Source organism: Dipodomys merriami, unplaced genomic scaffold (assembly GCF_024711535.1).
Source record: "Dipodomys merriami isolate MVZ:Mamm:240054 unplaced genomic scaffold, mDipMer1.0.p SCAF_94, whole genome shotgun sequence".
NCBI lineage: Eukaryota > Metazoa > Chordata > Mammalia > Rodentia > Heteromyidae > Dipodomys > Dipodomys merriami.
The window spans coordinates 427,229-499,317 of record NW_027206557.1 but is presented as its reverse complement, the minus strand read 5'-3'; the positions used below and the strand labels follow the sequence as shown (position 1 = coordinate 499,317).

General features: G+C 41.6%; 2 protein-coding genes across 3 annotated transcripts; one reads left to right on the top strand and one right to left on the bottom strand.

The window, feature by feature from the left end:
• Positions 1-17,115: 17,115 nt before the first annotated feature.
• Positions 17,116-29,856, bottom strand: Sfrp4 (secreted frizzled related protein 4). Its single transcript, XM_070014225.1, has 6 exons — positions 29,412-29,856; positions 27,428-27,508; positions 27,263-27,328; positions 24,982-25,180; positions 20,495-20,558; positions 17,116-17,493 (listed from the first exon to the last, which is right to left on the bottom strand). Exons 1-6 carry the CDS (start codon positions 29,854-29,856, stop codon positions 17,302-17,304), a joined length of 1,047 nt encoding a protein of 348 aa, XP_069870326.1. The 3' UTR covers positions 17,116-17,301.
• Positions 29,857-33,508: 3,652 nt separating this feature from the next.
• Positions 33,509-51,179, top strand: Epdr1 (ependymin related 1). Of its 2 annotated transcripts, none has more exons than XM_070014194.1 (3): positions 33,509-33,645; positions 47,247-47,455; positions 48,842-51,179. In XM_070014194.1, exons 1-3 carry the CDS (start codon positions 33,518-33,520, stop codon positions 49,036-49,038), a joined length of 534 nt encoding a protein of 177 aa, XP_069870295.1. In that variant the 5' UTR covers positions 33,509-33,517; the 3' UTR covers positions 49,039-51,179. The 2 variants fall into 2 exon arrangements, with proteins under 2 accessions (XP_069870295.1, XP_069870293.1); XM_070014192.1 differs by lacking the exon at positions 33,509-33,645 and adding an exon at positions 33,798-34,188.
• The last annotated feature ends 20,910 nt before the right edge of the window (positions 51,180-72,089 follow it).

The following is a 72,089-nucleotide window of genomic DNA, read 5'->3' as shown; positions in this document are numbered from 1 at the left end:
CCAGCCAGGGTTATAGTATCCATGAGACTCTCATTTCCAATTAACCACAAGAAAAATTGTGGTGGAGCTGTGGCTCCAAGTGGTTTAGAGCACTAACTTGAGTACAAATGCTAAGGGACAATGCCTAGGCTCTGAGTTCAAGCCCAGGACACCGCCCCCATCCCACGTGAGTAAATCTAAGCAATTTTTTTTGTTTATTTAACAAAGATACACTGAGTCTCTGGTTAGATTTCATTAGCCCGTACATACAGTGGTAGCCAAGACCAAAGGAAGGAGGGTGAGGGAGTCACAGAGATGAATTAAGATGACTTGTTCTCAAGGGACAAGAAGAAAAGGGAGAGAGATAAAGTCCTCTGGGGTGAGTCAGTTATTGTGCTAAGTACAGTTAGAACAGCTCCATCTCTGTGGGGAGGGCTGGAAGGATTGATCTGTCATGGGCAATATCTCACTGTTACAAGGGGGGCAGGAAGAAAGACAGGGACATTTCAACGGAGCAAAGGACATAAGTGTGGAGAAGGGACTTTTCCTTTTTTTTTCTTTTTCCTATGAGAAATATGTTTAACTTGTATAAAACGGGATTTCCTGAGACCAGATGATGGGAGGTTCTATATCTGAAACTTACTGATTTCAATGTTCTAATCATCATTGAGAATCCATGATGGATTTTACAACAGAGAGGCATGAGCAACATTGGGATAGGGCATAGTTGGTATGGTTATTGGAGAAAATGAGAGCAGTGAGTTGCAGGTTGTTTTCAGGGATCTGCTGTCTTCACCATCCATTTCTCATCTATAATTTGTTTTCTTGGTGGACTCAGTCCTCCCTGACTTGGAGACAGTGTCTGGTCACATCCCAAACAGAGTATGGGCATCTCTGAGCAAGGGATTGTTTCCTCCCCGCATTCCTCCACTCAGGGGGACAGGCCGAGCACAAGTGTGGCTGTGAGGACCGGAGCACAGCTGTGGTCAGCGCCAGTTGACACGGTGGCACATGGAGTCCTGCTCACATTACTCCAGTGTATGAGCCCAAACATGCTGTGAGATTGACGTTTAATGGGGCCACACTTGGGAGAAGAATCCTGTGTACTCTGCAGGAACAATTTTGCAACATCTCATGTCCCATTTGCCACATTCTTCAAAAAATCTCATGAATCCAGCCTTGTCTTTATAAAGCCAGTTGGCTGCTTGCTTTATTCCGGTTATTCCTTGAACTTGCAGATTTCTGCTTGCCTGGGAGATCTTTGAATAACGTGTATTTGTGTCTCAACTTTAACAAGGCAAAATTCAATACGTTATATACTTTGTAAAATTAATGCTAAGTATAGGGAAAAAAGGGCCATAAGGGAATAAGTCATTAATAGATTAGGTAGTGATTTGCTAGCAGGTTGTGAACCCTGAGAATGGAAGAGTTCACTTACAACTAAGGATAGTTGATGTAAATTGTCCTTGCCAAGAGTTTTTTTTAACTTTAGGTGACTTTATTTTTTTTAAATCTAAAATGATGAAATAAAACTTCACAGTATTTCCTTTGTTTTGCAGAAAAAAATTACTGTCTGCAATAATCAAGGAAGTGCATGATGGGTAAGTGTTGCAAAGATTCTTCTGAAACATTCAGTCCATACATTGGCAGGAACGTAGAGTATTTCCACTGTAAATGAATGATAACCATAAATCTTATTCATAACTCTTCATGTGACCTACCTAGTCACAAAGAATTACCTTGTGAGAGTTACCCTTCTTCTCCACCAAAATCTTTCCCCTATTCCTCAAAGAATAGAAAGCATGGAATGGCTGGGTCCATGTGTACAGTGGGTTGGTATTATTTCTTTTGAACAGTTGTGTTCCTTTCATCCTTCCAAGCAGGGAACAGTCTAAAGGTTCCTAAGTTTATATATAAACACTCCATCTGACATACACTGAAAGTATTCCACAGGCCCCTGTGAAAGATGGCAGAATTAACAGACAAGTCCATGGGTAATTCTGTGCTTTGTGGACTTTTCCCACTGACTGACATGTCTTTACCCCTTCTGGGTTGTTCTGACCATCCTGAGGAAGGGTACATTGGAAAGTTGCATGGTATTTCTTAACTTGTAAAGCAGAACTGTGAATAGAATATTAGGGGGAAGTTAGAGAAGACTTGCCATACTTAGTTGGTGTGTTCCAATCTGTGTGGAATGGACTGATTGTGAGTTAGAGAATTCAGTGAAATTGGCAATGTACTAATTATCACACGTTTAAATTGCTGCCATTTACCTTGCTATCATTTCTCTGCTTCAAGTCTTCAAAAGAAGAATGTTGCCATTTACAGTTTAAGTCCCCCACCCAAACCTTGAAGATGAAATGCTTAAAGGTGAGCAGTAGCCTTGGTCTAGGAACTTCAGAGAGGAAAGGACTGTTGGTCTCAGGGTAGCAGGTGAGTTAAAGCCATTTTGTTTAGAGACCCCCATTGTGCCTGTTTGAGACTGACTCCATTCTAATCATAGTGAATGTAATTTATTTCACCCCTGTAAAATGAATAAGAATGAAGACGAGCACTTTTGTTTCTCTGGTCACTTATGCTATATTTTGTAGGTGGTCTCTTGCCAACCATGACTGCACTGCAACATACTGACAGTTCAAACATCTATATCACAGAAAAGGTAGGCCAGCCACATTGTTTAATCTGGGATAGTTACACTGAAGGACTGTACACAGAGTCTGGGATTTCTTCTGTGTAGGGCCTAGCATGCTACATTAAGTTTTATGTCTTCACCATCCATAAAAATAGGGTCTATAAAAAAATAAAAAAAAATTCAAAACAAAAACAGCAAAAAAAAAAAACCCTACTACTTCCTTCAAGAAGACAGTTAATCTTTTCAAGAGTAAAGACTAAGTATGTTTCTGAATCCTTTTAGCAAATTACATTTACTTTTTATCAATTAAGTATTGCTGGGTTAGAGAATTTGCTTCATACTGAATGACTTAGTTCAGTTCTCTTGCCTCAGATTTTTAATTTCTCCTGTAATTTTCCCCCCCTGGTCCTGGCCTAGGTGCTATCTTTGAGTTTCTTTTGCTCAAGGCTAGTCCTCTATCACTTGAGCCGTAGCTCCCCTTCTGATTTTTTTTTTGTAGTTTATTGGAGGTAACACTCTCACTGACTTTACTGCCTAGGTTGTCTTTGAAACATGATGTAATTAGGATTACAGGCATGAGCTACCAGCACTCAGTTTCCCCTATTTTATTATTTTTTAAGTGCTTATAACAGTGGCATGAAATCTTGTCACATGTGGCACTGTGAAGTCACTTGCTTATGATTGTTGGAAACCAACTTTCTTCCTGGGTGATCTTCACTCTTTTTAGAAAGCTTGAATGAGGAGCGATATGCAAAGACTATAAATGGACCTAGAAGCAAGGAAATTTAGTACCCAAAATATCTCTGATGGGATTAGGGGAATCTAGCATTTGCAGCGCACCTACTGGGTACCAGGCACTGAACCAAGCAAATTACATTGGTTTATTGATTTTTTTCCTCATAAGTTAATATAATACATGAGAGCCTGGGTCATTGAGCCCATACAACTTCACCAGTGTCACTTACTTGACTCTGTAGTCAAGAAGTGAGATTTGAATTTGTGCTTGAAGGATTTTATGGAAATATCTAGAATGGATTAGCATTCAGCTCACATTTGGAGCAAACTCCCTAGTACTGTATTTGTGAGAGAAGAAGCCCACAAGGAATGGTTGTCTTTGCAGTGAGGTAGACTTCCTTGGGAAGGAAGGGATATGCGACTATCACCAATGTCATATTAATGACATATATGGAGGTGACATGTATATGGGATCTGCATAGGACATAGACATGACACATATGTGCCATCAACCACCTTCCACTCTATGTTTTGATATGTTCAGAGAGGTAGAGAATGAGGATAGAATGAAAACAGGATGCTCTATAAAAGACTAGGGTGTAAAAAAAAAATAGAAGACTCAAACATGGCTCTAGAAATGCAAACCTTAGGACGGTTGTCAAGGTAATATCAAGAAAGTAGAAATAAAGAATGTAGGAAAGAGAACTCACATGCTGGTGGCTCATGCCCATAAGCCTAGCTTCTCAGGATGCTGAGTTTGGAGGATTTTTCACCAGATCCAACCAGGGCAGAAATGAAATGTGCTTAAGAAATTGAGTAGCAAGCAGCTGGGCTGGAGGCATGAGTCAGAGTATCCACTGACAACCAAGAAGAGTGAAATCATGCACCCCCAGTGAGGGGAAGAGAACGACCCATACTTCAAATTTGGAGTTTGTAAACTGAATAGGTTCAATAAATGCTTGGTATGATGTGTATTCCCATATTTAGCCACTTGATTAGGAAATTTCAGGACAAAACGAGGACTCTGAAATAAACAACAAGGTCCCATATGAAGGATCAGGAATCAGCTTTGGATTACTCTTTAGCAATCTGAAAATGAGCAGAGCCAGCATGCCTTCAACATTGTTATGGAAAATAGATGTCAACTAAGAATTAATGTACATAGTCAAATTAAGGCCAGTTCTACTAAAGGTATTTTCAGACATGCAAGGAATCAAAACATTTACTTCATCTTGTGTATGTATTCAAAACTAAAAGGCACCATGTGTTGGGACTCAGGCCTATAATCCTAGCTACGCTGGAGGTTGAGATCTGGAAGACTGCAAGTTGGAGGCTGCTCCAAATAGAAAGTCCATGAGACTCCCATCTTCAAACTGAGCAGCAGAAAGTCAGCTAAAGGCATGGCTGAAATGGTACAGCAAGAGCCATGAAGAAAAAACTTAATTGAGCACAAGACCTTGAGTTCAAGTTCTGGTACCAGCAAGAAAAATAAATAAATGAATGAAAGCTAAAGGGCAAGTCACAAGATCCACTGGAGTAAAGACAGCCTCTTCAACAAATGGTGCTGGAAAAGTGACTAATAGAAGAAACAGAAACTAGAGCCTTAGGTCACCATGTACAAAAACAACTTCAAAAGGATCAAAGAACCAGATATAACATTAGAAATTCTGAAATGACTAGAAAAGATAGAGAAAAGTCTGGAAATTGCCTAGAAAGTAATAGCAAGAATGGACTAAGACTGAATCAAATTGAAGTTTCTAAACAGCCAAAGAAACTATGAGAAAATCCACTGAATGGGAGAAAAGCTTTTTCAGTGATGTCAACAGATAAAGGATTAATATTCAGAATATACCAAGAACTCAAATTGTTAAGCAGCAAGAAATCAGTTAGCAAATGGGCATATGAACTGAACCATTCTCAGAACAAATATGAATGGGTAATAGATACCTGAAGAAATATTTAGTATCTTTTGCCATAGAGGAAGTGCCAATCACAATTACAGTAAGATTCCATCATTTTGTGCAAAGGTGACTCATGCCTGTAATCCTATTGACTCAGGAGGCTCACATTTCAGGACAGATCTGAGGTTTGAAGTCAGCATGGGGAAGGAAAGTCCATGAGATTCTTATCTTCAGATAATCACCAAAAAGTGCAAAGTGGCTTGCTGGTAAAGCTACATCCTTGAGAGGAAAAATTATTCCATCTCACTCTAGTCAAATTAGCAGTCATTAGGAAATCAACATAAATAGTGGCAAGGAAGGGAAATGAGGGAGGAACCATCACGCTGTTGGTGGGAATATAAGCTAGTGTAACCACTATGGAGTCAATAGGAAGGTTCCTCCAAAAACTGAATGCATACTCACCTATAATCCTACCACACCACCACTGGGCATATACCAGAAGGCATGTAAATACACAAGAAAGACACCTGCATACCTAAGTGGATTGTAGTGCTGTACACAATAGCAAAATGGTAGAATCAGCTCAAGTGCCCAACAACTGATGAGTGGATAAAGAAAACAATACATACCAGGCAAGGACTATTAGTAATATGATACATATATACCATGGAATATTACCCACTCTGTTTCTATTTACCACCAAACATTAGCCATCAAAAGAGATAGTATGTCATTTGCAGCTAAGTGGATAGTGCTGATGATCATCCTTTTGACAAAGTTATAAGTGAGATCACTTAAAGCTGATGATGCCTAGAAACTCCCTCTTACTCTTTTCTGTTTAGGAGTTGGCTACTCACAGTAAAGTAGTTTTGTCTGGAGTAAAGTGTCTTCTGAAATGAGGTCTTGCTGTATATTTCTTTAAAAATATTTAATATTTAATGCCACCATATTGTAATACCAGCCTACCTTAATTTTTTTCCAGCAGGCTTTTAGTGGTGGGACCTTTGCAAGCACAACATCAAAACTCATTCCTTGCCTCTTAATTCCTTTCTCTTAACTGGTATGGTTTGCCAGGCTCCAGTTCACCCAACTCAGCAGCTCTGATGGAGATGCTGTGAGATCACACAGGTCTCTGAACCCTGCTTGCCATTGGCTCAGGCTGGACCAGACAGCACTACTCGGCTAGCTCCATAGTGATTAGTTCCACTTGTGTGTACACACATACTCAGCAAAGTATTGTAGTATTCCCTAAACCTGTACTGTGCACTTTATTTACTATGTGTTGAATATCACGTGTGCAGTGTTCCTGAATCATTTATCAAACAATAATGCATCCACAACCAACCTGTTCCCCTAAAACCTGAAGACCTCTAATACGAGCAACGGTAGTGATCCCTCTGCTGGATATTTATTTTTCTGCAGTTAGTGAAACAATTGGGGTCCTTTCTGAAAAGGAGATTCAAATACAAACCTGCACTATTGATTATCTCATAAAAGCCACCCTGAGTTGAAAATGATCATTATAAGTTTTTCTGCTATTCCCCATTTGGAAAGAATAGCATCAAACCATAGAGACAGCTTCAGTGGCTTCTTGCATTCCTGGGTGGATTGAAGGCTGAATTTCCTAGTGTAAAATGAGGTAAGGTTTGCAAGTAGCCTATGTGTGTGAATCATAGTAATGCCTAATAAAATGCTTTTTTTTTTTTTTGCCCGTTGTGGGGCCTGATCTCTGGGCCTGGGCGCTGTCCCTCTGCTCTTCAGCTCAAGGCTAGTGCTCCACTTCCGGCTTTTTCTGCTTATGTGGTGCTGAGGAATCGAAAACCGAGGGCCTCATGCATGCAAGGCAAGCACTCTACCACTGGGCCACCTTCCCAGCCCAAAATGGCATTTGATATCTACGTCATTCTTTTTTTTGGGGGGGGGGTTCGGTCATGGGGCCTGAACTCTGGGCCTGGGCTCTGTCCCTCAGCTCTTCAGCTCAAGGCTAGCACTCTACCACTTGAGCCACAGTGCCAGTTCCGGCTTTTTTCTTTTTGCTTATGTGGTGCTGAAGAATCGAACCCAGGGCCTCAGGCATGCAAGGCAAGTGCTCTACCACTGAGCCACCTTCCCATTTTTAAGAGAAGAATGTCAAAGAAAAACTGTACACATTCAGAATAGGAGGAAACCTTTCTCTAGTATTTTCTATTCCTCATTGAGCTGAACCTGTGGATCCGGACAACGGGAATGAAGGCTCCCTCTGTATGTGATCTGTATATGTGAACATAAATATATAAATAAATTAACTGGCTATATATATATATATATATATATATATATATATATGGCATAGCATGAAGGATGCAAAAAATTGATATAGAATCCTTATCACACTATTATTCAACCCCTAATGGTACACTTGTTGTAATACAGACATTGTAATGATGAAGCACAGACCACTTGTCAATACAATGTCTACCTCTTATACTTTGGTATTGTAGACTAGTTCCTCACAGTCTCCTTCTTTATTCTTTTTAAAGCATGAGAAATTCTAGTTTCCAAGAAAATTTTTCCAGAGCAAAGCTTAGAAAGGAGTTCACACACACCACTGTTGCTGACCAGGGTATGAGGGAACCTTGTGTGGATTTTCTTCACCAGCCTGGGCTGCAGAAACCCTGCTTGGATAGTGGTGAGCTTAGGTGACAAAACCAGACTCTATTTTTCACAGCTCAAAACCCTGACCCCACTGAATTGGTGTCTGGAGTCTCTGGAAGGCAATCAGCAAAGAGCCAAAGCCCTTCTCCCAAGGGAAGCTTAGCCAAGCACCAGTGCTCAAGTCTGTAATCCTAGCCATTTAGGAGGCTGAGATCTGAGAATGGAGGTTCAGAGCCAACTTTGGTAGCAAGGTCCCGGAGGCCTTTATCTCCAATTAACCACCCAGAAGCCAGAATTAGAGCTGTGACTCAAGTGGTAGAGCACTAACCTTAAGCAATCAAGCTCTGAGGTAAAGCCCCAGGACTGGCACCAAAATATTAAAGACCAAAAAGAAAAAAAATAGAGGAGGAAGTTTGGGTTTTGTATGTCTGGGGAAAGAAGTGTAATTATTTTTCTTCTTTCCACTTTTCTGTATTTTCTCCCATATTCGATGCTTCAAATGCAACTTGAAATATTTAGAGCAATGTCATAAGGACTATTATGTTTCTTCTTTAACATCTTTAGGTAGTTTTATAATGTCAGTTTATGGGTGTAATATGTCTTGATCCGTGTCACCCCTTTCATCATCTGCGCATCTCTCTCAAACCTACCTGTGCCCTACAGTTACCTGCTTCCATTTTCACCTATGTGCCTTGAGTATTATGACTGTGTTTTCACATCCTTCCTCTCTCCATTCACTTGGACCTTCCCCTTGACCTGTCTCCCCCTATAGCACCGGTGCTATTTTCCTGGTGTTTGGCCACTTTATTGTTTATTTCAGTGCTCCACAATGGCTCCTTGTTATTGGTCATGGTTCTTAGAAGACAACATTTTTTTCTAGCAAGTTTCAGCAGGAAGACTTTTTTTCTTTAAGTCTCAAAAAACCCTCTTCAAATTATAGCAAAACGTATCTGCCTTATGATATATTTAAAGGAAGACACTTATAATCCTGATTATAAAGCTCTTATATATAATTACTTTTAAAAGTTCTTGTGAGATAACAAGGACATTTCTCTTTCAAACACAGTTCAGCACCAGTTGCAATAAATCCCTGAAACCCTTTGTTGGGCATCTCAGTCCCAGAGGCCTGCTGGCTCCTTGAGTTGGAGGCATTTCCCTCAGCATGGCCTTCCTCTCCCTCTTCAGTCTCTCCACGTGTCCATGAAAGAGCCATGCGTCAATCCTCTCCTCTTTCTCAGCTCCTTCCAATTATCTCTCTTTTTAAATTATGCAAAATCTAGATTATTTCTCAATTTTTCTCCAAAATGCCTTTTAAAAAAACTAAATCACTCATGTCTTCTTTTGCATTGTGCACAGAAATAAGTACACTATAAATCTTCCTCACTTTCTGCAATTTTCCTGCTTCTTCATATTGGGCATTGTTATCCACAGTTTTGCATTGCCTGGATGTGTTTGTGTGTTCATCCAAGATTTGTGCCTTTGAAATGACAGCAAACTATAAAAGCATTGCAACTCCCTTTATTATCACACACACCAGCAGATGGCAGGCTGCTCTCTATGATGTGTGAGTCTAGACCTAAGTGTACAAGGATATTTGATACAGCAGACTAAGGGTCTTTCTTTTGGATTAAATCAAATAGAAATCAAAATACAAAGGGACATATACCTCACACACACTGGCCCAGGTACAGAGCTGGGATATGGTGGCCCTGCCATGACCAGGTTGAGAACCATACTGGGTGATCTAATCCTTGGACCATGACTCCACAGGCACTGCTGTGAGCATCTGCTATTACAGAGAGAAAATTCTTCTGGGAAGTGGTGGCTGTAATCCTAGCTATGCAGGAGGCTGAGACCTGAGAATGGTGGCTCAAAGACAGGGGCTCCAAAGAACCACCAAAAAAGCTGGAGATGGAGCTGTGGCTCAAGTGTAGAATGCCAGCCTTGAGTTAAAAAGCTCAGCAGCCAGGTCTGAGTTCAAACCCCAGGACTGGCACAGAGAGAGAGAGAGAGAGAGACAGAGAGACAGAGAGACAGAGAGACAGAGAGACAGAGAGACAGAGACAGAGAGAAACTCTTTCTGGCAATCATGACCCTAGTATGCACTAGGAAGTGAGAGTGTCTTTGTGTCTTCCATTTCCTCTTGTGAACATATAATAGGGGCTGGCCCACTAACTGGAATTTGTCATAATGGCATAAAACTCAGGTGCTTAGATGGTGCTTAGAGACTATTGACAAGGAGTTTCCTGACCATGCATTCTCTAGCCAGAACAAAAGAGCCCTTGGGGAGGGGCCAAGAGCCCTTGGGGAGGGGCCAAGATGGCCTCGGAACAATAGGGAAGCACCACAGCTCTCTCCAACCAAATGGAGAGTTCTCCAAGAGACCAACAACAACAAAAAGGCGATTACTCAGAGAGATACAGGAAGTGAAAAAAAAGAAAAGGGAAAAACTTCAGAACCTACACAAAGATGGGAAGACCCTTCCTCCACCCCTTGCTGGTGGCGGGGCTCTGTGCTGAGAAGCAGCCTGGCTGGGGATCCATGGGGGACCACAGAGTCACAAGCATCCCAAGGCTCCCAGAAGACTCCCAAGAGCAGGTGCTGACCCGGAGAATACAAACAGAAAAATCAGAATACAGAGTCCTCATGAAGATGCTCGGCCACTCCATGGTGCTGCGCCTCTCTGCACCAGCCTGTGTAAGCAACCCAGCTTAACCTGGGATGACAGCAGCAGCCGAGGTGGAGATAGAGGTAGCAAAGGACCCCAGACTCGTGACGTGGCCCTGCACCTCCCTGCACCAGCCCACAGAAGCGGTCCAGCCTGGAGCGGGGGGGGGGGGGGGGCAGTAGTGTTGAGGAATCCCGGACCCGTGGCACCAACCAGGACTGCATAAACAGTGGCATAGTCTGTGAAACACAGACTCAGCCCACACCACCACCCAGCATAGCCCACAATCATTTCAACAAACGCTGAACATGGTGGTGACCAGTAACCTACAGCACACAAAAACAATGATCTGCCATAGCACCGCTGGACAGCTCCTGACCAATACCAATATGAGTGAGTACCCCACAGGGGACGCCCCTTCCATCAAATCCCCCACCTCCACAGGAGACCAGCACTGGTGGTAAGCCCCCAGAACTTGACTTGAACTCCCCTACCACCTGGGCTACAGGTCCTAAGGAACCTGGGACCTAAGGAACCTGGAATCTGTGCAAGTGTACCAGCAACCAGCAAACACACCCCAGCCCACCAGGTTTGACCAAGAGCACCCCTGTCCAGGCTGCTGGTCCTTGACTAAAGGCAGGAACTTCCTAGGATATCCAGTAAACAGTTGAAGGAACCCTACCTGCATCCTAGGCAGGAACCCTAGCTATCTCAACTGTCTATCCCTGACTGGTCAGGATCTGAGTGAATACCCCAGCAGAGGGCAGTGTGTCTGCTCACTACAATCTAACAAAAGTAAGCCCTATGTGGGTCAGACCAGCAGCTGGAAAGCAGCCCCTCCCACAAGGGAACCTTGGACCAGGTAAAGTACTCTCAACCAACCCAATGCGGAGGGCAAGCTACATCAATTGATCCAGGAACAAATCCAGAACCAAACAAAGGTAGCCACCTAATAACCAAAACAATCAGAGCCTAGAATTGGTCTCCAATAATCCCTGAATCCACATGTGAAAATCACAGTGAAAAATTACAAGATTCATCAACGGCCAAGATAGTAAACCAGACTCAAAAAGGCTAGCAACCACACAGGGGAATACCAGTGGAAGCGAATAAGAAATGGAAGACAAGCTTCAATAGACAATAGAGGCAATGACTCAAGAATTAAAATGAGAAATAGATCAGAAATTTAAAGAATGAAGGAAAGCTATCACAAGAGATCCAGGCCTCTCCAAATGGATCAAAGACCTCGAAGTCAAAGCAGACACTCTGAAAACATTACAGGATGGAATAGGAGAAACCCTAGGTCTCCTTGGCTCAGGCCGAAATTTTTTGAATAGAGACCCGCAAACACAACAAATCAAAGAAAGGTTGGACAAATGGGATTGCATAAAGTTGCAGAGCTTTTGCAGGGCAAATGACATAGATAGCAAGATCAATAGAAAGCCCACGGATTGGGAGAAGATCTTTACTAGCCATACAACGGACAAGGGTCTCATATCTAAAATATACTTGGAACTCAAAAAATTAAACCACCCAACAACAAATCCTCAAAGAAACAACTGCCCAATAAATAAGTGGGTGAAAGACTTAAAGAGAAACTTCTCTGAAGAAGAAAGAAGGATGGCCAATAGACACATGAAGAAATGTTCAACATCCCTAGCCATAAAAGAAATGCAAATCAAAACAACATTGAGATATCACCTCACCCCAGTTAGAACGGCAAAAATCAAGAACTCTAACAACAACAGATGCTGGAGGGGATGTGGACAGAAAGGAACCTTACTTCATTGTTGGTGGGAATGTAAACTTGTTCAACCACTTTGGAAAGCAGTATGGAGGTTCCTCAAAAGACTTCACATAGATCTCCCCTATGACCCAGCAATCCCACTTTTGGGCATTTACCCAAATGTTTACAAACAAGACCACACTAAAGCTACCAGCACAACAATGTTTATTGCAGCATTATTTACCATAGCTAAGATATGGAACCAACCCAGATGTCCCTCAGTAGATGAATGGATCAAGAAAATGTGGTATATATATACACAATGGAATTCTATGCCTCCATCAGAAAGAATGACATTGCCCCATTTGTTAGGAAATGGAAAAAATTATATTAAGTGAAGTAAGCCAGGCCCAAAGAAACATAGGTCCCATGGTTTTCCTTATTTGCAATATCTAGTATATGTATGAGTCAAGCGGAAAAGGTCAGATAATGTGAGGTCAGGAAAATGAACCCTTAGATATGTATTTTAATGTTTTTTTCTTTCATGCATGTGTTTCTAACACATTTATAAGATTATCTCTTTGTTGCTTTGTATGTCCCTCCCCCACAGTATAACCCCTGCTTTCACTATATTTGATGTCAGTATAACTTGTGGAGGAGATGGGGAAAAACCAGTTGTTTAAGGATACAGGTGGACCTGTTGCAACAATGAGAAGTACAAGTTGTCATGTCCAAAACGAGCTTTACAATGTCGGTGCGGGAGGGGGGGGGAAAGGGGGGGGAAGGAGAAGGATTGGGATTGGGGGGGGGAGGGGGGAGGCTGGGAAGGGATGTGAAGGGTAAACCAAAGGAGAAGGGTGCAATGCTTGGTAAGAAATGTACGCATTATCCTGCCCATGTAATTGTAACCCCTCTGTACAGTATGTTCACAAATAAAATAAAATTAAATTAAAAAAAAAGAGATCCAGGCCTTTAAACAAGAATTGCACTCAAAAATAGATGCAGTACACACCACGCTAAAAGATGAGATTAATACTAGAAATTATAAATGGCTCAATTTCCTCCATGCAAAATTCAACTTCCTCCATGCAAACCACAATGGAAGCCACAGTTAATAGGGTGAATGAAATGGAAAATAGTGTATCAGATACTGAAGACAAAATGCAGGCACTGGGAAAAAAGATACAGATATGGAAAAAACACTCAAAATATACCAAAGGGAAGTCCAAGAACAAGCAGACTGTGCCAAGAAATTTAACCTTTTTATAACTGGGGTGGATGAAAGGAATGCAACACTTATTCAATAAGATCATCACCAAAAATTTCCCCAGTCTTAAAAGAGAAAATCTTACCTACATAACACCTAACAAGCAAGATTCCAGGAACATAATAGTAAAAATGCTAGATTTTAGCAATAAAAATACAATCTTGCATGCAGCAAAAGCAAAGAAAGAGTATACTACAATGGAAAAAAAATTAGAATCACTGCAGATCTCTCCACACAGACACTGAACGAAAGGAAAGCCTGGGAAAATACCATCTGAGCCCTGAAAACCAATAACTGCCAGCCCAGACTAGTATATCCAGCGAAGCTAGCATTCACATTTGATGGAGAAACTAAAATTTTTAATAGTAAAGGAAAACTAAATGAATTCATAAACAATAAGCCACCATTACAAAGAATATTAAGAGAGGGGTTACAATCCAAAGAAAACAATCAAGAACAGGGATCCATTCCAAATAGATATTGTTAGGAGACCAACTTAGTAAACACAGAAGGAAAGGAAAGAAGAAAAACTTAGGAAAGTAGGACAATGACAGGAAACACAGTATACCTTTCTATAATAACCATAAATATTAATGGATGTAATTCACCAATTAAAAGAAAAAGAACTGCAGTTTGGGTCAGAAAACAAGATCCTTAAAAAAGGAATCATAGAGGATACCAGGAAATGGTATCATGTTTCTGGATAGGCAGAATTAATATTGTGAAAATGGCCATAGTGCCAAATTTGATATACTCATTCAATGCACTTCCCATTAAAATCCCAATGACGTACTTTACTGAAATAGACAACAGTTCAAAAATTCACATGGAACAACAAAAGACCTACAATAGCCAAAGCAATTCTAGGCAAAAGAAACAACGCAGGAGGGATCACGAGACCGAATAAAGCCATAATAACAAAATCAGCTTGGTACTGGTACAAAAAGAGACCTGAAGACCAATGGAACAGATTAGAGAACCCAGAAATAAAGCTACATAGGTATAGTCTATTGATATTTGACAAAGGAGACAAAGACATACAGTGGAAGAACCAGCCTCTTCAACTACTGATGCTGGGAAAACTGGGTGGCCACATGCAGAAAAGTGGACCCTAGCCTATCACCATGCACTAGCATCAACTCAAAATGGATTAAAGACCTTAACATCAAACCTGACACTCTGAAACTACTGCAGGACAGAGTAGGAGAGACACTTGAACTTACAGGCACAGGCAGGAACTTGCTGAACAGAGTTCCAGGGTCACGACAAATTGGAGAGAGACTCAACAAATGGGACTACTTTAAAATAAAAAGTTTCTTCACAGATAAGGAAATAGCAACCAAACTAGAAAGTAAGCCATCTAATTGGGAAAAAATATACCAGCAATATATTAGACAAGGGTCTAATATCCATTATATACAGGGAACTCAAGAAACTAACCCCTCACCGATCTAACAAACCAATCATGAAATGGGCAAGGGAACTAAAGAAGAAGCGATATCTCTTCTCTCAGAAGAAGAGATTTAAAAAAAAAAAAAGGCAAACACATGAGGAAATGTTCATCATACCTGACTGTAAAGGAAATGCAAATAAAAACGACACTGAGATACTACCTTACCCTAGTCAGAGTGGCTCACATTCTAAATTCAGCCAATGACAAATGCTGGAGGGGATGGGGAGAAAGAGGAACCCTACTGCATTGCTGGTGGGAATGAATGCTAAGACAACCACTTTGGAAAGCAGTCTGGAGGTGCCTCAGAAAGCCAAATATAGACCTCCCCTATGACCCATACCACACCTAGGCATCTACCCTGAACAATAGGAACCAGTAAAGAAGGGCACATACACCTCCATGTTTATTGCAGCACTGTTCACAATAGCCAAGATTTGGAAACAACCCAGTTGCCCCACTACGGATGAGTGGATCCAAACATTGTGGTACCTATATGCAATGGAATATTATGCAGCCATTAGAAAGGACAAAATAATGGCATTTGAAGGGAAATGGATGGAACTAGAGCAAATTATTTTGAGCGAGGTAAGCCAAGAACAAAGAGACAAATGGCACATGGTCTCCCTGATATGTGGATGCTAAAGCCAAAATATGAGGAGATATGACAAAGTAAACAGGAATAGAAAAACAAAGGACAGCCACTCATTTTGTTGTATCATTACTAAATGACTCCATGTTCTTGACCATATATATGGTAGATATATGCACGCAACTGAGGTAAGCCTAGAGGACACAGAATAATTGGGAAATGGAACAACACATAACTAGGGGGCCCATCAGCTGCACTGGACATAGAAGAACAAGAACTAAGCAACCCAAAGACAGCGATGGGAAAGGAGGAATGAGAGGGAAAGAGGGAAGAGCCTACACTAAGCAAAAGAAAGAAGTATAAACATCACTTGATGTGGAAGAAATAATTTGTATTGCCAAAGCTCATAACCATTCACAAACTTTATAGATCGTGATAATGAAAATTTGCCTTGTGAAGGTTAAAATGTGTTTGTGACTTTAAGTATCACTATTCCACAATACTGTGAAATAGGTGAAATTTATGTAATCACCTAATCTCAATTAGAATGAGAAAAGTTAAAGAAAGATGGGTTAGTAGTAATGGGTGACAATGTTGTCAGACATCTTGTATTCATATACTGTTTTGTAGAATCGGAACTTCTTTGTACAATTACTTAAAGCGAATAATAATAAAAAAGCTAATAAAAAGGCATTTAAATGTATATTTCAGGATTATTTGAGACAGTAAAGAACCTAGGAACAGTGCTTTACTTCTAATGAATAATAAATGAAAATTTTTCATTAAAAAAAGAGCCCAGGCATTGTCTGTCTCTCCGTTTTATTTGTCATGACTATTTTAGCTTTTAGAGTTTCTAGCTAAACACTGAGCTGAAAGTCTTACAAACAAAATAACTAATGCAATGTCTTGCTTCTCTAGATGTTTCACTCATCAGGAAACTCCTTATACATCATCACAACACAAGATCTTTTAAATATTCATTTCTCTCACTTTCCTAGATGATTAAATTTCCAATTACATTTTAAAATATCCCCAGATTTCTAGCAGGAGTTAAATGGGTATTAAAATGTGGGGTTTCCCCCTGCTTTCACTGTATTTGATGTTGGTATAATTTGTGGAGGGGAAGGGAAAAAACAAATCGCTTAAATAGGGGTATAGGTGGACCCATTGCAGGAATGAGATGTACAAGTCGTTATGTTGAAAAATGAACTTTACAACTTTGGCCGGGGGAGGGGAGTATGGGGGAGAGATGGGAAGGGATGGGAAGGGGAAACAAAGGAGGAGGCAACAATGCTTGATAAGAAATGTACTCATTATCTTGCCCATGTAATTGTAACTCCTATATACGGTATTTTCACAATAAAAAAATGTGGGCTTTCCCCCCTAAAACAATTGCTCTGTTTCAAATATGGCATTAATTTTGCAATGTGTATATTAGGACAAATGGTAAGAATAGAATTACATTTCCTCCCATACAAAGATCACACAGTATGCACACATATCTGCAAAAAGTCTTCTGACCAGCTTTATTTATTACACCTTCCATAGCAAATGGTATACCAATAACACAACATAGGTGGCTTATAAAGATGAAAGAAATCCTATCAGTAAGAAAAATGCTGCAAGATGGTGTCTAGAAAGAGTGTGGGCACCATAGGTGGCTGTCCAGGGAAACGCTCAGCCTTGTCTTGTGAAGAGTCTCCATTGTGAAGAGCAGTTAGCTCACAGTCTTTTTGGGGTTCATTTTCCTTTGAGCACTTCTAGCTTTAATGTTCTTCTTAGGGCTGGCTGGTTTGGGAATGGGTGGCTTTGCCTTTGGTTTGGGGGGGTTGCTACGACTGATACGTCCAGCTGTGCGTTTCTTGTCTTGAATTGTTCTTTGCTGTTCCTGCAGCCTCTCTTCCCACTGCTGAGAAGCAATTAGTGAACAGGTCTGTCAAGTACATTTAAATCTTTTTGCACAAGGATGAGTATCATACTTCACAGCACAGCTGCAGATCCATTCATTTGTTCCCCATTCATAAAACCCCTCATGACTAATAAAAGAGCTAAATCTACACAAGTGAGATGCAAAAACAAGGGGACATTGGTACCAAGGAAAAGCCTAATCCCTGTAAAATGCCCTTCATGCGTCTCCAGAATCAGCCCTGCTATCAATTTACTGTCAGAGGAAAATCACAGCATTTGCTCTGACTTGACTTGAAAAAATTACTAATTTTGGAGGTCATTGAGCTGAGCAGTAATGATTGGAGACAATAATACTGGCATGGATTATGTTCACAGTTACCTACATTCCTTTGTAGAAATTTGACGACCATTTTTGCTGAAATCCTCAGATGTCAGATGAGTGAAGAAAAAAATGGGGGTAGGAGAAGAACAATGACATTTCCATCTCTGTGTGTTCCTTTGCTGCCTATAACCTTGGATCAGACTCTACTCAGTTCTGCATGCAGACATACCTGTCGTTTAAAAAAATGTTTTCTCGAAGACTAAAATATGGAGTTAGCACAGCCTGTTGCATGTTGGAGTTGCTGTGTGCTGCTTCTACCCTGCCCTGTGCTTTCAGTACAGCTCAGGCATTCACAGTCTCCCTATCTTACCATAAGGCCCTGAACAAATCAGGAAGCCAGGGTGTTCTATGCCTGACAGTGATTCATTCATGCGGCAGTTCCTGGGTCAAGTCGGCTGCCCATTCACCAGAGTCAGGATTCTTGACCTCAAAAGGAGAACAACTTCTGAGATCATACCCATAGACAATGGGCAATTATCAAACTTGAGCCTGCTTTAGAAAAATTAATAAAAGCCTCTGGTCCCTTGGTTAAGTGACCAACCTGATTAGCTCTTTGAGCAGTGTTAGTTCCCTTCTGCTCCTAGCTGCAATCCTAATAAAGGATCTTTGGCTGTCTTGTTCAGAATATGTGTCTCCATCTCCTTTCTGCTTTTTCCTTATGACTGCATCACACTCAGGGGCTCATCTACATCCACAGCACCAGAGAAACATACTGATGCCTAACACAGTAACCCTGGTGAGGAGATCCCCTGTGAATGCTGGAGACCATGATAGAACTACCTTCTATGTATACTGTTCTTGATTTTCTGCACAATATGCCTATGGCAAGGTTTAATTTATAAATTATTACCAATTAATATATAAATAGCAATCAATATAGTAAACAATATACTAAATAATAATCATTCGTGTAAAAGTACTATAAATATTAATAGCTATTAATAATTGTATTATAATTTATTAAACTAAGGCAATTATAACATACTGGAATAAAAGTCAGTGAAGATGGTTTAACTCTCAATGTACACAATTGTGTACATTGTATATTGTAGCTGGGGGATGAAATTGATCTTAGTCATAAACAGGAATTGAGGGTAAATGAAAAATTCTGCCAGCTGCCCAGACCTTGGAAAAACTGATCACCTTTCCCTGAAAGCAGAGGTGAATTCTTTAAGAAACTCATGTCAGAAATAAGTGGAAGTTGTCTCACTTGGACAGTCACTGGTTTGTATTACCACATCTATGTCCCTTCTTTTTTTACAGCATATTTCCTCCAATAAGAAATCTGAGATGAGGTGAAGTGGTGCACACCTGCAATCCCAACCATGTGGGAGGCATAGATAGAATTGCAGCTCATTGTGTGTGGCTCCAGGGAAACTCTCAAGACAATGGTTGAAAATAACTAAAGCTAAAGTGCCTGCTACAGAGTGTGAGGCTCTGAGTGCCAAAGCCCAGTCTAGCACTCCCTGACCAACACATAACAAAACAAAACAGAAAAAAGAAAAAACACTTTGTGAAGAAACATAGGCAGGACAAAATTCCAGGCACCACAGATGCAGTGGAAAAGAAGGCACTATCTTGCCCTTCTAGGGCACAATGCTAAACCTCAAGAGCAATACCGTCAGCATTGTGTGTGCTCTCCCACGGAGACTGTTTTCAGATTCTTACTGAAGTTCCTGGGAACACTGCAGCCAGGGTGAACGGCCTGACAAGCTATGACTCTTGAAAGCCCTCTTTTATCTCAGCCCTGTCAGGTCCTTATGGTCAGCCTGCTTTCCTCATAGATGCTTCTAATCCACCGCAAGAGAAAGCAGACACCCAGTTCCTCCAGAGTTTTCTGTCTAATAACACCGAGCACTTTATGAGTCAGCAGTCATGAGGTTTAGGTCTGATTCAGTGCAGAAGCATGGGCCCTGCTGTGCAGAATGCTGAGTCTGGAGAAGCAGTGTCATAAGTGTCAATATATCCCCTGGCCTTGCCCAAGGCTCCCTGTTCTTACCATCTACAAAAATGTAGGCAAAACAGACCCTTTTATGAAACCAAAAATACAAATGCTCTAAATTTATTTTTCAGAAGAAAGGAAATGCTTTAAGACATTTGAACCAATTACCTTATGTCTTCTCTGATAACAATTTCTGCTCTTTGAGCAAAAACGATTCTAATTCTTATAATTAAATTGTTAACATCTGCAGAATGTTACTAAGATACATTTGGCCACAAAATAGTTTTTCACCTTTTTATTCCCCTTGAAAATGACTAGGTACCATGACAGTATGAGTTTTAGATCTAGTATATGTTGGTTTTAATTCTAGTAGACATAATTCTGCCCACATGTCTCTTACTGTTTACTAACAGCAATTAAACTGTAATTCACTAAGGAGATAAAAATCCTACTTTAATTTGTAAACAACAGAATATTCAAATGGAACTAGAAGTTGACTCATAAATGTTCTCATAAAGATTGCAAGGAAGAATGATTATATTTCTTTAGTTATCTGTTAAGAAGGCAGATAGTGTATGTTTCTGGCAACCTGTGAGCTCGGATGCAAAAATATGAAGAATTCCCAATTCCACAGAATTTCCTTACACAAGTTTGTAACAGTGTTGCTAATATACTTACTATGGATCTTTTACTAAGTTGATCTCTCCATTTTTCAACTAAACAATTTTCAAGGAGCATCATCCTGAAAGAAGCAATTTATCTTAGTAATCAGCATTTGATTATAAAAGCAAAAAATTAAACATGAAAAAAATTATAAAATATCTTCAAGAATCCTTCTGTCTGTAAGCCATATATCTATCGTGCGTATTTCATTAGCATTTCCTCACATTATTCCTTCTTCCTATGTGCATATTTTCAATTATGTTGGCTATTTAGATCATACTAGATATTTCCTTTGTCCATATAGTATCCTTTTTCTGATTAGAAAAACTAAAAAAAAAAGCCTTTAAAAGCAAGCTGGGCACTGGGTCTTATGCCAGTAGCCCCAGCTACTCAGACTGGGCAGGAAAGTCCATGAGACTCTTATCTTCATTTAATCACACACACAAAACCCAAAAAACAAAAAAACCAAGGTGGAAGTACAAGTGTAGTCCAAATGGTAGAGCACTATCTTTGAGCCAAAAAGCTCAGGGACAGTACCCATTCCATGAGTTCAAGCCTCAGGACTAACACCAAAAGAAAATAGAAATAGAAATAAAAATAAAATAGAGTAAAATAAAATAAATAAACATTATAACTATGGAATCCATTCCCCCTTTTGCTTAGCTATGACTCATTACCCACTCATGTGTTGGACATGGTAGTGTGTACTGGCTCAGGGAAGATTTCTAAAAGTTGACTGATTGAGTCAAATGATTTTGTGTGTGTGTGTGTGTGTGTGTGTGTGTGTGTGTGTGTGTGTGTGTGTGTGTTCTGGAGCTTGAACTCAGGGTCTGAGTTTTTATGCTTAAAGCTAGTGCACTACTACTAAAGTCACATCTCTACTTCTGGCTCTTGGATGGTTAATTGGAGAGTCTCATGAGCCAGGTGCTAATGGCTCATGCCTATAATCCTAGCTACTCAGGAAGCTGAGATCCAAGGATCATAGTTCAAAGCCAGCCTGGGCAGCCTTCCAAATCAGCTAGAAGTAGAACTATGGCTCAATTGATAAAGCAGCAGCCTTGAGCAAAAAAAAAATGTTCAGGAGCAGCACCCAGGCTCTGAGTTAAAGCCCCGGGACTAGAACAAAACAAAAACAATCAAAAAACACATTTTCAACACAGTGTGACAAATTATTTTCTAAATCATTGTAATTTCATGCAATACACTGAGATTAAGAATTAAGTTAAAATGGAATCTTTGGATTTCGTGGTTTTTGGACTTGAGACAGTAAATTGTAACGGTTTAGTTACTATTTGTATTTTACTTAAAAATATTGTTAGGGGGCTGGGAAGGTGGCTCAGTGGTAGAGTGCTTGCCTTGCACGCATGAGGCCCTGGGTTCGATTCCTCAGCACCACATAAGCAAAATGAAAAAAGCCGGAAGTGGCGCTGTGGCTCAAGTGATAGAGTGCTAGCCTTGGGCTGAAGAGTGCCCAGGCCCAGAGTTCAGGCCCCCCCCAAAATATTGTTAAGTAGTTGTACAAAGGAGTTACCATTTCACAAAGCAGTTTATGAACACAATGCATCTTGATCAATGTCACCTCATATTTCTTATGGAATTTCTTTCTGTGGATTTTTTTTGGGGGTCCGGTCGTGGGGCCTGAACTCTGGGCCTGGGCGCTGTCCCTCAGCTCTTCAGCTCAAGGCTAGCACTCTACCACTTGAGCCACAGTGCCACTTCCGGCTTTTTTTCTTTTTGCTTATGTGGTGCTGAGGAATCGAATCCAGGGCCTCAGGCATGCAAGGCAAGTGTTCTACCACTGAGCCACCTTCCCAGCCCCTTTCTGTGGATTTGTATACACATATTTCTCTATTTTTGACATCTCAAATACGGATTTGTATAAATTCTTCATTAGACAGGTGGCCATTCCTTTTTTGTGTATGTGTTTTATTTGCCTTTCTGTGTTTATGTGATTTTTATGTATACAATACTATGTGGCCAACTCTGCATAGCAATATTTTTCCTTTTAATTTCTTGTATTAGCCTTCCACATATTTAACTAATCTTGTCCCTTCCAGTTAACTTTTAAAATAATTTAATCTATTTTAAATTTACTTTATATTAGAGTGTAAGTTGAAAAATATGATTTTCCCAAAGTCTGAATGACATATTCTCTTTCCCTCATATCACTGTATTTCTTTGGAATAAAAATCTCTCTTTTGCTTTAGAATCTGTATCACATATTTCTCCTGTGTTTTACTTATATTAACAAACTTATATCACTGTGTGTATCCAGTTTTGCACCAGTTTTGTGTATCTCACAAGATCTCCTCCCTTTACGTGTGTGTGTGTGTGTGTGTGTGTGTGTGTGTGTGTGTGTGTGTGTGTGTGCTGGTATTAGGACTTGAATTGAAGTCCTAGGTGATGTCTCTTAGCTCTTTTGCTCAAGGCTAGTGCTCTACCATTTGAGCCACAGCTCTACTTCTGGCTTTTTGGTGGTTAATTGGAGATAAGAGTCTCACAGCCTTTCCTGCTTGAGCTGGTCTCAAACTATGATCTTCATATCTCAGCCTCCTGAGTAGCTAGGATAACAGGTATAAGTCACTATTGTCCAGCCCTAGTATCTTTATTTTTAAAACCTTCCATCCCTTCCCAGTTTATTTTTCCACATAATCATAAACATCATTTGTGAATACATAAATCCTCATCCCAAAATATTTGTACGGGGGTGGATTTAAAATCCATTCATTTGTCCAAATAAACAAGACCATTTATCTCCCCATCTGCAAGTAGAAGTACTACAGAGGCTAGCCTCAGGGGAGAGGCATGCCTGCTTCTTGAGAGAGACACAGATGCAAGCTGACAAACAGCTTGAGAGCTTAGAACCCGGGGCAGCATCTGAGGCTGGGCACAAATATTGTGGGAATACAGAACAAGAGATGATCTAAGTGAAGTCCCCCTGAAAAGGGACTTGTTTTCTTCTCAGAAGAATGGGGTCTTGACCCCACCAAGAAGAGAGATGTATGCACTGACAGCAGAGAAAGAGGTTACCTCTTATAAAAAGTAGTGATTTTTCTGGAGAAGTATATTTGCAGCAACTTAGGAGTCATGCATTGGCACGTGGGCTAATGCACTCAACTTCATATTCTAAAAAATGGTGCTGATTATAAAAAGATGAGTAACAAATTGGGGTGACAAGCACTCCAATCTAGGGTCGTGTGTGTGTGTGTGTGTGTGTGTGTGTGTGTGTGTGTGTGTGTGTGTGTGTGTATGTACGTTCATGAAACACTTATCTGTTTAAAATTTGCCAGGTGTGGACTTGACAATCACACTTTATTTTTTCCCATGCCAGGACCAGAGCTTGAACTTAGGGCATCTTACTCTCCCGTGGATTTTTTACTCATGGCTGACATTCTTACCACTTGAGCAACAAACAGTTCCATCTCTGAAACTCTGGCACCTCCACATCTGGCTTTTTACAGATTAGAGATACAAATCTCACAGATTTGTTTATCCTGGCTGGCTTCAATCCTCAGTTCTCAGATCTCAGACTCCTGAGTAGCTGGGATCATAGGCATGAGCCACTGGCACCTGGAAATCACACCTTCTTAGATTCTAAAGTCACCATTAGATCACAGGCTCATACCTGCGGTCATAGCTACTCAAAAACTTGAGATCAGGAATGTCATGGCTCAAGGCCAACCCAGGCAAAAAGTTCATGAAACTCCTCAATCAACAGCTGAGCATTGCTAGCCATGTGAATCTGTTGCCCCAGCTTTGTGGGTGGCTGAGATTTAAAAATAAATAAATAAATGAAGGATCATGGTTCCATGAGACTCCATTTCAACAGAAGAAGCCATCACAGTGGTGTGTACTTATTATCCCAGCTGCTGTGGAAACACAGAATGCAAGGATTGATGGAGCTCCAGGCCCAGGAAAATAAGTGAGACCTTATCTCCACAAAACCAGTGTAAAAAGAGCTGGAGGCATGGCCTGGCCGTACAGTACTTGCTTACCAACTGCAAGGTCCTGAGTTCAAACCCCATTACTACACATAATAATGGACACACACATTCACAGCTTTGTATGAATACATCAGGAAAATCCATAGATGGTTGATCAGTTGACCGCTAAGTTACAAAAGATGTTATCAAAACTTCTCAATACTTTTCACATTAGGCTTGGCCAGATAATTGAAAAAGAATTGTTCTTACTCAAAGTGATGTACTCATCTGTACAGTTTTGGAATTGCTTCATGAATTCTGAAATTGATTTTTAAAGATTCTACTCAAATATTCCCATCTCTAGTTTTCCCTCATTCTGTTAGCAAAATAAGTAAGGCATCCAGTTCAGGACTTACCTGTCACTTAGGATCTATACTATCCTAACAGAGGCATCTATAAAAACGATTCTTGGCAAAATTTTGCTGCTGTTTTTAAAACCACGCCTGCTACATGAGGTCCCCTGCTTTTGTAAGCTACAAGCAGTTATGCCTGCCTGCCTGCCTGCTTCTCCCAGCTTACCGAGAGCGCCACTCATAGCACATGATGAGGACATCCTGATGGGGTAGGATGTGTGGACACTGGCACGAGGAATTGGTGATGAGTGGGACCTGGGTTCGTGGGATGGGTGACAAGGACTTGAAGATCTCCTTTACATCCACCACTGTGGTCACTTCATGGCACCCGCTCCTCTGCACAGCTTTTATTTTGGCATGGATGACTGCAATGAAAAGGCAATGTAAGTGTTGTTGAAGCTCTGGAGGAAAAATGGGGATGGTAAGTTCAATTCAAATTTAGGGACTCTTATAAAGAATCACTCCTGTCACTAGGCTTATGTCCAAAGCAGTCCCAGTGTAGACTAACAAAAGGCAAAAGAAAAAGAGCCCTTATAGTTTCCTGGTCAATGCAAGGCATCTCAAATCGCTAACCTTGTTTTCAAAGTCTTGAATCACACAGCAAAATAGAAAAGCAAAATTTTAGAAGTGGGCTTTACTCTGGGTTTGCCCTTGTAGGTCAGGATGAGTTTAATAGAAACAGATTTTCTTTTTGCTTCCATTCTCCTGGTGATGATTTGAAGTGAGTACCACAACTCTCAGATTCAGAAGTCACTGTAAAGTTCCTATTCCAACAATCATGCATCAGATGCTTCAACTTCTAGTTCATAGGGAAAATAATTAAAGTTGTAACGTTTCCTTGAGGATAGTTGTTCACAATCCTCTGGCTTCACAGACTGACAAGGCAAGGTCAGGGGTGTGGAAATAGAATTGTTATTACAGATGGCTGTTAGTGTTACTGTCTTTGATCAAGGTTTAAATTCTGACTTCTTTGGTTTCTTGCTATTATTACTGCCTCTTGTGGAGTGGAAATCAGCCCAACTATGAGTTGGTCTTGAATTGCAACCTAGAAATCTGGCTGCAGGAAGAACCAAAGCACTTTTACAAGAAAGGCTTACTCATTAAGGTGGATCCAGAGCATGGCATCCCAGAAAATAGCGTGACAGAGAAATATTCACATTGAAGAATGGATCATGGCATAGAAAGGACTGAAGAGATGAGATTAAGACAGTACCTAGGCCTAGTGCTAGTGGCTTGTGCCACTAATCCTAGATGCTCAGGAGGCTGAGACTCAGGAGGTTGAGATCTGAGGATTGTAGTTCAAAGCCAGCCCAGAAAGGAAAGGCTGTGATACTCTTATCTCCAAGTAACTACCAAAAATCCAGAATTGGAGGTGTGGTTCAAATGGAACAGTAGCCACCTTGAGCACAAAAACTTAGGGACAGTGAACAGGCCCTGAGGTCAAGCCCCAGGGCCAGCATACAAATGCCTTCCACAGGAGCACACACACACGTGCACACGTGCACACACACACAATCTACATAGAACATATTTCAAATAAAAAGCTACCTGGAAAGATAATGTATGATCATGTATTTTGTTGTTGTTGTTGTTGAATTACTTTCATTAGCTATGTGAGATTCCCAAACCTGATGACTTAAGTCTAGGTTACTTTTCCAAATTTCTGAATTTCCACACTCTCTTACTTGCATAAATAAATAAATAAATAAAGTGATAAACAAGCCATCGTTTCTTATGAAATATGAAAACTAACTTAGCAAACAAACAGCATTGATGTTTCTTTTTTCAACAAACATTTTATTATTCTAGGATAAATAGTATAGGAAATGCAAGAATATATAAGCAGGCTAAGCAGATGTTTTTAAAGACATTTTAGTGAAATTTACTTTCAAATGATGGTAGTTGAATTAAAATTGCATAAAAACCTTTAAAATATCATTTTCCTTGGAAGCAAAGGCTAAATGAGTCATCTATAGAAGATAGAGGACATGTGAACTGTTTTAATATACATATCCTCACGATTTCCTGAAGATGTTAAATATTTATAACTATTTGTGAGTTTAAAAGATACAGAAGCAGGACTAAATGCTCTGGGTCTCAGTGATCATAACCTGGGCTACTTTCCATCATTCTTGTAACAACAGAACCAGAGGAAGAGATGAAGGGCACTGTGGTCTTTTCTAAGCAAGTATCACACTATAAATCTAGTCTGTACAAGTGCCTTTATGGGAGACTGCAGTAATTTACTTTGATTCATCTATAAAAGTAAGAAACTTTCCAGTTGCTATTATGTCATTGAGAACTCCACAGAACTGAGTAGAAATATCAACCAGTGGTGGTGGTTTTCTTTCCTCTGTGATGATTAGATCCAGCTTGGCCAAGGGCACAATTTTTGGTTTTCTAACGTACACTATGTGAACAGTGAATGGCTGTACTGAGGAACTCACCATAGCTGTAGTTTTTGCTCAGATATGTTGCCAAAGTTGGCTTCACCTTCTTACATTTGCACCGATCTAAAAGAGGGTGGGAAAAGAGATTTTTTTTTAAAAAAGCTGGCAATGGATCCAGACGTCTTTGCAGAGAATAAGAGGGAGTCTGAAGAAAGAACTGACCGGGGCTCATACGTTTGCAGTCAGCGTCAAGCGGCTTCTCCTGTACCATCATGTCTGGTGTGATGTCCATCCACTTCACATCTGCAACACAAACAGGGCCGGACACACCGCTGTGGTCAGTGACTGACTCTCCTCAAAATAAGGATACAAATGAGCCAATCCACACACCCTGATAATAGTAAATAGTAATGCTAGCAGGTGAGAAAGACAGTCTTCTATACCAGCTCTGCTATCCAAGCAAACACTGACACAATGCACATCTGTTTAACCAACTGGATAAATCACATTAGTCTCTCCCAAAGCTGTATCACAATGTTGATTTTTTCCAGGCTCCAGTGGCTCACACCTATAATCCTAGTTACTCTGGAGGTTTGAGATCTGAGGATCATAGTTTGAAACCAGCCGGGGCAGGAAAGTCCATGAGACTCTTGTCTCCAATTAACCAGCAAAAAACACAAGTGAAGCTGTGCTCAAGTGGTAGAGCACTACCTTTGAGCATAAAAGCTAAGAGATAGAGGCCTGGCCTTAAGTTCAAGCCCCAGTACCTGCACAAACACACATGCAAAAGAAATGTTGATTTTCTTTCAAGTTAACACCATTAAAAAATAAACACAGAATATTTCCAAGGACTGGAAGGTGGCTCAGTGGTAGAGTGCTTGTCTTGTGTGCATGAGGCCCTGGTTCGATTCCTTAGCACCACATATGCAGAAAAAGCCAGAGGTGGTGCTATGGCTCAAGTGGTAGAGTGCTAGCCTTGAACTGATGAGCTGAGGGACAGTGCCCAGGCCATGAGTTCAGGCCCACGATTAACAAAAAAAAAGGGGGGGGGGAGGAGAAGAACATTTCCAAATCCCCACCTCATGTTTTATAGAGTAGGAAAGTTCACAGCTGCGTAACACTACACCATTTATAAGATTAAGCCATAAGCTTGGCATTAGTGGCTCACACCTGTAATCCTAGCTACTCAGGAAACTGAGGTCTGATAACTGCAGTTAAAAACCATCCTGGGCAGGAAAGTCTGTGAGACCCTAATTTCCAATTAATCACCAAAAAAGCTGCAAGTGGAGTTATGGCTCAAGTGGTAGAGTGCTAACCTTGAAGAAAAAAAAAAAAAGCTCAACAATAGCACCCAAGCCCTGAGTTCAAGCCCAAGGACATGCACACAGAAAACACACTGAAGCTGTAAATGTATTTTGTAAACACTGTCTTACTTAGAGATGAGTTTGTATTTGCCTCCACTGGACTGGTTATCTTTCCTGTTTGGGCAATGCTCAGTGACCTAACTACAGAAACCACACTAAGAGACCACAGCCCTGAGCTCTTAGGAAGGCGGAAGCTGCCCTGGGGGATGCCTACAGAGAAGAAAGAGAAACTTTCCCTAGGTTTCCTTTCAAGAAGTAACTGTAGATGTGCTCCTTGCAACAAAAAACAGTAAAAGGACCCAAGAAAGGAAGGAAGTGAATCAGTGGTCAGATCAACAGATGCCACAGTCACTGGCTCCTAGTCAGAGACCATGAAACAGATGCCACCATTTTCCAGGTCAGCTCTCCTTACAAACCACACTCACGCTGGCCAGAGATGACCACTGCCGCTTTGAACTTTCCAGAAGCCTTATTAAATGACAGAACTTTCGAGAAATGGGATTAAAAGACAGAGCATTAGCCTGCAACTGGTGGGACGGGCTTAGGCATGCGATGAGTTCACACAGGCACTGGGCTTTGCACAAACCCAGTAAAACTTAGTCGCTGCCATCATCAGGAAAAGCCTCATTGCCAACTGCCTCCTTGTAAGCAAAATCTGTCTGCACTCCCTCCAGTCCTGGAGTCTCCCGCCCCCCGCCCCCCGCCGATCCGTGGTGAAATCTCTGGGAGCAAGCCATCTCTCATTTCAAGTCTCATAGAAGTGCGATGCGGGGCACCCGCGGGCACCCATAGGTGTGGTCCCCTGGTTTTCAGCGGCTGCACCTCGCTCCATCCTGCCTTACCCTCAGGGAGGTCGGTGACGATGGCCTCGGGGGAGATGCACACGCCCCGGTCATAGAGGGGCAGCTCGTCGCAGGCCAGGCTCTCGGGCCAGCTGTGGTTGTACCTCTTCATGAGCGGCTCACAGCCGTCGCGGGCGCGCTGGCACACAGACTTGCAGGGCTTGATGGGGTCGTGCAGGAACTCCAGGGCGCAGATGGGCGCGTACATGGCGCACAGGAAGAAGCGCAGCACGGCGCTGCAGTTCGCGTCCACCAGCTCCTCGTACTGTTCGATGGCCAGCACGGCGTTCTCCTGGGTGCTGTGGTGCAGGTGGTTCGGCATCCGCGTGAGGTTCCAGGGCATGTGGCGGCACATGGGGATGCGCACGGCCTCGCAGGGCGCGCCGCGCACGTCCCGCGCCAGGCGCAGCCACAGGCACAGCGCCAGCAGCCTGGGAGCCCGCATGGCCCGGCCCGGCGCAGACGCGCTTCCCACCGGCCCGGAGGACCCGTCTCCCCGCGCCTCCTGGATCGGTCCCGGTCCTCTCTCCAAGGAGCAAGTTTGGGGAGGCGCAGGGGACTTCCTCCTCCCAGATTCCAGTCTGCGGGGCTCTGCCCGCCGATCGCCCGCACCGAGAAACTCGCGTTCGGGACCTCGCCGCACCGGGAGCAGCGGGCCTCGGCCATTGCGGGACCCTATTTATCCCGACCCGTCCCAGGCCCTCCGTGCGGGGCGGTGACTTCGTCTCCGCCCCAAATGGCTGCAATCCTGGTCCCCTCAAAGTCCCTCCTTTTCAGTCTGACGAGTCCTTCTACGGAGCAAGAAAGGGAGCGTCTGTAGCCAACCCTTTTGGACACCAGATACGGGGATTGCCAGAGAGGGCGAGAGAAAGAGAGACACGCTTCGCTCTTTGTGCCGCGCCGTCCCCCCCGCCCCAGGTTCGGAGTTGGGGGAAACAGAAGGAGAGCTGTAATACCGCGCTTTTCCACGAGGGGGCGGGAGACGCGCCGAGTCCTGAGACGGCGGGGCGGACCCGGGAAAGCTGCGATCAGGGAAGGTACCCCCCTACGTGGCTTGGCGTTTGTTGGCATTTGTTGTTGTTGTAGCTAGTGGACATTAGTTCTGGTTCAACTTTGTTTTCTTTCCTTCCCCCCTCCCGTCCCCCCCCCAACTGGCTCTTGGTATGTTCCTGTGCCAGTAATTTAGAGTTACAGGTCCAGGAGCATCTTCCAGTTCAGGAAGTGGCGCCGGGGCTCAGCGTGGTAGAGACGCATCCTTGAGCAAAAGAGCCCAGGGACAGCACCTAGGTCCCGAGTTCAAGCCCCACGACCGACAAAAAAAGAAAAGAGAGGAAATGTTCTCTTCCACCACCCCTTGTGTTCTAACTACCAGCTCCTTTCTGCAACACGAGAACAAACAGACAATTTGGGACATTACAGTGTGAAAGATTTACCCATTCTCAAGTCATTTCCATCTCAACAACTTAAAACCTTGGTCTTGGATATACTCCTGGACAGGTGCTTGAACTGATCAAGAAGCACTGTGCTGTGGAGATCAAGTATGCACCATAAGGGAAGCCTTATGGTTGCAAATTCGCATCAAACTTCAGACAGCAAGGTTTCTACTGGATATTTATATAATGCATCAAAATAGGGCAATGTTCTCTGAATGGAATGCTTTAAAAACCTAGTTCAAGCCAGGTGCTCACACCTGTAATCTTAACTACTCAGGAGGCTGAGATCTGAGGATTGAGGTTCAGAACCAACCAGGGTTAAGACTGGCCATGAGATTCAGATCTTCAGGTATCTACCAAAAGGCTGGAAGAGGAGGTGTGGGTCAAGTGGTAGTGCACCCAGGCCCTGAGGTCAAGCCCCAGTACTGATGTGCGTGCATGCATGGGTGTGCACGTGCATGCACACACACACATACACACACACACACAACCAGTTCAGGGAAGGAATGAGTGAGAGTGTTGAAAGGGATAACATTGATCAAGATATATTGTATTCATAAACTTTTGTTAAATGATAACCCCTTTGTACAACTATTTAAAGATAATTTTTTACAGAGAAAAAACATAGTTCAACTGGAAACTTGAATTTAAGGCATTTTTTGTCTCTCTCTACCTTAGACAAAGTTAGCTTAGTTTTGAATTAAACTAGCTAACATTAAAATAAAATCAAGAAGTCCAAATGGAGTGTATTGGGCCTCTATCATGGACAAGTCGTGGAGCTAATTACTCTAAAGGCTTTACTTTTTAGGGAATACAAATTAAACATGGTAAATTAGGATGGTAAACGAAACAATTATATTTCAGGACTGAAGGAGTTTGGTGTTATTTGGAGGTACCCAGATGTTGAATCTAGAGAGCTATTCTGCTTTCATATAGAACAAATCTCAAGCTCCAAAGATACCAGGCCAGGGCATGGCCGAGGTAACATCTGCAGACTCTCCCATTGGTGAACTGGATCTAAAGCCCTCATTGAATGACACCACGTGCCATTCAAGCCCGTACCTATGGAACAGAGAAAGAGCAGGTGCACATGCTCTTGAGGGAGGCAAATGTGGACAGGGCCCAAATTTCTGCAGCCAATCTAAATCTACTGATTTGGTTTTTGTTTTGTTTTGTTTTACAAGTACCACACCCATCACCAAGTTTCATGAAATGCCCTGAATCATTTCTGATTGCAAGACCTTTAAGCAAGGATGAGAGTACTTAAAATAGTCTTGCCCAGGTCATGGAGATACCTCAGTGGCAGAGCACTCACCTAGCCTGATGAGGCCCTACATTCACCCCCAACATCATAGAAAAAGAAAATAAATTGAACCAATCATTTTTGTTTTGTTTTGTTTTGTAGGTCTTGGGGCTTGAATTCAGGGCCTGGGCACTGTCCCTGAGCCTCTTGTGCTCAAAGCTAGCACTCTACCATTTGAGTCACAGTGCCACTTCTGGCCTTTTCTGTTTATGTGATATGGAGGAATTGAACTCAGGGCTTCAAACATGCTAGGCAAACACTCAACCACTAAGCCACACTCCCAATTTTTTAGATTTTAAAAATTTTATTGTAAAGGTGATGTACAGAGGGGTTACAGTTACATAAGGCAGGTAATGAGTATATTTCCTTTTGAACAGTGTCATCTCCCTCATTCTCTCCCAGTTTTTCCCCTTCTAACTCTGCCCTCCCCCTAAGTTGTATAGTTAATTTCCAACATAGTAGATTTCTCTGTTGAATTGGTTCACCCTTTGTTCTTTACTTCCCCATCCCCTCCCCAAATCAAAGAAAAAAAGAAACACAAACAGTACAATAAAAAACTTCTTGCTCCCATTTCTTGAAGTTCACTTCAATAAGCATCATTTTATATGATCATATGCTCATAGTTATTGAGCCCTTTCGATCCTCTCCTAAGCATATCCTCCTTAGTTCTCTGTGTTCACTGTGTGAATGTTTAGACTGCTGCTTAATTATTAGGCTCAGGTATAATTATTTGTCATTTACTATCCACTGGATTTACTTGTAGATTTATAGACCCATTCTAATTATTATTGTAATTATTCTGGCTTTTTGGTGGTTAACTGGAGTTAGGAATCTTAAGGCCTTTCCTGCTGGCAGGGATGGTTTTAAATCTTGGTCTTTAAATCTCAGCCTTTTGAGTAGCTAGGATTACAGGCATGAGCCACCAGTGACAGCAGTCTCACCACTTTTGATTTCTAGGGCTGGAGCATTCCTAGCAACGAGTTCCCTGGTTGGGGGGGGAGGGGTGAGGAGAAGGGAAGCAAAATTGGCCCCTGTGTTCTACCACCAATGGGCCTATGGCTTTAAAATTCAAACCCCAGTCTGATGGTTGCACCTTCTCCTGGGTGAATAGCCCCCAAGCAACTCAAGGTCAGCCAAGGTGGGACTGACTCAAAGCAGAGGCCTCTCTGAATTGGGGTCTTCCTCTGTGGTTCCAGACCCCATTGCACTGTCTCCACCCGAAACCCAAGCATCTTGGCTCAGTTTGGTCTCCCCAACTTCCTTCTGTCCCAGGCAGGCTGGGGAAGGCGAGGGGGGGCTGGCCCACTGCTCAGTAACCTTGAGCCCCAGCGATCTTGAGCCCTTGCTCCAGTGCTGGCAAAAGGGCCATAATGAAGCCGCAGTCATCGCTTCACCCAGGGGCCCGCCCATCTTTCCACCTTCTATTGGTACACCCAAGTCACGGTGTGCCAAGAGCCCCCATTCCTCACGTGGACCCCGAAGTCGCTGCGGGTCACCGGTGAGTGCCTTGTCCGGCAGAGCTCCCCGGCCCGCCCCGCCCTCCCCGCGCTGCCCGCCGGCTGCGAGCGGCCCCGCGGCCACTGCGCTCCCAGCTGGCAGCCGCGAGCCGGGAGCGGACGCCAGCACCCGGGCCCGCTGCGCGCGCCCAGATCCGGGCGTCAGGCGGGGCCTCCGCGCGCGCCGACCCCAACAGAAGCGCCGGCTCGCGGGAGCCCCGCGCACCGCCCCGTGCCCCGGCCCTCGGTACCCGCGGGGGCTCCGGCTCGCTCCTCCAGGAAGCGGCAATGCCGGGGCGCGGCCCTCCCCGCGTGGCCCGCGGGCTCGCGGGCGTCTGGCTGCTGTGGGGCGGCCTGTGCGTCCTGGGGGCCGCGGGGCTCCCGAGCGCGCCGCGGCCCTGCCAGGCCCCGCAGCAGTGGGAGGGGCGCCAGGTGGTGTACGAGCAGCGGAGCGGGCGCAACAGCCGCGCCCTGCTGGCCTACGACGGGCCGGGCCGGCGCGTGCGGGTGCTGGACGAGCGGAAGGCGCTGATCCCCTGCAAGAGGTAGGCGGCGGGAGGGGCGCTGGGACCGGCCTTGCGCCCCGGGATCCGCCCTGCCCACCCCGCAAGAGGCTTCTGCAGCCAGAGCCTCGCGGGGGGCCACAGGGCCTGGGCGCGGGCCCACCCAGGGCAGCCTGCAGGTCGCAGGGCCAAGTGAAGAGGAGAACCTGCCAGAGAGCCACCTGGCACCCCAGTCCATGTTCATCTCTAAGTCTGTAAGTTGCCGAGTCAGGTTCATGGCTCTGGGGCCTTCAGAAGCCTAGGGCTTGTCTTCCGTGAGTCACACTAGGAAAGCATATTTTTAAAGCAATATATAGTATATATTATGTAGTATACGATAGGTTTTTAAATTTATTATATAATACATAATTATGTACTTTTATTAGATTCTATATTAATATAGATTTACATACACTATGTATTAGATCGATATATGATGTATATCATGTATCATATAATATATATTTTAATGGAATATGACAATAAGAAAATGACACCCACAAACTCACAACCTGTTACCACTAAAATTTTTATCTTATACCCTTCGTTTTGCCCAGCTAGTTTTTACACAGCCTGTACTATGATCTAGCCCTTCTTTACTCAATCTCTCCTCTTCCATGTTCATACATGTTTTAAAATTGGGTCTCTATTTTTAACAGCTGCACGATATTTCATAGTCTGTGCATACATACACATCATTATCTCAGGTCATTCACCTTTCCACTTTGAAAGATAACAGAGGCTACTCTTTTTTTTTTTTTTTGCCTGGGGCAGCACTTTTTGCTTTTGGCTTAAGATCTGATTTCTAATTTGGGATACCCACCTCTCCTTCCCTCCCCCCCCCCAGCTTCTCCTGTGGGTTTCTCTCAGGGTCATGCTGGCCGCTGGTTATGACACTGAATCCTTGGTGGTGTGCTAAGCTTCAGTAGACAGTAAGATCCATGATGAAGGCTCCATTGTTTCTACAGCACATCAGAGCTAGAGAACACCACTTCATCGGAAAGCATTGGTGGGTGTGGTAGCCATCTTGGGGAAGACCGGGAATGGACAGAACCTTTTGATCTATTGAGAGTTCAAGACAAGACATTATGAAACACAGAGGGCACTCCACACCCCTGGACTCTTCTTTTAATGAGTCAACCCACCACAGGAATATATTTCAAAAAAGCTTGTGACTGTATTGAACACGTAGACATTTTTTCTTATTACTATTTCCTAAACAATACAGTCTATGTACAACTGTTTCTATCACACACTGTATTGGCTACTATAAATAATCTATTATACATAATCTCGAGATAATTAAAAGCATACAGGATGATGTGAGAAAGATGAAATTTCATTCCACTCCCCCTCAGATAGTATTTTCTTTTATGATATAAGAAATTCTACTGTAAAGCCAGGTAAGCTTAGATTTGAATCCAGATTCCAAATGGAGTCTTTGTGCAAGTTAATACAGTTCTCTGACACTGCTTCCTCTTTTACAAAATGGGAATCTTTATGATAACTCATTTCTTAGATGACACAGGTCAGTACATAGATCCCCTTCTGATCACATAGAGAAGATGCTCAGTGCAAGGTCTATTGCCATCAGCAGCAGCACCATCGTGGTGGGTGTTCTGTGTCCCAGAGAGTCTCTGCCAGCCTCTGTGGGCTCTGAACTTGATCCAGCAATCACATAAGCACTCTTCCTTTGGGAGCAGACACAACACGTGAAGCTTCAGCTCTATGTGGTATATTTCTATGAGTTTTGTACCTGGCATAGGAAACAGCATTTTCAAATCCACAAGACTAACTTGTTCTCTCCTTGTATTCAAAACTAGTTGGGCAGCCAGTTTAGAATCAAAAGGTCACAAGTAAAGAGTTGGAGAAGGGAAGCCCTCATTACTCAAGCCTGTAATCTCAGCTACTCCAGAAGCTGAGATCTGAGGATCACCATGCAAAGCCAGTGGTGTGGCAGGAAAATCCATGAGTCTCTTATCGTTAACCAACAAAAAGCCAGAAGGGGAGCTATAGCTCAAGTGATAGTTCAAGCCCCAATACTGGCTCAAAAAAAAAAGAAAACGAGTTGGAACAAATACATTAAACAAGTATTTGGTGATTATGCTAGACATTTAAACATAATGTTGAGTTTTCTGTCATGAATAAGACAGGCTAGCCCAGAGCGATGTTTAATGATTGTCAGGTAATGATGAAGCAATGCCTATATTTTCACCATATAGCTTTCTTGTCATTGCTCCCTGCGAACTCCTTTTGGGGTATTTAGATGCATTAATACCTTAGTGGGGTCTTGGTCAAATCTTGATGGCCAGAAGCTTTTGTAACTCCCCACTTTTCTTCACCCATACATTCAGTGTTGGTCTCACAGTTGTATGTTTAGAAGCAGATATTTTTTTTCTTCTTATCCAAGTTCTTGGCAAGATTCTGTTTCACAGTTCCATCACTGGCTCTTAAGTCAGATGATGAAAAGAATGTTTAGTGTACAAATATCTTTTAAACTTCTTAAATGTAGGTTTGTTGGAACTGACTCAAAAATATTTTCAGGTATCAGCAGTGTGGCCAAGCAACCAGATGTTATTTGGAGAAAATATTATCGGGTTGTCTCTTTGTATTTATTAGTAAGTTGAGAAGTGAGTTTTAGAATTGGATCGACTTCTTAAGATTTTCATTTCGCATCCAGAAAGCTATGGAAAAACCCACTGATAGTTACTGTGGTATGACCAGGATTTTCCAAGCTCTCTTTTTCCTGAGATGATGGAAAAGATTAAACAACTTTGTAAGCTGAAGATAAGCCTGAATGGAGAACGGGGGATATTAGTAATTGATACCATTTTGTTTTCCTAGCCCAGCTGTTTTTCTCAACTCCTTGATCAAATGCACAAGAATTATGTTTGGAAGGCTGGAGGAAAAACAAGGCAATTATTTACTATCTCGGGCCATATGGTGAACTTTATGGGAAAAGCAATGTCGATATTGAGTGAAGGCCACAAAGCCACAGATAAATTACTGCTGTTCCAACATGGTGGCTTCAGTGTTGGGTTTGGTATATCTGTGGGTGTGGTGTTGTACAGAGGCATTATTAAATGAAAACGCAGAGGGGGAATGATCAGAGCAATCCATTCAGTTAAGACCTATTCAGTCTTAACAAGTTCTACTAGATTCTGAAAGTGATGAAAAATACATTATAAAGGGAGTGGCAGTGGGCTTTCATTCTGATCAATTCAAGTCTGTTTCTGTTTTGTTGCCTGATCAATAGACTTAACTCTTATCTTATACAGAACCAGCTGCCTGCATCAGAGAGAGCACTAACATCTGCTAGGTGGTCAGGGGTGCTGACCAGGGCCTCTAGTAGTGCTCTTTAGTGGTCCTTAACTCAGAGCCTCCATGCTTACCATCTTTTAATTTAATTGTAGTAACACATACCCTCCTAGTTTCCAGGTTATTTTTTGTGAGGGGGGTGGTACTGGGGCTTGAACTCAGTTCAAGTGTTAGCCTTGAGGGAAAAAGCTAAAGGAGAGCCCCAGGCTGTCCCTGAGCCTTTTTGCTCAAGGCCAGCGCTCTACCACTCGAGCCACACCTTTACTTCTGACTTTTTGGTAGTTAGTTGGAGATAAGTATCTCATAGACTTTTCTGCCTAGGCTGGCTTTAAACCAGAATCCATAGCTCTCAGCCTCTTGAGTAGCTAGGATTACAACTGTAAGGCACCCATGCCTGACCCAGATCATTTCTTAAAAGCTAGGTAGAGAGAATTAACTGATTTCATGAAGGTAGCAATTGTGCTTCTAACCTATCAAGCTGGTTTCTGCCATAATGCACTAATTTTAAAATGATTCTCAAGTTGTCCCTTTGTGTCAATAAATTCACAATTTTTTTCCCTCCTTTTCTTTTTCTTGTAAGCCTGTACATATGAGTTATTTTTCAATGTGTGGCCCTAAGTTCGCAGGACTGTCCTTTCCTTCCAGCCATCTCCATACTAAGAATTGAATAGGACTGCTTAGAGGGGCGTTTGCCCGTGTGTCTGCTGTGGAAGGTCAGTTTTCTGGGGCTTCATCACCCTAGGCAACTTTAACAATCTTCAGTGTTTAAGAATGAAGATAAGCCTTCCTTTCCAAACACAGAATTTAATTTAATTTTGGAAGCTATCTAGCTCTCACTTAATAGAAAAATCCCAATTAGAGTACAAAGAACTTTTTTTTTTTTTTGGTCAATCATGGGGCCTGAACTCTAGGCCTCGGCACCATCCCTCAGCTCTTCAGCTCAAGGCTAGCACTCTACCACTTGAGCCACAGCGCCCACTTCGGGCTTTTTTTTTTTTTTTTTTTTCTGCTTCTGTAGTGCTAAGGAATCAAACGCAGAGCCTCATGCATGCAAGGCAAGCACTCTACCACTGAGCCACCTTCCCAGCCCTGTATGGAGAACTTTTTGAAGAAAATCTCTGAATTACTTGAGTGTGAAATGACTGCCTGATAGACCATCCTCAAATGCCTCAATGTTTATTTTCCTGTGTAATTTCAATGCATCCTTTAAAGTCAGGAAGTGAACACTGATTCATTCCTAGTTTTGCCCATTGTTTTTTGTGTCTCTTTATGACAAAAGAGAACAGTTTAAATTCAAGCCTATATGTACATGGTATGTGTTCAGTCTTTCCTTCCCTCCCTCCTTCCCTCCCTCCCTCCCTCTCTCCCTCCGTCCCTTCCTTCTTTCCTTCCTTCCTTCCTTCCTTCCTTCCTCTGGTCCTGGTCACTATCCTTGAGTTTATGTGCTTAAAGCTAGTGCTCTGCCACATAAACCACAGCTCCAGTTCTGGCTTATTGTGGTCCACTGGAGATAAGAGTCTCATGGACTTTCCTTGCTTCAAACGGATCCTCAGATCTCAGCCTCCTGAGTAGCTAGGATTACAGGCGTGCAACCCTAGCGAGTACAGTGACCAGCTCCAATCTCTTTCTATCTGGAACTGCTCTAAAGGCTCTTTTTTTCACTTTGGAATTTTTTTTTAAGATTCTGAACCTGTGATTTTATCCCCAGTCTCCCCAGTTGGGTTTGTCTTAGGTTTCCTCATCTTTAACTGAGTTATTTACCTTTAGCAGAAATATCTCAGATGTGATATAATATGTTTATTTCATCCCAGTGTTCACCCTAATCACTTGTTTGACTTTTCACTGTGAGGAGACATCATTTTCCTTTGTCATTAATAAGTATTTTTCTTGGGAGATACTTTTAAGCCTTATATCTATCCTATTCTTCATTAAGCTTTCAATTTACTCATTTATTTCCATATGAACTCAAATATCTTACCTGATTCTGTTTGTTCTTGGTGTTTAGTCTGATGTCACAGATTTGGTGAATCACCATCCAGGTTTTTTTTTAGATATGTCTTATTTAATTTATTTATTTTTGTACTGGTACTTGGTCCTGGGAGCTTTCCCTTAGCTTTTTTCCTCAAGGTTGGTCCGCTATCACTTGAGCCATCTCTCCACTTCTGGCTTTTCGGTAGTTAATTGGAGACAAGAATCTTTCAGACTTTTCTGTTCAAGATGGTTAGAGCCACAGTCCTCAGATCTCAATCTGCCAGGCATCATCCACTGGCATGAGGGCTCTCTTATTTTTGTAACTCCTTTCCCATACAATGACAAAAAAAAAATAGGTTCCCGATATGCAGTGGCAGCAGTGGACTGATTACATGCTGTTAGGTTAGTTTCTTCCCATCTAAACCTTCTCCTCACCCCACTTGAGAGCTGTATGAGAGGCCAGTCCCTGTAGAAACCTGTCTTGTTTGGCCCTCCTAATGGCTTTTGTCTAAGTTGTTCAACCAGAGAAAGAGTGAGGTCAGGTTGCATTTTTTGTATGCTTGTTTTCTCTTGGATTTCTCAGTGTATCATCACTGCAAGTCCTCAGACAGTGTCTGTGTGTCTGGGGGAGGTATTAGTATAGATTAGTATAAAGTGTGCAACAGATTTTTATTTGATCATGGGCCCTGTTTTGCAAAGATTGGGCTTTCATTTTAAGCAGTCATGCCTTTGAGGATTTCAGAGGAATGACTCCTCCCTTGGCCTCTCTTCTCCTCTCTTGATCTCTGATATTTAGATGGCTGGAGCTAATGTTTTCTTTTATTAGCTCAGGAAGTCAGAGTGCTCGTGGCCTCTTGATGCTCAAAGAATAAACTGTGTTGATTTGCAACACTGAGTTTTTCTCCAAGAAAGAGATTTTATCTCAAAGAAGTAAAGTGTTCTTTATGGGATCCAATTTCCAGAGTCTATAAACCCAGGGTATCAGGGTGGGAAGGAAGAAGTGGGAAAGGCACGGAGGAAAAAGAGGTGCCAAGAAGATAAATCCATAATCCTGTTAGAAGATAAGAGTGACTTACAAATGGAAGCCAGAGAGCTAGAGGTGGCTGCCATACTGGAAAAAGCTGGAAACAGTTTTTCTTCTATCCAGTAACCCTGAGCTGATTCTTCCTGATTCTGACCTTAAAGAAGATGGTCAAGGGCAAAATGCCCAAAGATCTGAATATATTCCACCAATTAGTGGTTTGTTTTTCCTGGAAAAAAAATATGATAGTTTTGTATTCTCTAATTCCCGTAAATGTCTTTTATTTCCCCCCTTTATAATTTATTTTATTTTACTCATCTTAAAAAAATACAATTTCTCTAGAAGGCCATGAGCAGAAACCTCTTTCTTCCCCTCTATTTAAAGCAGCTCTGATACTGATTCCAATTTCTATTCTCACAGATTGTGTTGAATTCCCTCCACTCAGACTTTCATCACAGCTCCACTGAGGATGGTTTGAGCAAGAGCAATAAACGCCCCATAACTAACCAGTTCGTCTTTATCAGTCCTGATTTTACTGTTGGATGTGAACTCCATCCACTTGACTTTTAATACGACACTCTTCTGCCTTTTCTCCCTTGCCTTCTTTCCTCTCCCAGTCTTCTTGATTCTTCCTCCTCTGGACTAGTCATGATGGAAAGTCCTAGCTTTCTTTCCTTTACTGTTTGTCTAAACTCACTTTCTTGGTGATCCCATCTAGGTCCTGGTTTTAAATGAACCCCTCTCTGTGGAGAATTCCTTCATGTCTAGCTCCACAGATCTCCTGTGAACTCTATACTATAGGCCCAGATTCTTAGTTGATTGATTCCTTGGGACTCCAACCATCATTTCAAGCTCTGCATGTCCAAGATAAAGTTCCCCTACAAATAAACAAAACAGCCAGCCCAAACCCAAACCAACCAAACCAAGCTAAACTTCCTCCTTTAGTTTCTTTATGTGATAGCAGTTGTTCTGCATAAAATCCTTAGAATGATTCTTAATTTATCTTTCTCTCCACCTGCCACAAGTGCTTCAAAAGCAAATCTGATTGATTATGATTTTGATGGATACCCAGATTCTAAACATAACTCCCCTACTTTTCTCATCGCACCTTTGTCCTCTGTTGCCTGGATTTTTGTCATAGCCTCCTATTGGCCCTGACACCTCTGTCCTGGCTCCTTTTTGTCTAGTATCCTACTAGACTAAGCTATTGTGTTTAAAGATGTATCATGTCCCTGATCTGTTCAAGAATGCTTTCCCATCAATTTTAGAGTCAGTGTCCATACTTTGAACAAAGATGTCTTAGAAGACCTGAAGGGCCTATAGGATCTTCTTCCCACCACCCACCCTACACCTTAATCTCCTGGGCTTCCTAGCCAGCTTACAGCTTCAGCCTGCTAATTTAACTGGAACTTGTAGTTCTCTTTTATTCTGCTTAGAATGATTTCCCCCCCGAAAAACTGCACAACCCACTCACAAGCTTTACCGTATCTCCTTCCATGACCACCTCATATGTTTAAAGTACTTAACATCTAATATATTTCTTGTTAACGTCTTCTGGTATCTGAAGATATTTCCACGCTGCATATATTTATAGATCTTGCACTACATCCTGTCTCAGTTAACAGTATGTGTAAAACTGCCTGCCATGATACACCCTGAGGACACAAGAGTGAGACATGACTGAGTGCAGTATACAGGGTGGTCACAGAAGGTCGTCTCTCAGGGTAAAACTCAGAAAGATTTTCCTTTTCCTTGGACTGTATCCTTAAGCAATTTAACTTTCCCCTGCTGTATGTGATTGGCATTGATGTGTACAATGACATTGTGTCTAACAGGGCACTTGGGGCAAGTGTTTTTCTTTTTCTGGCTCATAATTACTGGAGGGTGTAACTCAAAAGCTGATGTATGACAGAATGGCGAGTGTTTGTAGCTCAGATTTTCCTCCTCCAGATCTGTGGACTGGAGTCAGAAGGCCAACATGCATTACTAACCTATTATATTGTCTATTAAACAGATCCAGACTTTGACCAATATCTTCCATAAAATCCAAAGTCCTTTAGTAATCACAATCTAATATCTGTCCACTCCCTTTTCTGTAATATAATATTCCGTAGATAGCCAAACATTCCTACATGGATGGGGGGAATCATCCATTCCCCAGTGAACACAGGGCATGTTGTTAGAGAATTAAAATAAATCTGGTATGAGACCCAACTTGGGTCTGGTCCAGGACACATTATTGAGTATTTATGACCCAGGCCTTGCATTTTCTCATCTATTAAAAAAAATAACCTGTCAGCAGCTGAATTTGTTAGTCTGTAAACTTTACCTTAGACCTTTTTCGGCCCAACTTTCCCAATTTAAGACAGAGAAACAATACTTCTTGACTATAACTGATTGGGTTCACCCATACCCATACCAGGGCAAGCTCCAATGACTGATATTGTTAATAGTAGCCAAGTACTTGGTTCCTGCACATTCTGGAAGGGAAGGCTCATAAGAGCCTAAGGAATCAAATCTATCATGCCTGAACACAGGGGTGTTTATTTATTTCATTAAGGATGCTTACAGCTACAGATGAAATAAAATCTAACATGTTGAATCATAATATGCTTATTGTTTATTCTAGAATTCTGGGGATACATATTCCTAGGTTTGATTCAACATGCTCATCAAGAACCAGTTTCTTCATCCATTTCTTGTGCTGTTCTTCACATGTTGTCCCTGTGTTTACAGATAGCATGTTGACTTGTTGCTTGTAGTTTTGAAAGGACTGACCCCACCCCAAGCATCGTGTCTTTAACTTACTACGCTCAAGGATAAGAAATAATAGAAGCAGAAAGGGACATGAGTTTTCGTTTTCCTTGGTGAAAGAGGATTCCCTTCCCTGCAGACTTTCCTTTACATTTCCAAGGCCAGAATCAATTCTACTTCTTGCTGTAAGATAGATGAAGAAAACAAGCAATATGAAATACTTAGCAAGAGACAGAAATGCTAAATCTTTATGAAGGCTTGTGCTAGAGCACTCAATAAGTCTTTCCACTAGCTCTCTGTCCCCTTCTATAACTTAACCTCCCTGTTTCACAGTGTAACAGGTCTTCTATGTAGAAGCTAAGTGATGAGTTTCTTGTTGTAACAAGATAATTTTGCATTTATGTAACAATTCAGTTATCTTAGGTTATCTTCATAATAATGCTGTAAGAGCCAAAATTTCAAATCATTATTACATATGAGAAATAGATTATAATTATAATCAGACATCTCACTAAGAGTAAATAAAGCACCTTGGTTCCTTGACCTAAACTTTCTGACAACCATTAAATTTGACCAGATTTTTAAGCACACAATCAAGTCAGTCTTTGTCTCTGTCTCTGTCTCTGTCTCTGTCTCTCTGTCTCTCTCTCAAGGAAAAAACATGCAATGGGATTAACAAAAAACCGTATTGCCCTTGAGAGTCAATTTCCACATCCTACTTATCAGATGGGCTCAAAGCCAAATTTAACAGCATTCTCTGTTGGCAGGACTATAAAGAAAACAAACATTCACATATATTTCTGGTAAGAGTGCAAAATAACACAGTCCTATGAGGAAAAATCTGCCAGTATTTCACACACAGCTGTAAATAAGAAAGATAAGCCAGAACTCAAGGCTTAGAGTTTAAGCCTGGTTCCAAAAATAAGAAAATCATCAAGCTGATACCTTTACAATTTAAAATTTTAACATTAAGAACCAGTATTCCATAAAGATTATCTAGAAATATATATATGTATATATGTATATATATATATATATATGTAGATACATGCACAAAGTTGAGTATTTCTGAAAGTTGGAATTTCTGAACAACTTTTACTTCTTCCTTTTCCTTCCTGTATTATTCAAATTTCTGTACTTTGAACATGGGTCATTTTTATGAGAGCTGTAAACCTATTTTCAAAAGAAATAAAACGTGTGCAGATTTTCAGTTTTTTAGAAGACATAAGTATGGTGTAGCATAGTGTTAAAGAAAATGGATTTTCAAAAACTGAAATTGATAATGAGGGTTTTGTTAAGAAAATCGATAAGCTTTTGTCCCATCTGATGAGAATGGAGACAGGCTGGGGCCTCTTCCTCCAGGCTGTGGTTGCCTTGGAGATCTCCCTCTTGAACCCAAGGGCAGCCTGGCCAGCTGTGACCTTGTTTATGCTGAAGCCTCCTGTCAGTCTCTGCCTTTGTGGGAACTCTCACCCTTTCCTTTTAGGGTCTGTGCTGTCTGGTGTCTGGCCAACAAAGAGGTGAATTTTGCTTGTTGGTGTTGACCTGTCTGTCTGTTTATCCTCCATGCCCATTCTAGCACCTTGCCTTATTTGGTTGTACACCAGAAGTGCAATTTCTGACTTCTGTATTCCTTGTTAGAACCAGAGTTGGATCCTGCCTGGAAAATGTCCAGTTCCTGTGAGACTGGTTTGTTAGCCATGATACCTCTTTTCCACCTGGGCTGGTCTGTGCATTTGACCTTCTATCCTTCCCTACTGAGCTTCAGGTCCAGGGTTCTATTAGCAATGTAGTGATTGAAATGTTCACATGAGCATTGGAGCCAATACAGCATTCATTAAAGGTTCCCTTCCTAAAATTTGTGAAACAATACTAGTCACATTGGATGAATGATAAGTTCTGTGTTCTTTCCTGTAAAACGATCATTTTAAGTTTTACTTAATGTACTATCAACATAACTTCACTATTGATGGTGACTTTAAAAAAATGCTTTCAGATCTGGAAAGTTACAGAGAGCATCAATGAATGCAGAAAATGCATGTACCAGGGAATGGACAGCTGCTGGAGTCTCAGCTTGTAGGATTCACTGTTAGTCAGTTTATATGGTGGAAAAGAACAACCCATGGCCTCTGAATTTATGTTTGATATGCCCAGTTATCTACTGAAGCTGACTCATAGTCACAGTTCCACATATCCAGAGGACTGCTCTCATTGTGCATTCAGGGTCACATGTCCTCTGCCGGTCCATTCCTGGGAATGGCAAGGTCTGCCATGACCACAGTGGCTGTGGGGTGGTTTTCTGCTAGCCTATGGATATGAGAGGTGAAAACAGTGGTCTCTCAAAGGAACCCCAGTTCCCTGGTGCACATAGCTGTCTGTCCCACAGGGGACAGCCATCACGCGTTGAGAAGCACACACCTGGACTATCAGAAAATTAGCAGGAAAGACTTTCAGGCTGAGGTATGTAGGACTGGAGGAAGCAGTACTAACAGTGAAGTGATACTAACAGTGAAGAGAAGACCAATGAAAGCAACTGTACATCCCTAACGGTGCACTGTGGAGGTGTTCTGTGGATGGACTGATTACTATTAGAAGCATTTCGGATAGGATTTGTATCCTATCCCTGAGTGGACAGAGACATCCATATCTGGGTGCACTGTGCTCTACAAGTTGGAATTCAGTATACGGACCTCCAGGGAGTGCTTCAGACACTTACAGACTGGGAAGACAAGGGCAATACAACTTCAAAGTTACTCAAACAGCTAACATGTTTGTGTGTGTGTGTGTGTGTGTGTGTGTGTGTGTGTGTGTGTGTGTGTGTGTGTGTGTGTGTGTGTGTGTGTGTGTGTGTGTGTGTGTGTTGGTGTGTTCTCCTGGGGCTTGAACTCAGGGCCTAGGCATGGTCTCTGAGCTTTTTTATTTCTGAAGTCTTGTACTCTACCACTTGAGCCACAGCTCTACTTCTTGGTTTTTATTGGTTAATTGAAGATGGTTCTCATAGACTTTCCTGCCCCAGCTGACTTTGAACCACCATCCTCAGATCTCAGCTTCCTGAGTAGCTAGGATGACAGAGGTATGACCCATTGGTGACAGGCTGAGCTAACAGTTTTATGTGGAATATGTATATATATGTATATAAATATAAAATATTTTGAACAATATCTCACAAAACACACATTTACTTTCGTTTATTCACTTCCATGTGAAAAGTCTGTATTCCATTTGTTTGTTTTTGTTTTACCCTTGCACACCATTTCCTATCTTTTCCTGGAATAATGTGTGTGTGTGTGTGTGTGTGTGTGTGTGTGTGTGTGTGTGTGTGTGTAAACTGAGGTCATGCTAGGTGCCAGTGGCTCATGTTTATAATCTTAGCTACTGAGAAGACTGAAATCTGATAGTCCAGGTTTGAAGCAGCCTAGACAGACAATTCCTCAAAACTCTTTATTTCCAATTACTTCCGCAAAACACTTATTTCCAGTTAACTGGCAAAATAAAGTTACAAGTGATGGTGTAGCTTAAGTGGTAGAGTGACAGCTGTGAGTGGAAAAATTGAGCAATAGCCTGAGGCCCAGAGTTCATTCCTCACTCAAGATACGATACCCCTGCAATTCCTTGGCTTGCTGCTGCAAGAAGAGCTTGCTCAAATAAGCCAAGGACAAATCTTCCTTTACCCCTGGTTGAGTGAGAGGTCAGAACCCAGCTGCCAAACCAAGGCCACGTTGTCTCCATGTCTGTCTCCTCAGTGTAGGTCTGGCATGGGACAGGTCACTGATGAGAATTTTTCCAGTGAATATTCAGTTCTGGCCTCTGAATCGTAATTATTTCCCCTCCTGTTCTTTGGTGTGTCTTAGTGTTTCTAAGTAAGAAGACAATTGCTTTAACAAGCAAAATGATTTGTTTTCTGTTTTAAAGCCAATTTGTACCCAGAATCCTTTGCGTTTTATGCTGGTGAGAGATGTAAAAGTCCTAAGCTATTTTCTTTACTTCTCTCTTTCAGATTATTTGAATATATTCTGCTCTATGAAGAAGGAGTGATGTTCCAGATTGAACAGGTCACCAAGCAGTGCTCAAAGATCCCCCTGACAGAGCCCTGGGATCCTCTGGACATTCCTCAGAACTCTACCTTTGAAGACGAGTACTCCATCGGGGGCCCTCAGGAGCAGATCACAGTCCAGGAGTGGTCTGACAGGAAGTCGGCCAGATCCTGTAAGCATTGGAATGTGGGAGCATTTTATCTCCGGATGCATGATTGAAACAAAAGACTAAACCCCTTAAGGAAGGTAGCGGCCAGGGAAATTGATAAACTCAAACTAATGGCTTAAAACCAATGGAAGTCCCTCATGAATTTTCATATTTATGTGATACTCACATCTAAGCATTTTACTTAAAAGACCCCCACCTTCTGCCACATTGGCTCTTCTAGAATAGAGTTTGGGCCTTCCATGGTCACCCTGCAGTCTGTGTCATTGAAGGCATTATTCTGCAGCTCACACCGGGGTCAGATGCTACCTTTTCCTTCCAAGGTGGCAGTGACTGCTTTGATTCCATTATTCTGAGCACAAGGTGGCCTGCTTTGATGGGCTGCTACTTCCTTAGTTCTGAGATGGTTTTGGACACACAGATATTCATGCCATAGAAAACCTTGGGGGCATTTTCTCAGGAAATTGAACAGAATCGTCACATGGTTCAGCAATTCCAATTCCAAAAATTGATGTCAGGAACTCAGAGGTATTTGTACAGCTGAGTTCATACCAACATTATAGCCAATGGTCAAAAGGTGGAAAAATCCACAGCTCTAACTTTCAGATAAGTTTGTAAACAAAAATGAGATCTATTTATTCAGTCATATTTTATTCATCCATAAAATAGAAATTCTGGCATATGCTACAATGTGGGTAGTCCTTACTGACATTACATTAAGGGAAAGAAGTTAGTCAGGTAGCAGTAACTCATGCCTGTAATCCTAGCTATTCAGGAGACAGATCTGAGGACTGTGAGCTTCAAGCCAGCCTGGGCAAGGAAGTTCATGAGACTTTTATCTCTAATCAACCATCAAAAAGATGAAGAGGAGCTGTGGCTAAAGTGATAGAGTGCTGGCCTTGAGGGAAAACGCTATGAAATACTGCCCAGACATGAGTTCAAACCTCATTATTGACAGCGAGAGATAGACAGTCAGACAGACAGACAGACAGACAAACCACATATACACAGACACACAGAGACAGAGACAGAGAGAGAGGATTCCACTTAAATGAGGTACCCAAATACATAGAGGTGGACAGTAGAATGGTGTTAGGCACTCGGGGGGAAGAATAATGGGAAGTTACCACTTAATTGATACAGATTTCTCAGCATGGGAAAATGGAAAGGTTTTCACGATGGTTGATGGTGGTGGTTCTAGATCAGGATGATGCATTTTCTATGTCCAAAGCAGATGCTTAAAAGTAGTTAACATGGTGCGTGTGTGTGTGTGTGTGTGTGTGTGTGTGTGTGTGTGTGTGTGTGTGTGTGTGTGTGTGTGACCACAGTAATAAAAGGCACAGCTACTTTGTCTGTCTCCTCAATTAAAAAGCCAACTTTCTCCCACTCCAGATGAAACTTGGATTGGCGTTTACACAGCCAAGGATTGCTATCCCGTCCAGGAAATGTTCATCAGGAATTACAGTGTGGTGCTGTCCACACGGTTTTTCGATGTGCAGCTGGGCATTAAGGACCCCTCTGTTTTTAACCCTCCAAGCACATGCCAGATGGCCCGGCTGGAGAAGATGAGTGAGGACTGTTTGTGGTGAGCCAGCCCAGGCATAAGTGACAGCCTGGGCCATCAGCCCCTAGTGACCCCAGCTGGACACAGACTTGGATGGATCCGAATCTACACTGGAAATAGATAACAAGACTTTTCAGATCAGCACTAATGTGGGTTCTCTCCTGGATTGGATGCTGGCTACTCAGCTCCATTTACAGAAGGAGGCTAAATGGACTAAAGGCCTTCTAAAATACACGTGGGTCTGTGTCTTCTGTGCATAGACGTATGCTCAGGGGAGTACAGAGCACATTAAGAATGGATGGTAATAAGAAAACAGAATGATTTTTGATACGTTTTATTATTCATTCTCTACAAAGAAAGCTGTCTGCATTATGGCCTACTGTTTCCAAAGTGACACCTTTAAATGCTTTCAGAGTATTATGGCCTGATCCCATGGACATAAATATTTCAGAAGGAAATAAAAAGTTCTCATGTGTAGCAATATTTCTCTAAAAAGGAGGGAGAAGTCTTAGGCAGGAGTGTATGGATAATCTTAAGATCTGTATAGTGAAGCATGAGCCATGTGTCCTTCCTATTCTCCATGCAAGAGAACTGACTGATGGGCTGGATTTTCCCATACTTGTCAGTGGACAGATAATGTCATATAATATAGCACTGAACTTGGAGTTGGGAGAGTATCAATTCCAACTCAAAGACTAGAACTTCTTTGAGTATTAGATGCTCTAGGCTTGCTCTCGCTTTGGCTTCCCTGGGTGTCTCACCTCATAAAGACACAACCTCTGACTATCTGACTTCGCTTGCTCTTCCCAGCTCAGCTCACACATGCCCCTCTCTGAGCCTGAATGAATCGTGCTTAGCAGCACAAGCATGCTTGTCTCCAATACATAGTATGCAATGTGACAACTTTTGCTTCCTAAATGCTACCCTCCGCCATCCTGGCTCAAATCCCCTTGAGTACAGGTACAGTGTTCTGTTTACCTTTTATATCCCCAGCACCAAGGAAGTGCCTGACACACGGTCAGTGCCCTCAACATTTATAGAGGAGAGAACACTGGCCTCTGTGGTTCTCAGTTTCCTCATCTGTTAAGTGGGTTTTAGTTCTTTGAGGGGGACTTCCATTAATACAATAATAATACAATACAAATATACAATATTATAACACATTCAACAATTTTCAGTTCTTCTGTTATTGTATTTCACCTTGCCATCTATAGCTTTTAGTCCAAGAGAAATATGTGACACCTGTATTATGCTAAAAACAATCTGTATCACTATAGTTAATCTATATTAATAAACAAAGTGTTATCACAAATGGTTTTTTGATATATTTTGTAAAAATTGGATGAACTTGACTATAAGGGAGTTAAGATTCTTTTTCTTTCCTTCACCTGACACTTTTACTTGTTGGCTGGCACTCTATCCACTGAACCCAAGATTCCTTTAATATGTAAATAATAAAGTGCTTTGTGCAATAAAAACCCTATTGGATGTCTGCTAAAGAAGCTCAATCTTCTTGCCTGGGTCCAAAGCTTTAGAGTCAGTTTTGACCCATTTGTCTCCTTTAGTCCCCTTGCATCCTGACAAAATGATTCTTAAAGCTACTGCTTTTGTCTCTCTCCACAGCCACCACCAGTTCTGGCTTCTTAAAATCCTTTTCTTTCTTTTCTTTTTTAACACAAGGAGGGATCTTTTCATTCCCTGTCCTTACCATGGCCTTTCTTTCTTAGAAACCACCCTGTGCTCCATTTATTCAGCATCATCAGCCAATAGAGTGCCCACTCTGCCCATGCTGGGTCCTGTATCATGAAGGGGACAGGGTCAAGCAGGCAGCCAGAGGGCACAGGAAGAGTGTCAGCTGATTTCAGGAATTCCAGTTGAAAGCCTCTTGTGACACCCTCAGAATGGTCCTTCTCCTTCAATCTACATGCCTTCCCTCAGCCCTTGGAGTCAGGCCCTTCCCAGGCCCTGCCTACTGTAAACAAAAAGAAAGAAATCTATTTTATTCAGGAACACATGTAGGTTCCCTTTTCTTTTACAGTTGATCCATTCTAATAATGAACCCACTTCTTAGAAATGATTGAAAAGTGCAGAAGGCTTTTACCCTAGTGGAGAGCTCAGTAAGGATCTGATGGTTCTCCACTGCCAGGAAAGGAAAGGAAAGGAAAAGAAAGGAAGGGAAGGGAAGGGAGGGGAGGGGAGGGGAGGGAAGGGAAGGGAAGGGAAGGGAAGGGAAGGGAAGGGAAGGGAAGGGAAGGGAAGGGAAGGGAAGGGAAGGGAAAGGTTTTGATGAGGCTAGGTGCTCTCCAACACTGGCACTGTTTTTTGCTTGTTCATTTTATCTTGCTTGTTTTGTTGAATTTTTGCAAGTCATTAACTTGGGTTTATTTACATTTTATACTCTCGTTTTCAAGAGTACTGATTGAAGTGATTCTGTTCCCTGATTGAGTTATAGTTTGTGTTTGGATGTGATTCTGTTCCCTGATTGAGTTATAGTTTGTGTTTGGATGTAACACAGGGTCTCTCTCAACACTGTGGAAGTGCTCTGCCACTCAACTACATCCCCCACCTTCACACTGTTCTTTCGTTGAGAAATAATACCTGGCTCCCTTCCCTATGTGGCAGTGGAGTATTCCTATTCTTGTTCAGTCACCTTGAGTAGATCATTGCTAGTGATCATCAGAGCCAAAGATAAGAGGACCGTACACAGGCACTGGGGCCTACTCATGAGGAGAGCCCAGTGCTTCACATGCTTTCAAACATGACGGTCATGGTGATAGGCAGGAGTCTAAGATGAGGACCACTCTGTGGGTACCCCACCTCTTCTGTTTGTCTCCAGGTGCTATAACAGAGCAACCCATTTCCATCTCTCCCACCACAGCTTTGCTATTTAAACATTTCTAAGACTCATACAAGCACCAAGGTGTACCTTCAACTCTGCCAGGTAGAGAAGGCCCAGCCCTGGGCCAGAGCCATGCCTCTCCCTCTCACACTGGGCCATGTGAAACACTGAGGCCTGGCTAGACTTTCTGCCCCCCAACTGCTCTCTTACCTAGATTATTTTTTCATACAAGAAATTTTGCCAATTGTAATCTCTTACAATTGAAATACATTTAAACATGATTTAAAGTTTAGGTCTTCATTTCCTGTGAAAGACTCATAACTCCATACCAAGCCAACCTCTTTCCCTTTCTGGATTTCTTATACTCAGTATTTCCTCTATTACCTTACACCACTAGGCAAAATGTATTTGCTTGCATCACATGTGGTGTTTTCAACTATTGTTCAAACATGAACATATATCTCTTTCCGTCTACAGGAAATAACTTAAATATAGGAATAGTGTCTTATTCTTGTTGAGGCAAAATAAGTTGGTAATTTAAGTTGGATAAGAGAATGAGCCTCTTCAGCAAAGACTTGGGAATGATTTAGGAACCCTCTCTAAAGGAACATCAAACTTTATGGATATTTCAGCACCAATAATAATAGCTCTTAAGAACTATGCAAAGGTAATAACAGAAATACATTTTTATTTGTTTTAAAGCAGAATTATTAACTCAGCTACATTGCCTTAAAAAATGAGGCTTATAATCTCCTGTGTATTTTGTGTTTATTTTCATGATACTATAGTTTTATACACATTGTTTTTGTTGGAGCAAAAATTAACACAAGATTTTCAATATCTATCTCATATTTAGAGTTGGAAAATACAATGTAGTTCCAGCAATTATTCTGTTATTTAGGAGTAATTTGCCTTGAATCCAATATGCACAGTACTTAAGTAATCTGAGTAATCAGTGTGTGTGTGTGCTATGTTGTGGGTGCAATCATATGACTCCTGATGGTATACTGTGTATTTATTTTAACATGTAATTGTTCAAACCACACAGCTAAGTGTGCTTTTCCTCCCACAAGGATATTATCTGATGGGAAAATAAAAACTTGTCCTCTTAAAATATGACAGCCATCATTGCAATTTTTAGTTAAAACTTATAATTTTATTAAAACTATCAAAAACAAATAACAAGCTGGGCACCAGTAGCTCATGCTTGAAATCCTACTTACTTAGGAGGTTCAGATCTAAGGATTATGGTTCAAAGCCAGCCCAAGCAGTAAACTCCATGAGCCTCTTATCTCCAGTTATCCATCAAAACCCTGGAAATGGTGCTGTGATTCAAGTGGAAGAGCATTAGCCTTCAACAAAAAAGCTCAAGGACATTGCTCAGGCCCTGAGTTCAAATCCCAGGACCAGCACCAAATAAAAATACTTTATAATCAAGAAATAAATGGAATATCTGTTATCTGCTATTGAAATGTTTTTTTCACACCTAATGTGCTATTTATTTATAGTTAAGTAGTTGTACAAAGAGATTTCAATATAACATGTCAGTTTGTGAGTATAATGCATCTTGATCAATGTCACCACCTTGTCAGTCATGGGGCTTGAACTCAAGGCCTGGGTGCTGTCGCTGAGCTCTTTTGCTCAAGGCTAGCGCTCTATCCCTTGGAGTCACAGTGCTACTTCCAGTTTTTTTGTGATTAATTGGAGATAAGAATCTCATGGACTTTACTACCACAATCCTCAGATCTCAGCCTCCTGAGTAGCTAAGCTTATAGGCCTTAGCTACTGGCACCCACTCCCCCATTTCTCCACCCTCCCCCTCCATCCCAAGTCCTGCATCCACATTCACTTATGTACATTGAGTGTTGTGTCTGCTTTTGTCCACCTTTCCTCTCTCCATTTCTTCTCTGCTCCTTAAACATCCCTCTCTCCATTCCTCCCCATTCCTTGGCTTCATGACTTTCCTGACACCACAAGTTCCAGCTCTATGTCTGCAGTGTCTTACACTGTTTAAAGGCGTTACACCACTGGAATCCTCCCCTGCACAGGTCATGCTTTAGTTAATATGTTTGTGTGTATATACACATGAACCTGTATGTGTTTACATGTATTGTTGTAATTTAGATCTAACTTGCACCTATGAGCCTGACTTACTTAACATAGCTTTTTTTTTTCCAGGCCAATCAATTTCCTATGAATGAAGTAATTTTCTTTTTGATGGATGAAAAAAAATTAACTATATATATATATATATATATATATATATATATATGTATGATTTTAATAACCTCTCAGCTACAGTTGGTGTATTAATCTTTTTTCCATTACTTGAATGGAATACCTGAGACATGCTACTTATAAAGAAAGGAGGTTTGACTTGGTTCATGTCTGGGAGGTACAAGGTCCAGGGGTCACATACGGTGATGACCTTCTTGCAAGTAGAGTCTCGAACTCATAGTGTTGCAAGGAAGCATGCACACACAAGCTGGGGGCAAGCAGAGTCCTAACTCCAGCCTAGCCAAGACCAGTGCTTTATGAAACTGATAGTGCTATAGGTTAAACCTCCTTTACATGAAAACCTTTCATCATGGCCTCCTAGTTTGCTAGCCACACTGGTTCCTATCTCCAAAAGGGATGCCCCATAGGAAGAATCTGAGAGACTTCCAAATGGATCCCAACACTTGTGGTATCTTGACATCCAGGGATTTTATTTAAATTTTTGTATAATGTACCTCAATAGTAGGAAGTCATAGTCATCCCACAAATTCTAGCTCAGATTATCTAAGTATATCCCAAATAGCAAAGATGAGGAGGAGGAGGAGGAGGAGGAAGAAGAGGAAGAGCAGGAGGAAGAAGAGCTGTTTTATCTATCACCATGCATTTTCAGTCCAGGATAGTTGACACATATTGCTGAGTGTGACAACAGAATAAGCCTTACTGCAAGAGTATTGTTGTGGCTAATCTTGTCCAATGAGTTCGAAAAGGGTATAGGAAACTACCAAAGCATCCCTGGGAGTGGGTCTGTCATGGATTACTGACAGATGATTGTTGTCATGAAGGCTTTTGAACTCTTGAATGGATTCATTCTTTGATGGATTCATAATATTGGACATTATGGAGAGAAGTGAAAGGGAGGATTTTGACTTTGCTGGGAGGAGCATGCCACAGGGGCCATAACTGCAGGACTTTGTCCTGCCATGGCTGCTTCCTATACTTCATTTCTTGTTTCCTCTACCATTATATCAGTCGCCTGCCTCTGCCATACCTCCCGTGCCATGAGGACTGATATTTCTGAAACCAGGAGCCCGAATAAATAATCCCTTCTTTCAAGTTGTTTTCCCTAATGATGTGTCACAACCACACACAAACAACACAAGCTTCTTAGAAGTTTTCAAACCAGCTATCTCCCTTTTAAGTCACCGGACTAGATGTAGAGAATTTCCAAGCTGAGTGCTCTTCTCCCTAAGGCCATGAGACAGCGGGCTGTACTTCCAGAAAGTCAGAATTGCCCCCATGTCTGGCCCTCCAACAGTCTCAGGGATGTTGCTATTTAATGAGGAAGGAAATATTGTTAAGGAGAAAGTATACAGGCTTCAGAGACTATGGCTCTGCTTTTTTTTTTAGTCAATAAATTTTCAACAGTTTTTATTTTGTCTACTCCAACAACTGAAGTTCAATATTATAGTGTGTTCAAGTTGAATATTATACATTGAATCTTGAAGAATATTTTTTAAGTATTTTTACCTATTGTGTAGATTGTCTTGAAGAAGAATGGATGTTTGTGGGTTTTAGAAAACTCTATAAACCATATTCTTCTCCTAAAACATTTTATGCTTCCTCACTAGTCATGAGAACTCTATATTTCTTGAGTCAAGGATTAGGAATAGGCTTATAAAGCTTCATTCAAATAACTTACATAGTTAACACAATGCAAGATGATAGATTATAAGATGGTAGTTTCCATAGATACTCCTTGAATTATTCAATATAGCCAATCCATTCAAAAATATATTTGCTAATAGATTTTTCTATTGACATCAATCTGCATGTTTCTAGAAGAGTGATCAACATGAATGTTTTAAATTATATTAGACACAAATAAGATACACACAGATACTCCAACCCTAGAAAAAAGATAAGCTCTGTGATGGAACATATAGGATCACTACCTATTGAATGGACAAATTCTCAAATTTAGAGATGTAAGGAAAGAGAAGAATTGAATAGTCATGGCTGAACCCTGAGAGATCAGGAAGTCCAGTTCAAGCAAGTTTTTTTTTTTTTCTTTTTTTCTTTTTGGGTCCGGTCCTGGGGCCTGAACTCTCGGCCTAGGCACTGTCCCTCAGCTCTTCAGCTCAAGGCTAGCGCTCTACCACTTGAGCCACAGCGCCACTTCCGGCTTTTTTCTTTTTTCTTATGTGGTGCTGAGGAATCAAACCCAGGGCCTCAGGCAATGCAAGGCACGCGCTCTACCACTGAGCCATCTTCCCAGCCCTCAAGCAAGTTTTCTATTGGAACAAACTCTTCCCATGGCTCCATCGGAATTGAGCTGAGGTGAAAGAACCCTGACATGAGACCATTCCATCTGTAGACAAAGTATTTTAGCAGAGGGAGATTGATTTCCATAGAGATTGTTTAGGGAATCTAAAGTCAGCGTTTAAGTACATGTATCTAGGAGAGAGAAATATGGAAAGTGGCAGAAATATAAAGTATTGGGGACAATTACGTTGTTATTTTGGCTGTGATTCAGGAATATTCCTACTTTACTGTCAATGATCCTTAGAAGAGTAAGCTCAGGCGGCCAAGCCAACCAAGTCACTTCACTCACTTATCTGGGGCTTCGACTGCAGGTATTTCTGTAGAGCACTGGGGAGTTACGCAAGAGCAAATTGAGCAAGTAGAGGTTGAAGTAGCCACTTGCCATAGCATGCTAAGTCATAAGATCTGTCCATTCTACCAAAGCTTCCAACTGAAGTGGATCTTCCTACTCCTTTCAACAAACTCTACTCTAGATATACAGGAAATTCACTATCAATAGAGGAAAGATAGAAGGATAATCAAGAAAGTATTTGACTCAGTGCCAAATGGTACCTTCCTTAGGTCTTGGATGATCAGAGCAACCAACCTAAAGAATACATCCAAAACAGAAGTAGATAGTTAACCAGGCCTGTGGGTAGGCAGAATTCCATTCTAGGTATAGCCTTCCCTCCTTCTCTTCCTCCCTTCCTCCTTTTTTCCCTTCTTTGTTCCCTCCCTCCCTCCCTCCCTCCCTCCTTCCCTTCCTCCCTCCTTCCCTTTCCTTCCTCCTTCTTTCCTTCCTTCTATCCCTCTTCTTCCCTTTCTTCTCTCTTCCTCTCTACTTTCCTTCCTCCCTTCCTGTTATGCCTGACAACATATTCCTTTCTGATCAAACATTTTTCTTCTTGAGTAGTTTTTTTAAATCATAATTGGATGTCTTAAATGGTAGATCTAATATTCTATTCACTGAAAAAGTTTAATTATAAGATAATGAGTTGTTTGAGTTTGTAGAACCATCTTGTTTCCTGTTTGTTTCTCTATTCAGAATTTAATACTAATTATTTTGGTTAATTGCTACAGCCACTTTTGAACCCATTACAGTACTCTTATTATTATGCTCAGGTCATATGTTAGATGATTAAAGCTCAGACCAAATACCCTTTACTTGAGAGAATCATTGATAATGAACTATCATTTTATTTACTATGCCACTAGCATAATATTTTAGAATCCACATTTATTGGGTAAATATAGGATGAGCAAATACACCAGGCATGGTGGTTCATGCCTGTAATCCTAGCTACTTGGGAGGCTGAGCGCTGAAGATCGTGGTTCAAAGCCAGTCCAGGCAGGAAAGTCCGAGAGACTCTTATCTCCAATTAACCACCAGAAAACTGAAAGTGGCACTGTGGCTCAAAGTGGTAGAGCACTATTCTCAAGCAAAAGAGCTCAGGGAGAATGCCCTGAGTTCAAGCCCCATAACTGACACCATAAAATAAAATAAAATAAAACAATCCTCTGCAGATTTTTTTTTTTTTTTTTTGCTGGAGCTGGGGTTTGAACTTGGAGCTTGGGCCCTACCCATAAGCATCTTTGTGCTCAAGGCTATCTACCACTTGAGCCACAGTACCACTTCCACATTTTTTTTTAGTAATTTTTTGGAGATAAGAGTCTCTTGGGGACTTTTTTGCCTGGTCTAGCTGTGAATCATGATCCTCAGATCTTAGCTTTCTGAGTTGCTAGGAGTACAGGCGTGAGCCACCTGTGGCTTGCTCTGACGATTATTTTTAATGATAGGAGCTGAAGGTAAAACCATCTATTTCAATTCCTCCTGTGCTTGGTAGCCAGTAGTGCCTGGGGACTTAGCTAGTCAGATTTCCTGGGTTAAATTCCATTTAAACACAAAAAGTATGAAATCACAAAGGCTCTGGAAGCAAGAAGCATCCAGCACTGCCCAGGCAAGCAGCATGGAGCTTTGTTCACCAGATGTCATGCCATTCCACCTCTCAGATTTGAAGTGAAGTGGCCATTTGCTCTCTACCATAACCGTTCCTGCCATCAAATACCTGGTGCCACCAGTCAGAAAGCCAGCGTTCCTTTGGCTGGGATGGAGTTGTGTGTGTGGCAGCTGAAACTGGTCAGGAGTAGATGCAGTGAGAGGCATTCTAGGCAGAGAAAAGGAGGGCAAAGTCCTTGGCTACAGTGGGTTTGTCTCATGCAGGGAGATGTACAGACTTACATAGCTGAGCTTCATGGGTGAGACCATCACGGAGAGTGGGTCTAGGTGAGGCTGGAAAGGATACAAGGCTTGACGCACCATGCCAGGTATAGGGGAGGAGACAATAACTGAATCTTGAAGTTGAAGATTTAAAGACTACAAATCTCATTTGAGTCTTTCCATCTGGCAATGTCATTCTCTCTGATGAAAGCATAGAATTCCATTGTATATAAATACCACATTTACTTGATCCATTCATCTACTGACGGGCATCTTGGCTGGTTCCGTATCTTAGCTATGGTGAGGAATGCTGCTATAAGCATGATTGTGCTTTGGTAAGACCTTGTTTGTGATCATTTGGGTAAATGCCCTAAGGAGGGATTGCTAGGTCATAGGGGAGCTCTATGTGGAGTCCTTAGAGGAACCTCCATATTGCTTTCCAAAGTGGTTGAACAAATTTACTCTCCCACCAACAATGCAGTAGGGTTCCCTTTTGGCCACATCTCCTCTAGCTCTGTTGTTATTAGATTTCATGATTATAGCCATTCTAACTGGGTTGAGGTGGAATCTCAAATTATACTAAGTGAAGTAAGCCAGGCCCAAAGAAACATAGGTCCCATGGTTTGCCTTATTTCAATAACTAGTATATGTCTAGGACAAGCAGAAAAGGTCAAAGGGATATGACCATATAAGATGATATTAAGTGAAATGAACCCCCAAACAGGGACACAAGTGTTTTTCTTTCTTGCTATTGTTTTTAACGTACTTATAATGCACTATGTGATTCTCTTGTTTCTTTTGTATGTTCTTCCCCCCACAGTATAACCCCTGTTTTCACTGTATCTGATTCCAGTGCCCTGCATCTTGTATATATATTTTTATAATTTGGAGAGGGAAAGGGATATAACAAAATGCTTAAATAAGGATACAGGTTGACCCATTGTAACAATGAGATGAACAGACACTATGTTGAAAACAAACTTTCCAGTTTGGGAGGGGGGAGAGGGAAGAGTTGGGGAGGTGGGGAAGCAAGGGATGGCAGGGGAAAAATGAAGGAGGAGGTAACAATGCTTGATAGGAAATGTACTCATTACCCTACTCATGTAACTGTAACCCCTCTGTACACTAGGTTTACAATAAAAATATATATGGGGAAAAAACCCTCGTCTGACAGAAAAAGCTGGAAGTGGCGCTGTAGCTCAAGTGGCAGAGCACTATCCTTGAGCTGAAGAGCTGAGGGACAGCGCCCAGGCCCAGAGTTCAGGCCCCATGACTGACAAAAATAAACAAAAAACCTCATCTGACAGTCTCCGGATGCATCAGGATGCCAATAATAATGGTGGATAATTTGGAGATGAGGGTGATTTATTATTCAATCCATCTGAGCCCTTAATAAAATTGTGGGGAAATGGGAGTGGTTGAGAAATGAAAATAAAATAATTAGTTGTTACTGGAAAACAGTTCTTTTAAACTGAGGTTTCCCACTTTCCTGTCTCAGAAAAAAATCATTTTCTTTTTTTCTTGGAAGGTTTCTGAAGATGAGTTAACAATTGAGACAGACAGTTCTTTCTTGTTTTCCCCTTAAGTACTTATATCAAGTACATATTATATATATGAATATACATAAATATATACATATTTATCCTAGAGATCTGAAATAGCATCCTATTTTTCCATGATGAAGTTGGGACTTTGTTATTTCTTTCATTCTCCTCCTCCTCTTCATCATCATCACAAGCATCATCATCTTCATCTTCATCATCATCTTCATCTTACATTCTATTTTTTCCCTGATGAAGTTGGGACTTTGTTACTGCTTCCATAATTATGATCATCTCCACCATCTTCATCATCATCATCATCATCATCATCATCATTATCATTATTGTCATCATTGTAACTTTCATTTTCATCATCATTTTCCTCATCATCAACATGATCATCATCAATAGCATCATGATCTTTGTCTTCATCATGATCTTCATCATGATCTTCACCATCATCATCTTCAATATCATCTTCATCATGTTCATAATCATCCTCACCATCTTCCTCATTATCAATATAATCATCTTCATATTCATCAACTTGGTCTTCATCATCAGCTTCCTCACCACCTAAATCATCATCTTCATCTTCCTCATCATCTGCCTCACTCAACCTGATCTTCATGATCTCCTTAATAATCATTATTTTCATCATTATTGTCACCACCATTATTATTATCATCACATCACTATCTTAGCCATCATCATCTTTATCTTCATCATCGGCTTCTTCTTCACCTTCATCATCATCTTTGTTGTCATTATCTTTGTCTTCATCACCATTTTCATCTGCATCATCTTCATTCATCATGATCTTCATCTTGTTTATTATTATCTTTATTATAATCATCAGCAACATCTTCATAGATCTTCATCATCGTCATCACCATCACAATAGTGGGTAACTTATTTGTAGTACTTATGAATCACCAAACCCTGTCCTATATATTTTATAGTATTAATTTATATAACTACAAAAGTCACACAAAAGTCTACATACAGTCATACAAAAGTATACACAGGGGGCTGGGAAGGTAGCTCAGTGGTAGAACACTTGCCTTGCATGCATGAGGCCCTGGGTTCGATTCCTCAGCACCACATAAGCAAAAAGAAAAAAGCCGGAAGTGGCGCTGTGGCTCAAGTGGTAGAGCGCTAGCCTTGAGCTGAAGAGCTGAGGGACAGTGCCCAGGCCCAGAGTTCAGGCCCCACGACCGCCCCCCCCCCCCCGGAAAAAAAAGTATACACAAGGTGAATCCTTTTTGTGTCAATTTATATTTATGGAACGTAAAAGAAGATTACATAGTATGACTAAAGTCTCAGAGGTAGAAAATTATTTAGCTATCCATGCAGGTCAGAGGTCATAGAGCTAGGACATGATAAAATTATTCTTATACATAGTTCAGGCTGTAACTAGGATCCCAAGTGGAGGGTCTAAAGCTTAACTGAAAGTGTTCCCAGAAGCTATAGGCTTTCAAGACAAATGAAAACCTCAAGATCCTGTCTATAAACCTCTGTAGTTATACAATGAGAAGCCTCATTATTATTTCATGGGCTTAATAATGTAGGATGATAATGTGATGATAATGATTGTATATGTGTCTTGATCGTGTATGGCTTGCTGTCTGTAATGAAATAAAAAATACTGAGAACAAAATGAGTCTAACTTCTTTGGTGCCTACAGTAATAAAATAAAAAATACTAAGAACTGACTTTGGTACCTCCTTTTCTACCCTTAGAGGCAACTTGGCTGGAGACAAGAATATGTCTCAGGTCCGAGGGACTTCGTATTTGGAAGAGCTGACTCACTCAAATGGTCTTTGGCCAGACCTTAAAATTGCATCTCAAGAAAACAGATAGGAATCCCTTAATTGAACTGATTTTTCAAAAAACAAAACTTTTTGTTACTTTTCTTGTGATGGGAATGACAGGGTGATATTTTGTAGTATTGCCTTCCTCAGGCCTCACTGTAAAAAAAAAACAAAACACTTCAGATTCCTTTTGAAAAATCTACAACAGAACGAAATAGGCTGGAACTGAGATTGAGAAGCAGGCTTCTAGGACAAATCTCTGCCTGTCCCCTGCCTCCCTCCAATGACACTAGCCTTGATGAGCTCCAAGCTGGAGCTCTGAGGATGACTGGCAGACCTCCCTGCTGCATGCCCCATGCCTGGGACTCTGCTACCACCTCTTCCTGACCATCGCTTGAGGAAAACCCACTCCCTCCTGACAGACCTAACAACTATGGATCTTGCTTGATGATGGCAGAAAGAACATCAAAGTGGACATTTCTACATGATCCAGGAGAGTCATGGGCAGGGTTCCACTGTTCCACTCACCATCGTGGTAAGCAGCCTGAGGACAGCAGGTAAAATGCCAGGTGTAATAATGGATTTCATGAGGGAGACACAGTCTGCCTTCTTGTTGTATTCTTATTCGGAAATGAGCATGTTCCCCAGAGTTCTTTCCTGAGAACAATGCATTGAAAGATGTTTAATCTTCACAGCATCCCTGATGATCTCTTATTAAAAGACAATGGAGACTCCCCTTGTTTAGTTGGCACAGTCATCCCATCACTAATGCTCGATCTTTCTGCAGACCTTGAATGACAGCCCCCACCCCCCCTACCCCACCCAATGCTCTCAGAAGGGAAGCTGACATCGCAGTGGCTGACAAAGCCCTCCCTAGCCCCTGTGGAATTACTATTATGTTTCTCCATCCCATTCTGCAGTTAGGTTGTGGTGGTGAATTGTGTCCATGTCATCAAATGCGTTTTATTCTTTGTCATTGCAGAAACAGGGGAAGCCGTTTCTCTGCCTAGAACCTACTGTCTCCAGCCTTCCTATAGGGGAATAGCTATTCACTCTAACCTCAGTGGTGTGGAGACCTTACTTTATCCCTCAGTGGAGGTGGGCAGTTCCACCTGTTATTTGTTCTGTCACGGATGGTTTTTAGCTTAGTGAATAACACTTCACTTTATCATCTTGGCTGACCAAGTTATTGGTCTCTCCCTGGAAACTCAAGGCTACCAAACCTTTGTTCACAGAATATGGAGCTTGTCTCCCAATGGGTGATCAAAAAATTACTTTTGGATGAATGAAAGCTTCCATTTTTTTCTTTGCTTTATTATTCCATTCCCATCTCTGTCCCCATGTTGATATTGAACATTCTAAATTTTCTGTTGATAATCACCATCAGTAAGTCAGTCTGACTTACTTTTACTTAATGAATTCATTGATGTCCTTCTTTTTTCCTAGGAAGAACAAAAATCCTTATCGATCCCAAACCGAGTTCAAATACCATCATAGAGCCACAGGATGAAAGCAAAAGCAGAGCAGTCAAAAAGTTTCTCTGGGGCTTGGAAGGTGGCTCAGTGGTAAAGTGCTTGCCTTGCATGCACGAAGCCCTGGGTTCGATTCCTCAGCATCACATAAGCAGAAAAAAGTGGAAGTGGCTTAAGTGGTTCAAGTGGTAGAGCACTAGCCTTGAGCTGAAGAGCTGAGGGACAGTGCCCAGGCCCCATGACCGACAAAAAAGAGAAGAAAGAAAACGTTTCTCTGTGATTTTTTTTCTTCCATAACTTTTTTTCTTCTTCTCAACTCTTCTCTTTTTTCCCCTGAAGCCACACATTACTAACCCCATGTCTCTGAACCACCACAGCCCAGTGAGCAATCATGTGATCACCCTCTGACAGATCTTTCATGCTGAGAGCCAAGGCAACAATGTAAAAAGCACTGGCTTTAGGGCAAAACACAGGCAGGCCCTGTTCCCAGAACAACCACTCTCTAGACGTGTGAATTTGTACACGAGGTGGAATTTGCAAAGTCTCCATTTCCTCCTCTGCTCTGAAATGGGGGTGCAACATTTATTTTATGAGGTGATTATGGAAGACTCAGTAAAGTAATATCTGTAGGGTTTAGCCAAGGACCAAACATGTAGCAATCACAAGAGTCAATTTTCTCTTTTGTCTCATCCCAGGGGATTTTGGTCTGGGTGGCTTCAGTTGATCATTGAACAGATGGGAAATGACTTGTAAAGTTATACATGGCCTCAAGAGATTTTGCTCCTAGAGGAACTATTTGTGTATTCTTTAGAGCTGTCTTAACAAATGATCATAAACTTAGTAGTGTAAACAGCACGAATCTCTTGCCTCACAATTCTGGGGTCATGTATATAAAATTAAGGTCTTGACAGGATTAACTTCTTCCATTCTCTTTCCTAGAACCTGGTAGGAACAGGCACTCCTTAAAGTGAAGATGGTATTTTGACCATATTTGCTGTGTATCTTCTCCATACATGTCTGCCTGTTGCCTAAATTTCTTCTTTATATAAGAACATCAGTTATATTGGATCAAGACTCTCCATAATGATGTCATCTTAATTGTTTTCTGTTCTATAGAAAGTCACATACATGAAGCAATGGGGTTAGAACAGATGTATATGTATGTATATATATATATATATATATATTTCTTTCTCTCTCTTTACACACACACACACACACACACACACACACACACACACACACACACACATATGTATATATGTATGGGGGAATGATTCAATCCACAACTGTCATTAGAGTCTTTGGAATTTTCAAAGTTTAAGAAGTAGTGAGGATAAAAAAATATATTTTTAATTATCCTCGAGATGTTATACAAAAGGGCTTTAAATCAACATATAAATTTATTAGTACAATGCATCTTCTTAATGGCTTATCTTAAAACAACTCAACCATTGAGGCCATAAGCTTGAGAAGACTATGTTGTATTTAAGTGACTAATAATAAAGAAATGCATTAAGCAGTTCTGAGGGGCTATTGAGGCAGAATATCATTTATCCAGCATACTTGAGACTAGAAATATGTTAGATTTTAGGGGTTTTTTTTCAGGGTTTTAGAATAGTTGTATATACATGACAATGAAATTGGATTTTTAGACCCTAAGCCCAAAGTCCAGAGGTACCAAGTTAGATCCAGCCAAATAAAGAAACATGGTGGCCATGTCAGATTCATTCTGAGACTGAGGATGGCAAGTCAAAGCCAACTTGGTCAGCAAAATCCATGAGACTCTTATCTTTAATTACACAAAGAAGCCAGAAGTGGAGTTGTGACTCAACCGGTAGACCTCACTGAAAAAAAGCTCAGGGACAGCACTCAGGCCCTAAGTTTAATCCCCAGGGTTGGCACTAAGAGAGAGAGAGAGAGAGAGAGAGAGAGAGAGAGAGAGAGAGAGAGAGAGAGAGAGAGAGAGAGAGAGAGAGAGGCAGACAGACAGACAGACAGACACAGACACAGACACAGACACAGACAGACAGACTGAGACAGAGACAGAGATTTGATGAAGGTCAGGAAAAGGAGATTTATTACATGGCAGCCATGGGAAGATAGTGCCTCAGTACATTTTCAGCCTTCTTCAAGTGTACAGACATTGGCTTCAGGTTAAACAGGGAGAGCTCGAGACAGGAGATAGGAAAGGTATACAGAGTTAAAACAGTCTCAAGTCACAGGTATGGCTGATTGACCATTTTCTCAGCCTTTGTCTATGAAGGGATTTTGGAGAAGTTGTTATTACTTTTATTACAGAACAGGAACAAGAGACCATCTCCTGAGTTTTTGTTTCCTTTAAGATGATAAGAAGAAGGCATTGCTTGTTTTGAGTGGTAGTTTGCCTTTCACACAAAATTGCTCATCTATAAATCTGCTCTTTCTTGGAGCTGATGGTGATTGCAAAATTGATTGCAACAGAGAAAAGGGCACAGATTCAAAATTGGGGGATTTTAAATTGGTACACAATACCCACTGAAAGCATCTCTTGAGTTTACTCTTATAACAAAATACCTTGGATCTTATCTATGTAACTGTAACCTTCCTCCAGTTCATCACCTTTTCAATTAAAAAAAAAGTATCTTGGGAATACAAGTCAAACCTAAACCTTATGTTCATTTTTACACACAAACTGATGATTATTTTTTTTTACTTCATTGCTTTTGATTAAAATTTTGATGGTTGTGTGAAGCCTTTCTTCAGTCTGACTTGCATACAGTTTACAATACAGTGAATGAGATATTTCTATTAAATGATACAAATGGATGTACAATTATAAGTTGACATTAATGGTAGGAAAGGAAGAATCTGATTATATAGAAGCACATAATTAAGAAATTTGATTTGGTTATATTGGTCAGGGAGGATAAGAAAGTAGTGTTTTCTCAGAGCCTGGAAAAAGGAATTAAAGTGCACTCAGAGGAAGCGTGTTCCAGGTAGAAAGCCTGGGTACACGGCTTTGTGGCAGGCAGGGGGACATGGCTACAATGCAGGAACTTAAAGAAAGAAAGAGTTCTGTGTGAGAGAAAGAAAATGGTGAGATGAACTGCAAAGCATTTGGGTATTAAACAGGAGAAATAGAAGACCATGGAAAGGCTTCTCTATCAATATGTAGCTCAGTCTGCCCACTTCTGACATGTTGTGATTCTTTGCCTTGATTCTTTAGAGATACTGCCTTACTACTTTCTTCTGCTTTGTTCTTGTTACACACTGCCTATGCTCTCTCCAGGCCTTCTGATTTTCTCAGTAAATGGTTTTAGGCTTCTGTTATTAGATTCACAGTCAACTGCTTGGTTTAAACTCACACTGGTGCTTCAGCTGCCATCCTGTGCAGATATCTATCTTCACGACCTTTCCTCCTGGGTGTTAGCTGCTTCCTTCCATCTGCTGGCCAAACAAATGACACACACACATTTTGGTCATCTGTCTATCTATGTAGTCTGCTTATGCTCTGTTTTGAAGCTCTACAGGTAACTAACTCCTTTGTAGAAGATGTTACAAGTTGTTTATCATCTTGGCAATTGGCACAGGGGAACGGGTCATTTTCAAAGAGCTTACACAGTGATTGTGGGATCCTCTCAAGAAGCCCCCCTGGGGCTTAATGCAAAACAGCAGAAAGATAGTTTGTCCTTGTGATGTTTTGGGTTTGCTGAGGTTTCTACTCATCCTTCCAGAGAGACCCGGACTAAGGCTTACAGTTACCCCTCTGCTTACATCCCTATGGATATAGAGAACACTCCCCTCCCCCACCCCTTCTCCCCCACTGAGGGAAGCCTGGCGGAAGGTCAATATGGCCAGGTAAGTGTGAGTTCTGAACATCCAATTCATTGAAAGCTTTGGTGCGTCTGCTTCTCTGCTTCCTGCATAGCTGTGGGAGATAAGGATGAGAGAAAGAGGTCAGAATGAAGAGTGAAGAAGACACCATGGTATGTACTGAACACACCCTGATCCACTTTTCCAAATGACCTGGTAAGGTAGATATTTCTATAATTTGTATAGACTTTGAGCCACAAAATGGTATCCAGAAATAAAACAACAACAGCAAAAAAAGAACAACTGGGAATTCTTTTTTTTTTTTTTTTTTTTTTTTTTTTGGGTCCAGTCGTGGGGCCTGAACTCTGGGCCTGGGCACTGTCCCTCAGCTCTTCAGCTCAAGGCTAGCGCTCTACCACTTGAGCCACAGCACCATTTCTGGCTTTTTTTCTTTTTGCTTATGTGGTGCTGAGGAATCAAACCCAGGGCTTCATGCATGCAAGGCAAGTGCTCTACCACTGAGCCACCTTCTCAACCCCCAAGTTTCTATTTTTATTTTAGCATTATTCTTTATTTTAGCATTATTTCTAACTTTTCCTTCCTGATTTGTCTTGGCTCATACTCTTTGACATGGAGCTTCTCTGGGTTTCCTGAACTTATTTCAGGTCCAAGAATGCTTTACAATCTTACCTGAACGCAAAGTTCTCAGTCTATCTGTCTTAGCCACCACCCCTGCTCTTTAAAAACCCTTTTTAGTGTGTTTCAAGTTTTAGGCAGACAGAAGGCATACCAGACAGTTCAGGGTCCTTCCCAAGAATAGTATGCAAACTTAAGAATCTTGAAATTTTCTTGTTTTCTCTCAATAATCTTTCTTCTCCTCTCCCTGGTTCTTTTATTCCTGCCCTTTTCTAATTGAGAGCAGTTGAGCTCTTCTTATACTTTGTATCCTTTCTCAACCAGAGTTCCCAGTGAGTCAGATCCTAGCCCAAATGATTTGTCTAAGCATTTTGCAGATGAAGGCAGTTGTTTTCATGTATTCCATATGTGAGTTGGCAACTCATGTAACTTTTAACCGAACATAAACACACAAAAGTATTTATTGTTAGTAGGTGAGTAGTATATTCACTCATGTGGATGGCAAGACAATCTCTTTTTCTCATCCAACTGTGGGGACATTTTTCCTCTTTAGTCAATCTGGACACTCACTGTCTCCTTAGCAGAAGCATGTGTACAAGTCATTTGATATCTCCTTCCAGTCCACAGGAGAGGGAACATGGAACAGGTGAGCAGCCCCAGAGTACAGCCATGGCACAGTTTTAACTGGAGTCTCACCTCTCCAGGGGCTTGAGTGATGAATGAGAAAGTTCCCTATCTCTCGAAACGTTGATGTCATCATATGCCCCACAAATCAGGCAAGCAATTTATGACTTGTTTTGACTAACAAGAAAAGCAAATGAAGCTACAGCAGGTATCATAATGTTATTTTTAGTGGTCTTCTCTACTAACTCAGGGGGGAATCTGAAAACAAGATAAGGCATGGGTATTTTATTATGTTTATTGTAAATAATAAAAGCACACAGGCTTTGAAAGCCTACATATTACTCTGAACAATCACTTGATTTCTGTCTTTCAGTATTTAATTTTTTCTCCCTTTAGTGTTTTGAGCAACTCGACCTGAGTCAAGACCTAAGGGGCTTCTGTATCTTTTGGAAAAGTATTTCTAAGCCTATCTCCACTCAACTCTTTTACGCGCCAATAAATGAAACAAATGGCTGAATGTGATAAATGGACAGAAAAGAACAGAAGGAAAAAGGAGAGAAGAGAAGGATGGGGAGTTAGAGACAGCAAGGAAAAAGGAAAATAGGCAGGGAGGAAAAAGGAAGATGGAAGACAGAGTGAATTTACACAGTCAAACATCCACAATCTGTGGAATAATGTCACTCAGTAGAAGTATATCATTGAAAGGGAAAATTCAACTTGTCTGTAATGAAAAGCAGCAAGATCATCCAGGGTGATATCTTATATCATAAAATAGCTCAATGTATTTTATTAAGATCACTTGATTTCAATTTGGGAGCAGAAATAGATTTTGTGGTTATAAGTTCCCAGGGAAAATAGCTTAGAACAAATATCAGTGTTTACTCTCCATCCAAAGATTGTGCTCATGTTTATTTTTTGTGGGAAAGAGCAAAAATGATTATAAATCAAACCATTTCCCCTCTATAACACAATCCCCTCAACGTTCTTACAGTGCAATCACACAGCTTTAAAAAACCCATTGATCAAGTGCTGACTTATCTGAAAGTGAATTAGAAAATATTTAAAAGAAAACAAAAGTCAACTGGTAGTTTTATTTTCCTTTAATTTCCTTCCACTCTTTCCTTTATTTAAAATTCTACCAATCAGTGTTAAGTCTGACAGAACCACTACCTAACCACAGGGTATAATTCAAGGAAGACAGAAATTTGAGCTCTCAAATAAATCCCCAAAGAACAAAACCAGTGATTCAATAAGAGAAAGAAAAATAACACTTCTACGAGGGAATACAGTCTACTAGTGCAGGCTCATGATTCTCCCTTGAAGCTTCCCCTGACACCAGCCATGAGGATGGTCTCCAGGGGCTTCAGTGCGAGGCTTCCCAGATGCTCTCCTTCTCCTGCACCACAGCCACCTCTGCTGAGCGCACCAGAGCTGGTTGGGAGCCAGCTAAGCCTAGCCCTATTTGCACGAAGACCTGAATGGAGAGGCATACCCGTGAAATCTTCATTTAGTCCACATCATTTGCTGAGTTGTCATTCTGCTTTTTGGCTTGGTCATGGGACCAGTTTTGTTTTTTTTTTCCATTTCTTTTTTTTAAATTTAATTTTATTTTATTTGTGAACATACTGTACAGAGGGGTTACAATTACATGGGCAGGATAATGCATACATTTCTTACCAAGCATTGCAGCCTCCTCCTTTGTTTACCCTTCACATCCCTTCCCAGCCTCTCCCCTCCCCCCAATCCCAATCCTTCTCCTTCCCCCCCTTCCCTCCCCCCCCCCGTCCCCCCACACCGATGTTGAGCTCGTTTTAGACATGACAACTTGTACTTCTCATTGTTGCAACAGGTTCACCTGTATCCTTAAACAACTGGTTTTTCCTAAAGGTGTTTGTCTTTTTTTTGGGGGGGGGGTCCGGTCGTGGGGCCTGAACTCTGGGCCTGGGCGCTGTCCCTCAGCTCTTCAGCTCAAGGCTAGCGCTCTACCACTTGAGCCATAGCGCCACTTCCGCTTTTTTCTTTTTGCTTATGTGGTGCTGAGGAATTGAACCCAGGGCCTCATGCATGCAAGGCAAGCACTCTACCACTGAGCCACCTTCCCAGCCCGGTCATAGGACCAGTTTTAAAGGTATTATATATACTTTCATCTGAATTAGGGGAGGGAAGAGGAACAACAAAATGGTGAGATAAAGGACAAAGGGTGAACCAATGCAACAGTGATACTCAGAAGACAATATGTTGGCTGGGCTGGGAAGGTGGCTCAGTGGTAGAATGCTTGCCTTGCATGCATGAGGCCCTGGGTTCGATTCCTCAGCACCACATAAGCAGAAAAAGCTGGAAGTAGCACTGTGGCTCAAGTGGTAGAGTGCTAGCTTTGAGCTGAAGAGCTGAGGGACAGTACCTAGGACCAGAGTTCAGCCCCACAACTGACAAAAAAAAAAAAAGAAAAAAGACAATATGTTGGAAATTATCTGTATAACTGGGGGGAGTCGGGTAGGAAGGAAAATGAGGGAAAATGAGGGGTTAACAAGTTCAATAAGAAATACACTCACTACCTTACATATGTAATTGTAACCCCTCTGTACATCACCTTGACAATAAAATTAAAATTTAACAGGCAATATTTACAATGTCAGAGAACAACTAAGTGTATAGGAGGTGGTCAAATCTCCATAGAGATATATAACTGTGCTTTTCTTTCTAAATGCTGGTGATGACAATCATTATTGGAACTAATGAGAGAAAAAGAGAAGGAGAGAGGGGGTATGGGAATGCAGGAATGCATATGTATGCACACACTGACACTGAGTCTTGAACTCAGGTCCTTGGGCTCTCATTTGGCTTTTTTTTTCACTCAAGGCTAGTACTCTATCACTTGAGCCACAGCTCTACTCCCCAACTTTGTGCTGCTTAATTGAAAATTAGAGTCTCAAAGACTTTTCTGCCCAGAATTGACATCTAACCACAATCTTCAAATCAGCCTCCTAAATAGCTAGGATTCCAGACAGAAGTCACCAGCACCTGATTCTAGTTTTTATGTTTGGCTTAGCAATTTCACTTCCTATGAGCAACGATTCCCCTGGTACACAGTTGAACATCACTGCTATTGACATTATACACAAAAAGAAACTGAGGCTCATGTGGATTAATTAATGCCCTCGCATTGAGCACACCCATGGCCATGCTGGAGAGCAGAATGAGGCTGTCTACTTGAAGTGCTTGGGTTTATAACTGTGGTGCAATGTTACGAGTTCATTGAAGAGACATTTTTGTGTGAGAGACATTTTTGAACTCAGGGCCTGTGCCCTGTCCCGGAGCTTTTTGTGCTCGAGGCTAGCCAACAAAAAGCTCTACCACTTGAGCAACAGCTCCACTTCTGGCTTTATTGGTACTTAGTTGGATATCAGAGTCTCACGGGTTTTCCTTCCTCGGTTTGGGTTTGAACTGCAATCCTCAGATCTCAGCCTCCTAGAATTACAGTGTCTGGCAAGAGAAATATTTTTAAATCAACTCTGAATACATAAATTTATGAGCCATAAAATATAAAGTTCTTGCCCATTGTTTTGAACTGTGCTCTGGCTGAGAATCCTAATGTTTCTGGCCACAAGGCAGACTCTGT

What these genes read in the sequence shown, in the direction of transcription:
- Sfrp4 (XM_070014225.1), bottom strand. Translation starts at nt 29,856, where the DNA reads ATGCGGGCTCCCAGGCTGCTGGCGCTGTGCCTGTGGCTGCGCCTGGCG. An exon ending in CGTCACCGACCTCCCTGAGG is followed by an intron (nt 27,509 to 29,411) that starts GTAAGGCAGGAT and finishes TTTGTGTTGCAG; the next exon opens with ATGTGAAGTGGATGGACATC. An exon ending in TGCTATGAGTGGCGCTCTCG is followed by an intron (nt 20,559 to 24,981) that starts GTAAGCTGGGAG and finishes TGCTTCTTTCAG; the next exon opens with GATGATGCTCCTTGAAAATT.
- Epdr1 (XM_070014192.1), top strand. Translation starts at nt 33,932, where the DNA reads ATGCCGGGGCGCGGCCCTCCCCGCGTGGCCCGCGGGCTCGCGGGCGTC. An exon ending in GCGCTGATCCCCTGCAAGAG is followed by an intron (nt 34,189 to 47,246) that starts GTAGGCGGCGGG and finishes TCTCTCTTTCAG; the next exon opens with ATTATTTGAATATATTCTGC. An exon ending in CAGGAAGTCGGCCAGATCCT is followed by an intron (nt 47,456 to 48,841) that starts GTAAGCATTGGA and finishes CTCCCACTCCAG; the next exon opens with ATGAAACTTGGATTGGCGTT.